This window comes from Populus nigra, chromosome 4, assembly GCF_951802175.1.
Source record: "Populus nigra chromosome 4, ddPopNigr1.1, whole genome shotgun sequence".
NCBI classification, from domain to species: domain Eukaryota; kingdom Viridiplantae; phylum Streptophyta; class Magnoliopsida; order Malpighiales; family Salicaceae; genus Populus; species Populus nigra.
Window position 1 is genome coordinate 14,584,316 of NC_084855.1, and position 72,089 is coordinate 14,656,404.

Genomic DNA, 72,089 nt, shown 5'->3' on the forward strand with positions numbered 1-72,089 from the left:
AAAATATTTAAATCTTTTAATACGATATGATATATCCATACTTGTATATGTATGTGTGTGTGTGTATATATTTTTTTATTAATAAGTAATAGTACCTATTAAATACAAATAAATAATTTATAAATATCTAAAATTTATTTTAATAAATAATATAGAAAATAGAAAATATAAATACCAGAAAATTCAATTCAAGAATACTCATTATCATCCCTATGACCTGATAAAGATTGCGAACTTATAAAAGTCCACTGACAATTTGAACGGATGGGTGATTGAGACCAGATATGAGGTCATGGCGAACAAGGATCGTCGAGATATGACATGAAGATCCGACCATCCATTACTGAGGTCGAAAACCTTGGGCTGTCCAGGTTCATTACTCTAGTGTGTTGAACCCTCTCGAATCTAACCTCCTGAACGAAAATGGGGGAATTAGATAAGGTATTTGGGGTCTTAATATTAATAATAAGTTACATAAGTCTAACTAGACCCCATCCATGGCCATCCCATCCATCAGATGATACATTCCTATCAAAAACTTGGCAATTAGCAACCACAGAATATTCAATAACAATAACAATGGAAAATATCAGTCAACGTCATTAGAGACGGAATATGTTTTCTCAATAATTATTATTGATAACATTATTAAAAGAATAAAACTAATTAAAAAATCAAGAAATATCATGTCGGTGATTTTATTGGTAATATTATATATCATTATTTATTCATAAGTTTGCCCAGAGAAATATTATATTGCCGGTTTCTATTAGAAAATCCTTTGATAAATTTAAAAGTATTATAATTAATAAATTTTATTTTTCCTCTTTTTCTTAAAAAAGAAGAAGAAGTTATTTACAGAGGTTATGATGCCCCCACAAAACCCACCGAGATAAGAGAAGATATGTGTCGTAACGGTTTAATGATTGCCCAAAGAAGCTTTGCTTTTACCCGAACTATCCCGAAAACAAAACAAATACGTGGCGTTCTCTTCGACACGCTTGTGTCTCCTACGGGTGACCCATCAACTACCTCAGCCAACGCAAATCCGACGTCATATCTTCTCCGTACTTCCACGTGTAACTTCAGGTCTCTCTTGTTGTCCACACATAATTAATTAAGCACTTATATTTTTAATCTCAGTCAATTAAATACAAATCATCTAAATTAAAAAAATAAAGATTGCTTAATAAAGATAATTAGCATATTTAACCTGCGTTCAATAGCAAATCATTAATAATTTTTTAAAAAATATAAAACAAATATAAAGATTATAGAGCGTCAGGTCCAATAATATTGATTCTGATTACCAAGCCAGGCTTGACAATATTATTTTGATTAAAAACTAACAAAAATAACGCCCCTAATCCTATAGTGTTGTTCACAGTTCAAACAATATATACAGTACATATAATGTTTTTTTTTTTGTCTGACTGTAAGCCAGATCTAATAGTATTTTTTTGATTAAAAAATAAAAAAAACAATGTTTTCTGGTGCTACAGTGTCGTTTATAGTACAAATATTCTATGTTTATAGTGTGATCCATAATATAATGAGTTTATATTTATAGTACTTGCATAGTATTTTTCCCTGCAACTTTTAAAGTATAGAATATAATTAGTTGAGATAAAATCTCAATGTACTTAATTAATTGAAATTAAAAACACATATGCTTAATTAAGTGAACTGATAACAGAGTGCTTTTATTGACGAATTGGGAAAACTATAAGATGCAAATAAGTGACTTTGGACAAAATAATTAATGGTTTTCTTTTTAAAAAAGTAATTGAGAATCAATAATTCTTAGACTTTTTAAAGGGTTTTTTTTGTCATTAAATTGCCAAAATAAATGGCTCAATAACGAGAAAGGGAGGAAGTTAGGTCACCCAAACAACTATTAGGATTGAATTAATTTCCAAGATTTAACGCCTGCATGAATAGACAGATTCTTTTTATTTTTTTATTTTATTTTTTTGGATCAAACGTTGTTAGTGTATGGCTTCCGTCAATGGGTTGGTAGATGGAACGTTAGCCTTTTCTTTCCATGATGCTTTTTAATTTATTTTTTATTTAAGAAAATATTAAATTAATTTTTCAAAATTTTTTAATATACTTAACATAATTTTTAGATCCGATCCTGGTTTAAGGTCTGGGTTTCAAGTTTTGACCGGGTCGTCCATGTCAATTCATTTATTTTGTTTTAAAATCAAAACGATATCGTTTTAGTAAAAAAAAAAATTAACAGGTTATAATTGGGTCTTACCGAGTCAACTTGTAAGGTCAACCAGGTCACACCGGGTTTTTTTTCTTTATTTTTTTTAACCCCGCCCAATTCTAGTCCTAGGTCTCGAATCGACCTGCCGGACCGGACCAGGTTTCAAATATTAAATTTAAAAGTTAAATAAAAAAACACCATGCACATAAGCACATTGTTTCTATCCAAGTCAGTTTATTTATTTATTTAGAAAAGCATATAAGCGGGTCCGATAGATCATTGAGATTTGTTTGTTCGATGAAATTTCCGAAAAATAAAATTATAGAGATTCGGGGCCTAGCTGGCTAGCTAGCTCAATGCACCATCACCTGTACCTTCTCATACTTCTGGTATCCTAATCGGGGCCTGCTGCAGATTTTCAAATATCATATCATTTCACACGGGAGGAATGAGGGTACGCTAACGTGATTGAAATCTTATTTTATTAAATTTAATTTTTTTATATATTTTAAAGTTATTTTAATATATTAATATTAAAAATAATTTATTTTAAAAAACAATTATTACTCAATACCCCCCTCTCTCTCAATGCTTTCCAGGCCACACATTAAAGACGGTGACTGTTCGCTATTGTTCTCGGCCAACAAAAACTTTTCAGTTTTGTTTTTGCATTTTAAAATTATTTTTAAAAAAATTAAAATTTTTTATTTTTTTCTTTGTTTTAAATTAATATATTTTTAATATTTTAAAATAATTTTAATACGTTAATATTAAAAATTATTTTTAAAAAATAAAAAAATATTATTTTAATACATTTATAAATAAAAAACACTTTAAAAAACAACCACAATTATATTCTTAAACAGACATACATTGCTATCCACACGACTGGATCGATCACGTTGCAAACGAAGTCAATTATGTTGTTTCTATTGAAGAAATTGTGAATCAATTATGTTGCTTCTAGTTTTTCATAGAAAGTTAGTTAGTATTTATAAATCAAAGAAGAAAACTAGATGTGGGTAGGAGCTAGAAAATTATAACACGGTTTCCTTTTCCAGGCTCTTACGTTTCTAGAGTGCCGTGGGATAGAAGGAAAGAAGGATATTATTTAATATTAGGTTAGTTATTGTTTTTTTAAAGTATTTTTTATTTAGAAATATATTAAAATAATATTTATTTTATTTTTTAAAAATTATTTTAATATCAAGATATTAAAATAATTTAAAAAAAAAAAAAAGTTGCAAGAAATGAAGAGAAGAAAGATGCAAATTGATTGCATTCAAGATTCTATAGTACTGTTAAGAGTATGAGGGCAATATTAAATTAAAGCACAATCATCCTCCTACCCTATACTTTGATTGCTATTTTTTATCCAATAAGGTACATATTGATCTTGTAGCATCAGCAGTTCAATCTTGTGTTCTTAGGTTCATTACAAAGCTTAGCTCACGAGATATATGTGCAAAGTTTTTTACAAGAATTTTTTTATTTAAAAATATATTAAATTATTTTTTAAATTTTTCACTTTTTAGTATTAGTGTAGGCCGTGTTTGTTTTTCACTTGCTTTTACATTTGCAGTGAAACAAATATAATAAGATATTTGATAACAAATTAAATTGTGTTTTGTACTGCGGTGCCCACTAAAAAATTGAGTTTGAAATATAGTTTTTGTAAAGCAGTTTTTATATGCTTTTTTAACTGAGTTTCGTAAAACTTTATTTGTTTTTGTGTTTCAAAAGCACCTTTGAAAAAATTTAAATTTTTTTATTTTATTCTTTGCTTCAAATTGATATATTTTTTGTGTTTTCAGATCATTTTGATGAGCTGATATCAAAAATAATTTTTTTAAAATAAAAAAAATATTATTTTGATGCATTTTCAAGTAAAAAGCACTTTAAAAAGCCACCGCAACCATACTTTCACCAAACATTTTATACATGTTTTTTGCTACACATAAACTTTAACTATAATTTTTACCGAACATGTACAAACGATTCAAAACATACAAACTATATTAAATTTTAATAAAAAAAAAATTTCAAATTTTTTGGGAACGCGGGTTGAACCGCGTTCCCAAACACTATCTTTGTTGGGGGAATTGAGAATTGCAATTCTGATGTCATGTTGTAGAATCAATTATTTTTTATCCAATAAGGTACATATTGATCTTGTAGCATCAGCAATTCAATCTTGTGTTTTTAGGTTCATTACAAAGCTTAGCTCACGAGACATATATGTAAAGTTTTTTAAAGGATATTTTATTTAAAAATATATTAAAATATTTTTTAAAATTTTTATTTTTAGTATTAGTATAGGCAGTGTTTGTTTTTCATCGACTTTTACGTTTGCAGTAAAACAACAAGATATTTGGTAACAAATTAAATTGTGTTTTGTACGGCAGAGTCTACTAAAAAATTAAATTTGAAACGTAATTTTTGTGAAGCAGTTTTTATATTTTTTTTAATTGAGTTTCGTAAAACTTTATTTGTTTTAGTGTTTCAAAAGCGTATTTGAAAAAATTTAAATTTTTTTATTTTATTCTTTGCTTCAAATTGATATATTTTTAGTGTTTTTCAGATCATTTTGATGAACTGATATCAAAAATAATTTTTTAAAAATAAAAAAAATTATTTTGATGCATTTCCAAGTAAAAAAACACTTTGAAAAGCAACCGCAACCACACTTTTACCAAATATTTTATACATGTTTTTTGCTGCATATAAACTTTAACCACAATTTTTACCGAACACGTATCTAAATCTATCTAATTACAATCAACCATATTTTTTTTAAACTACAACCACAAAAGTTATCTAAAAACAAACACACCCATATTAAAATTATTAAAAAATACTGAAAAATATTAATTTAATATTTTTTAAGTTTTATATACTTTTAAAACTTTCTTAATTTTAATAATAATATCAAATAAATTATAGGGTAGCTTGTCAGCTGTCACCATCGACCAAATTATTATTTTTGTTTTTTGTTTATTTTTTAGATTTTTTTGACCGACCTTGTTATAAAAGAATATTTAAAGTGTTCAATATTTTACTTTAACGATTGAAACATTTATTATTTTTGTTATAGTTTTATTGGATTGCAGAGGTGAATTTAATTTTTAGTTGACCGCATTGATTTTTTTCTTAAGAGCAACAACCAAATTGATTTAAAGATATAGTTTTCAGACTAAATAAAAAAAAAGTAGTTTATATATAAAACGTCAAGTATTTTATATTTTTTCTATAATGATGAGCATTTTATTTAACAATTCAAATGTTAATTATTTTTCTATACGTCCTTGAACCAAAAAAAGAAAAAGAAAAAGAGAGGTAGCCTCTCGTGCTTCATTATCTTTAATCCATCTCTTTTCAAAAAGAATGACAAGAAAGATCAGCTATCATCCCTCTGGAAAATGCTACTATAGTGTCTGAGAGTACGATTGCCCTTTATTCTAAAACCTTTTGAATATTTTTTTCAAATTAATTTTTCAATATATTTTTCCATCAATTTGATACAAATAAATATAAAAAATTATTTTAATATATTTCTAGATAAAAAAATAACTTTTAAAAAACAACTGGTAAGATTATGACCTGTTTGAAACTAACTATTACAGGACCTGTTTGAGATTGTGGTAATAGTTGTGATTTAAAATATTTTTTTATTTAGAAATGAATCAAAATAATATATATATATATATATATATATATATATATATATATATATATTTTTAAAATTATTTTTAATATCAGCACATTAAAAATATATAAAAACATTAACAAAATTAATTTTTAACCAAAAAAATTCAAAATTTAAAGGAACGCGGTTTGCGTCGCGTTTTCAAACAAGCTCGGAAATGTATCAAAATAATGTTTTTTTTTATTTTTTAAAAATTATTTTTTATATCAGTACATCAAAATGATTAAAAAACACTAAAATAATATTAATTTAAAATAAAATAAAATAAAATAAAATAAAATAAAAATTTAAATTTTTTGAAAAATATTTTTAAGACATAGAAAGAAACAATACATTGAATTGCTAATTATTTCCCGGCTGCGGCAGGACAGCTTTCTATCACTATTGTAAGTTTGGCCCAAAAGGAACACATCCACATTTTTTTGTAGGAGCACACCACGTTCCTCCTGGAGTACTGAAAGGCCTAAGCACTGAGAAGGAGTCTATTCGAGATTGACCCCAAGGCATGCATCCCTAATCAGCTGGCCCAGAGGCATTGGACGCAAGCAGCACAGGCACATGCATCTGCATCATGTGTTTCTCTCAAGCCTTCCCTGGACTCCCATCGCCAGCTTTAATCATGATAATTTGGAAAACAAAAATAAATTTGATGTCTCTTTCGCTAAGAGACAGTGGTTATGTTCAAACCACAATAATTAAGGGAAACACCTCTGGTGATCTTTCGAGTCGATCGATTACGTGGAGAGGGCTAATCCAAGAGAAAACAATTACTGAAAATAAAAATTAAAGAAATTGAGAGATTCATTATAATAGCAACTTGACTTTAATGAGAAGAGAGGCAGCATTACGGGGAGGATTAAACCCTAGTTTATCCCCCCTAACTTGGATTGTATACATCTCCCCTTCTGTTTATAGTGGAGAATCATAGTCAAATTAAATTTCACATCACATCATTCACCTCCATTCAGGGAACAATTAGATCCTTGAATAATAGAGCATGATTGTATAGTCTTTCTTTTGTACACTGTAAGGTTTGACCCGACAATTGAACCGAGTCTGGTTAGCCAAATAGCTCTTTTATATTTTAATAGTGATTGATATTGCAGTAGCGATTATCTATTTTCTTGAGCCAGAAAACAATTGACTTTGGATAAAATGGTTTTAATTTGAATACAGTTATGGATTTTCTTTTAAGTCTAAAATAGAAATCTAGTTAACAAATACTTTGGTTTCATTTACGATAGTGATCCGTTCTTAATTTTATATATTATGTTTTTTTGTTTTATATTTATTCTATATGGGAATTTGTGATCAAATTTGTTGCCACGAATTGGTCACAAAATAAGAAAAAAAACTATAAAATTTTCTTTAGTCTGGAATAATTAATCTTCATAAAATAAAAACAAAATATTATTAATGATAGCAATAACCATCATCATGATTTTTTGAAACAATTAATTTTCCTACCAAAATTATTAATAATCATCATCATGATATTAATTGTTACTAACATAATTTATTTTTATTTCTAGAGATTAACACCATTATTAGCTTTAACTTAAATAATAAAGTAAATCTTTTAAATTAATTTTTAGTTAATTTTTTTTTACAAGAAACTTGATGGTAATTGAGATAGAATGTGATATACAATAAAATGAGAGGTAATATGTTTGAATAAAATTGATGGAGGGAAGAATGAAATAACTAAATAAGGTGTAAGAGATAAAAGGAAAGAGGATAAGTTAAAATGGCAAGGGATGAGTGAGAAACTAGCATTTCAAAAGATAGCAGGAAAAAGAAGAAGAAAAAAAGCTCTCAAAAGTATATCTTTCTGCAAAGTTCATAATTAAAGACAAATGTCAACAACAAATAATGAGTTAGAACTTAAAGATTTAAGATTAAGGTGATGTTAGTTACTAAAATGTTAAAAACAAGAAAACAAACTTAAAGAATCTCTACAAAGAATAAGTAATCATATGACTTTACATCATTAAACATCATTTGAATGTTATATATATATATATATATATATATATATATATATATATAAAGAAAAAATTATTTATCATGTTACATGCTATTTTTTGGGTTTTGTAACAAGTTTATAAGACTCATTTAAGCTTAACTCATATTAAAAGGTCCATTGGGACAACATTTTAAGTTTTTAAAACCTATCCTTTTTTTTTTCTATGAAATCATGTCAAAATATTGTTTTGTTATTCTTTTTAAGTATTTAGGGTAAATGAATTCAATGTAGGTTGTTATTCTGAATAATAAGAGTAATAACACATCCTTTTAATTTTTTAAATAATTTTATTTTCAATCTCATACTTATCGATAACAAAATCAGGAATATTAAATTTCTAGTATAATATTAACTAAATACAAAATTAGGAGTATTGAATTTTCAATCTAATATTCATTGATCACATCTGAGCATGAATTGAGAGTATTAAGTCTTCATTTATCAAATATCATGAGTGAAACTCAAGTGCTATAAAATAGATGAACTTCATCGATATACCTTTTAATAACCTTTTTTAGGATTGAGACTGAGTTTAATAAGTCTAACATGACTTGATCAACAATTAATCACAAGTTGTGATCATTAGTTATCAACTTTAGAACTATCAATTCACTAAATGTTATTTAAAGATAATAACTAGGAGTCGCGTAAATAAACCAGACCATATATTGATCTGGTTTAACTTTCAATCCAGGGTTTAACTCATAACAATAGACTTATTTACTATTACCCTCTAGATAGAACATCAATAGACTAGGCATAATAAATTATTAGAAATAAAAAACAAGTAACAATGCATCTTATCTCATGTAAGATGTTTTAGGGTGATTGTATTTTCTTTTTAACACAGTCAATTCCTTACCTCAAATTTCTAGAGACTAATTACGGTTGCTAATGACTATAATATTAGGTGATGATTTTTTTTTTATTTTTACCCTATTTTCTAAATCTAAAACAAGCATTTTATTTTTTATGAGCTTGCCGTGATGTTGGGTACAATATGTATCCAATTCTTTTACAGATATCATCCTTAACTTGCATTACATGTTTCTAAAATTTTTTTTTGATAGAAAGAAAAATAATTTATTTATATTTAGAAGTTTTAGTCTTAAAAAAAAGATATTTTTAAATAAAATCATTACTCGTTGGTGTATTACATATTATTTTTTATGAGATTAAATCATAGGATGTTACACATAAATAGCCAAGCTCAACATAACATAAAAGCAAGATGCTCCTCTTTTAAAGCCAAAACTTTTCTTTAGAATCTAACTTTTCTTTTTAAAATATTGGGTTAATCCTATATGATTTTAATTTTTTTTAATTAAAAATATATTAATAAAACCTAGATTTTTTTTATATTAAAAAAATTAATCTACACACAAGTAGCCCGGACAATTATCTAGTTTCACCCTAATCAAAATAGAGCCTAAGTTACAGGATTTTATCAAACTTGGAAGTTCTCCCAGCCTTTTTTTTTTAGGCTGGAGGAAGTTGCCGCATTGGAGTTGCAATTACCTCAAACGGTGTCGGTTTAGTTAAAAATCTTCTAGTCCCAATCCAACCTTCCTGCAAGTACCGCTCGCTGTCCACAGAATCAAACCAGACCCGGGATTTTGAAGTTTCGGTTCCTTTGAAAATTCCAATTTTCTCCTTCAAATTTTCGATTTCGGTGAGCGAAGCGGGAATTGAATTGAAATTCAACAAGCAGCAGCTCCGAATAGAATAGAAATGGATTCCGTGTCGTCGGTGAAGGAATTCATAAGAAAACAAGTCCCCGATTGGGACGACGAAATAATGGCCACAGCCCGATTCAAAGCATTTAGTGGGCAAAGATCCGATTGGGAACCCAAATACTTGTTCTGGAAAGATTTAATCCTCAAAATTGCTCGACATCTCGACCTCTTCATTATTCAACCTTCTCAGGTTCTTTCTTTGTTAATTTTTTTTTCATTAATCAAGAGTTAATACTAATATTTTTTTTATTTAAAAAATGTGAAGGTAAAGGAGGAGTGGTTCAATCGTGGAGGTTTAACGCCTTTATGCCTTGATCATGTACTGGTAATTAGTCAATTAACTTCCTTCGCTATATTTTTTTATACTCTAAATTACGATTCTTATTTTATTTTAATATTGCAGTGCTTAATGTATAATGAAGGCGATATTGTGCGAAATGTGGATCTTGTAGACCCAAGTAGTGGTCGAATCTCTCAGTTATTCAGAAAAGTTAGAAATTTGATGGTCAGATCACCTGTTACTCCAGAAATAATTATGCTTGAAGATCATCTCTTTCTTACACCATTATTGAAGGTAGCTAGCTATTTATTCTCTTAACTCTCATCTGGGTTTTGGAATAAAAGCTGATTGGCACCTCTCAGCATTGTTCTTGGAATTGTAAATGATGGGTTCAGAGCTTTTCGTGAGCTTATGATCGTAGGCACCTTAAACGGTGCCAGAAGAGAGAGGGTTTTTTATGGAATTTTTGAATTTCTATATAGTGCTGATGTTTTCATTATTGAGAATCCTTTTTCTTGATATCTAGGATAAAACTGCTCAGATTATCAAATGCTTATCTGAAAGTCATTGGACTTCGTCGTGCATTATTACTATGAGCAAGTTCCAGGGCATGTGTGGAGGACCATCTGAGGCAGCTCCTCTCTTGAGTTATCTATCTGGACTTGGGAAAGCACAATATTTCTCAATTTCTAAGGAGGTTATAGAGGTATTAAAATATGGTTTTCTTTTTACTTTTCTATAGAGATGAAATTATAAAAATATATACTTTTGTTAGTATAAACGTAGTTACATTTTAAATTTTGAATGCATAAAACAACCTTAACCAAAGGCTTGTTTCTACCTAATTATATTAGAAGAAGAATTGCTATTCATTGCATTTCAGTTAATAAAGAGAGTAATTAAATAACTTACTTGCAGGGAGTGAAAATTTCCCTTTCATCAGCATCGGTTCCCGCCATCTCAAGTCTAGATTTGGATGTCCTGCACTTGATTTGGACAGCGCAAAAGCTTGAGGACCAAATTGACGTGATTGACAGACGATATGAAATGTATTTGCTTCTCCCTTTACTTGTACACTAGTACATTTTTGCCCTAGGATTGAAGCTAGCTTGGATATAATTATTTATCCCAGATCTTAACTAATGTGGCAAACGCCTATAATTAAAGCTAAAAACTGATGACGATGTCCTGCATGTGAACTTGGACTAGCATAAAATTCTGCTTCACCCATATCTTCAAGTGATCATCACACTGGTATATCATTTATTGAACAATTTGGGATGTCTAGTCCTATGCCTGTTCTTGAAAAATGTGGCCAGCTTTGTTAACAGGAAAAGTGGACGTGTCTGTTGACTGTACATGCTAATTTACTAGGATTAATTGTTTCTACATTTTCATCTCGTATGGTTTGTTTTTTAAGCAGCATTTTAATGTGGTAATTTGATAGGTTAGTTGAAACAAGTTTTCCTGTCTCACAGATTCAGTTTATTCTCTGTGCAGGTCAAGAAAATCAGCATTAGCTTCTTTAAATTCTGGAAACAAGAAAGTAGCCCTGAGGCATGCTAGAGAGATGAAGTTGGCCTCGGAGAGTAGAGAAAGGTGTACGTCACTTTTGAACAGAGTGGAGGAAGTTCTGAATGTCATCGCAAATGCTGAATCTACACAAAAGGTAAACTTTTGCAATTAGCTTCTGCTGCAACTCTGAAGTCTGAATTGTCTTGATGTCAACTTAGTTATTTCATCAACACATTCTCCCATTTCTTTTTATTTTTAAAAAACCCATTTTTCTATAAATTGTTTCTGATGACAAATCAAGTTCTATGATCTAATGATGAACTGGTGAGTTCAGCTTTTGCAAATTGAAGGAGCCACCTAGCAAGGTTTCACCGCGGAAAATCATTTGGCTTTAATACTTGTCTCCTTGTGCCAGGTAACTGAGGCCATCAGAATTGGAGCTGAAGCAATGAAACAAAATAAGATAACGGTAGAGGAGGTTGAACACTGTTTAGAAGAACTTGAGGAGAGTATTGATGCACAAAAACAAGTTGAAAAGGCTCTAGGTATCCTCTGTCTCCCCTTCCCTCTATGCCTGGACATAAACTATAGCTAATGCCAATTGGAAAATTCATTACCATTTCAGCAAATTTAGTTTCTTAGATTTGTCTGAGAATTTTTTCTTTGTCAAATGCAGAATCAAATCCAATCTCAGGTATTGAAGATGAAGATATAGAAGAGGAGTTAGAAAAGCTAGAGTTGGAATTAGAAAGTGAAAATCTTCAAATATCGAAAGTCGAGGCTGGCAATACATCAGGAGAAATGGATGCTTTGGGATCCACTGACTCGCTAACTGATGCTTTGTCAAATTTAAAGCTTCATGATGGTTCAGCTAGGGAATCTGTAAGTCAGAAGTCTCCATTCCCGACGAGAACTAAAAATTCAAAGCATGCGATGCTTGAAGCAGCATAATTAAAGGAATTCCGTACCGGAATGGTACTATGATCATATGCACTGGCTAAATATGATGTCGAGTTTTCGGTCATTTGGTCAAAGCTGTTGTGGTCATGTATATAACGATTTCACTCTCTGCGTATTTTACATGTATATACACTAGAAAAATGTAAACTATTATGATGTCTAATTTGACCATTCATAAATCTTGGTTGTCTGAAGAGTTGATAAATATATTTGGTTTTTGATCCAGTCGGTTCATGTCCTGCCATTTCTTTTCTTATGATCTTGTAACTAGATAATTGACCCTTCGGGTCAGATTTTTCTTAAACATAAAAATATTATTCGAATGTTAAACGTTTTAACAAATTATACATGATAGATTGAAAATGCATTAATTAATAAATCATAAAATAAAATATGTAAGTTTATAAGATAAATTACTTGAGGTATTTGTAGGTTTCAATATCATCTATCAAGGTTCTAATGTCAATTGGAATTGATTTATAATGCAACCAATTTTGACAATAAATAAATATTTGAACTGTTACTAGAAATAAAAAACTTCAAAATTGATTTAGTATATGACCATTAATGTTAAAGGTTGATTCAAAAGCAATTTCGATACAAGAATAACTTTCAAGACAAAAAACTAGAACATGTTATGATTATGAGACCTTAGAAAAATTCTTATATTTTAAAGCATTACACTTCCACCAGCTCAAATATTTAACCTATTTTCATTGAGATCTTCACAATTATCAATCAAATACCTTTCAATCCCATTTCTACTCTCCATACTATCTTTCTCCTCTAAATATTTTTTAAATCGAGCCAAAGTGTTTGACATATCATTTACCTCCATGTCATTACTAGCATTAACATTATGTTATGTGTCTAATAGATGTCCTACCATTGTTCATATCATCATTCACTCTCATCAACTTTCAAATAGAAATTATAGAAACTCACCAAAATATTTTTTATTATTTTTTGTTAACAATTGTGCCTTTTCAACATCATATAACTTACTAAAATAAAATTTCATATATTTTAGTTTGAAATGTGGTTTTGAGACAATAGTCACATACAACAAGAAATTCTATTTTTTTTTTATCTTTCTAATATTTTTCATACTTTAACATCATGTTCTTTCTCATTCTACATGAAAGATTATCTTTATTTCTACATATTTGTGATATGTTTGTATGCATGTAAATAAATTCAATGGAGAAAGAATTTGATGTAACATGCAACGAATCAAAATATTTCAATGTAACCATGTAAAATTTTTTTAAGAACTTCACCAAAAATCTAGCATTTTTCTAATCTTCAAAACTAAGTGTCCTTATATTTTGTTTTTATTTCTCTTCGAATCAACTTCTATAAAATAACCTATATCCATAGAGTTATTTTCACCTAACTTTATAAATATCCTCTCAAATTTTTCAGCGGCTTCCAATATAAATGAGTTGAATTCCATTGAATTATAATATCAAAACACATTGATTTCTTATACCATATCTTTAATCAACCTCTGTATTTTAAATCTTACAAACTTAACTGTATTTTGAATTTTAACAGCTAAAACATTAATTTTTTTAAGTCCTTGCGCACAATAAAGTTTACAATATGTGCATAACACATAACATATAAATACTCATTTAATAATATAATAATTGGTTAATCTTGTACATATTCTTCAAATATACAATAATCAAATTATTAGAGCTTGCATTGCTTATTGCAATAATCAAAACTTTATTAATCTCCCACTCTAATAAATAATTCTCAATAATTTGACTAATTATCTCACCTCTATAATTGAAATCATGATAAAAATTTAGAATTTTTTATGTAAATTTCACTTATCATCAATCCAATGAGTTGTCAAGCATATACATATATATATATATATATATATATATATATATATATATATTTTAAATTAATTTTCAAATATTAGTTGTTAAACATACATGTTGACCCTAAGAGCTTTCCTCAATTCTATTTCTCTTTCATGTAAACTTTCAAACAATCTCAAAGCAGTAGAACGAGAACGAATAATAAATCTAGATTAAATAGTCTTACAAAATAATTTAAATCCGTATCTCTCCGTAAAAATAAAATAAAAGGTTTGCACTTCACGTGCAGACGCGTGGTGGTTCACGTGCCTCTTTGTTTCCTATCTGGTATGCGCCTTTTTCCCTCCCCGGACACCGACCGACCGACGGAACAAAATCACAGCCTATAAAATTCAACAATCAGACGAGGATTGATTGCCAATGAAAACACAGATTACAAACGATGATAAGAGGATGCAGGTCCCACCATCAAAGCAATGAATGGTGTATACAGCACGCCAAGGAGTTCTCTCATTTTCAGCAGCCAATTTTCGAAACTATCCGTTTTTAAATTGGAATATATCCTTGCTGGATTCTAAAATGTCAAAAGGCTAACCCAGGTCACCTCTCTTTGTCATGTCATTATCATATATTACAACCTAGGAATTTCTTGGCTAATAATGGATGTACATGGAATATCTACAAACTTGTGTTTTATCCCAGCAAAGCATGTCAAAATGCTGACATAGCGTGTAATAAAGAAATCCAGATCACAAAAAGATTAAAAAAAAAATAAAATCTTTGAAATGGATTTTAACCTCAAAAATGACCTGGATAGCCTTCAACACTCCGCTATTTGTTGGCCTCTGACTTGGCTTTTCGGATTACATGATTTGCATCAATCAGGCACAATTATAACCCATCAAAGCAACAATGCATGCTTGCCCTTCCACACCGTCTTCTTGAGCTTTTTGTCTATCAAACTTATCCGTGAGCTCTTCACACCACATGCCCCACATCAAATACTCTCTTGAAGCTCTCACAAATTTTTAACCTTTTCCTTTTCTTTCTATTGAGAAGTAGTCTGAAAGATTTGAACCTACTATCACTTTATAATTAGAAAGCAAATTGTCAAGAAAGACTCACAGGTGCCTCCTGAAGCAACTTATAGGATCATTGTCAAGTTCATTTCTAGTGAAAATGTTCTGTGCATGCAGTGACTTAGACTGTAAAATTGGACTACCCTCAATCATTCTCATGCACAGCTACGCTCTATATTTTCAGAAACGAAAATTCTGGAACATACTTTTACCATTATGGACTGTTTAACTCGTCCAAAGGCAGGCAGCTTAGGAAAGAAAAAAAAAGCTATCTAATCTGAGGTTGACTATTAAATGAATAATCTCAGTATGGTTTGCTATATAGCTAAACGGCAACACCGTGGACGTATGACAAAAATACCTGCCAGAGGGACTTGGCTGTCACAACAATTCCACAGCATGATGTGCAATCTTATAACCTAGAAAAAGCTTACAGGCTCAACCTCTAGGAAACTCGTAAAACCTTCGGCCTCTTCCTAATTCTGGTCTCTGTACAAAGTCCCCATCTTGTTAGCCATCAGCTAAAAAACCTCGTCAACTTAGAACACCCTCATTCAAGCACTCGGCTACAACATACTTCAACTGGAGCGTCTTTTCCCTTGCCAACTGCAATGAATGAATGACAGGGAAGGTTCACATTAGCTCCGCAAGCTCTCTTTCAATTATAAACACTAACATTATTATTTTTTGGGCATAATCCTAGATGCACGAGGACATAACCTTCGATAGGCAACAACTTGACAAATCTATAGGTGTAATTATGAACATTAAAGGTTCAACCACTAATAGATTGATATTGCATGAAGAATACTAATTCATAAGCTTCTAGGCTGTGACCCCCACGAATGTAAACTCACACCATTATAGATACGTACAGTTAGGTGTCTTGCCATCTTTTCATAATTAATGTCATAACAATGGAGGAAAAAAAAACAGCTACGTATCCACACAAGCAAAGGCCGTAGAGCATGCAATGATACAATTATCAGGAATAATATACCCAGAACCCAGATGCTAGAAAATGCTGAAGATCATATTTCCTAAAATAGAAGCAGACTTGCCTTTTGCACAGCTGTGATTCTTCTTTGTGCATCATCTAGCTGTGTCTTCACTGCTTCTTCCGCTTGCATAAGAAGCTTCTGGTGTGATGCTTCTGCAATATGGAGATAGAGAACAAATAAAACATTAGGGTATTTCAGAGTTTCCACACATGGTACATCTCCATTCAACTCTGTTTCTGTTGTTACCAGACTGTGACTCATTAGTGTATCTAGGATGCCCTAGATCAAGCTAATGGCATTTAGATACTTCCATGTTGTGTCAAAACTTAAGTCATACCACCACAATAAATAAGAGCATTGCAGATGAAGTAACTTTGTTGATGCAGAATGATAAATAAATAATGTAGGCACCTATTTACATTCCTGTGGAGGTCCAAAACACTAAAGAGACGGAGCATATGACTGCAATTAATCTTCAACCAAATAATTGCCCTGACATGTTTCTATCCCAAATCATTTACATCAAATGAAAACTTTGCAAGTCAACAATTAATTTATGTTGGATGAACAAGTAACCAATTAAAAATAAAGAAGCCAGTTAAAAATGTTTTGAAGTTGTTGATCAACTTGAAACTTCAATTATCACAGATCCACCACAAGCATCATGACGTCCAAACTCACATGCTTGTATGTGTAACTGAAGTTAAAAAGTTTTAATAAAAATTAGGAATAATATGAAATCAATCAAACACATTTCAATAATGTATTTATTCAAAAATTTTTACTAGCTATAACATAAGCTCACATACTTCGCTTTTTCACAGTTCCGTTGAAGTCAATCTGGTGCAATTCTAGTCCTTCAAGCGTGGTTTTACACTCCTGGAGATGCTGATAAATATCTTGTTTGAATTTATCATGTATCAACTTTAGTTCCTCTTGTTGTTCTGCACAGAAAAAAAAAAGGAATCAGAACACCAGCTATTAAAGCTTCGGCAAGATGAAGACAATGAATTGATTCAACATAACAGCTAGATGACCCTTAAGAAGTTAAGGCTGAGTTAGACTGATTAGAATTTATCAAATCCACAGAACCTTTTATTTAAAGAAACATGTATGCCTGGTATGGATCTGCATGAGTTGCTAATACTATGTTATGTTGATAAAACAATCAATTGTTGACAGCTTGAAGACCTTCAGATGCCAGTGGTGAAAGGGAAGCGGACAGCAGATACCATGACCGATCACCTTCGAGAAAGAAGAGTCTTTCTAAATTACTTCTGTTCAGTGGGGCCTTCAATGGCAATCAATCAAGATGGAGCTATAGAAGACACCTTAGTTGTGGTTTTTTCCATTCTCTAACTTTCCTACTAGTAGTAAAGAAAGTGAAATCCACCTTATTGCGGTCTGGTTCCTAAAAAAGATATTTTCAATCGCAGAGCTTTGAAATATAGGAAAGAAATACCATTCAGGCATTATTTCCAAATGAGTTCCAAATGGATCCACAGGTTTACCAATCATTGATGGTTCTAGAACCACTAATCCTACATTACATGTAATAGTACCTAGACATGCAGTGATAAGGGAAACTAAGATCAGAGACACAAGATTTCATAGAAGAAATACAAAGTTATTAAGACAGGAATTGGTCAAAAATTTGAATGTTCTTATTCTGAAGCTAGTTTACATCCCTGGCAATATGAATATGAGACTCGAAAATTTCTTGATAAAAAAACTGCATACTCGGTATTGATGGTGTACCTCACCTGTCAGTTGATGGATCTTCATGTCTAATGCACTAGTGATTCAAAACAGGTGGTGCTAAGCCAGGTTTGATTGCTAATAAAAGGGACTGTTGGATGTTATAAAATATGTATTTGCACTGCAAATAGATGGCTAATGGGAATTCAAAATATGTTCGGTGAATCCTAAAGAAGAAGAAAAATACACCATCATATTCAACAATAAAAAGTTGAAGATATGCTTTTACTGCAATAACATTCTAATAAATTTAAATAGCAGCAAACATTTAAGATAAGTTCATGAAGCTGTACAGTAGCAGATGAAATTCATTACCTTCAAATCTTGACTCCAGGCGTCTCCTTTTTGATTTATTAACACTTGACAGCTTCCCCCTGAAAACATTATTGAGATTAGACCTGATAACTGACTTTTACATTTAGAAAATCAATTAATTTCAATAAACCTACAGATCTGTTTGGATTTGCGACTCAATATTCTTCAACTGTAGACGTATCTCCTCTGAGACAGACATCAAAATGTCCGAGGATTTCTTTCTAGTCTCCAACTTCATTTTATTTTTGAAGTTTTCTAAAGCTGTGGCGAACAGCATAATGGCCCTGAAACATGATTATGCCCAAAAATCATGCAAAATTAAAAACATGATGGTATTTAATAATTTGGATCCAATTAATTCTCATATCTGTCTTAAGTACAGAAAGGAATACCTTTCCAGTTCATTCCCTTGGTTTTGTTCTGAAATCTCAGGAGTGAGCTCAGTTTCAACAATGCCTAAGGATTTATTTTACAGAGAAAGGACAGATTAAAAAAAGTCAGATGATGGCAGTAACACCGTGGACATGGAGCAGAAAGTGTAACTATGTTATAAGAAGTGCCTGTTGGAGAGGGTGATGTGGGACTAAATTTTCTGAGTTCTTCAACATTGTGGTTGCGGAGCCTTTTAGTTGGATGAAGCATGAATTTTGATCTGACAGCAGTAGCAGTTTCTGGAGAGAAGTTATCTCCTTCTCTATGACCTGCACACCATGATTAAGGAGGTGAGAAAAAGAGAGAATAAAGAAAATGATATTTTTGAGAACAAAGAATGATCACCCTTAGTACTTGGTGAACATTCTATGACAAGCATGCAGGAGGAATAAAACAGTCGTTACCCTTAAAAATTGGTGAACCTTCTTCAGAGCTCTCAGAGTATCCATCTTCAGATGATGATTCAAAAAGACCACCTTCCACATCTTTTTCCCCCTTAAGAGGTGATGTTTTTCTGGGTGGGGAATCCATAATTTCTGCTGCAACATCCTGAAGTTCAATAAGGAAACACATAGGCAAAATGAAACAGAACTTAACCTTATACATCACTAACATGATAATACACTATCATATTGAAGCCCTCAAAATAGCTAAGGATACAGGCGATTCTGTTTGACTATTTGAGGCAAAACAATCTGCCTTTGAAGTCCACAAAGTCCTGAAGCTATTTATTTTTCCCACAGTAAATTTTCTCACTGCTTGTTCAGGACTGCCAAAAACCTGTTTTATCTGGTCAGATTTTGGCATTGAGCTTGGGGGGGAGCTTAAGGTACAGGAATTGATTTTGAATGGTGGACTCTGGAAATCATTCGGAGGATCAACAGCGCTATTTGAGGAGGGAGTATCAAATTTTTCTTGTTGATCCCCATGTTCAGGTACTGCGGAGCTGCTAAAATCATTCTGTTGACCAGTCCTGAGTGTCCATAAAGACTGGTGGGAGTCTTCGCTTGCAGATTTATGGGAATCTCTTTCTTGGTTTCTATTCTTCGGTTCAGTGTATTCTCTCTTATTCCTACAAGAACCATGAAAATTTCCCATTTTGTTGCTAAGAGAAGATGCTTTCTCAGCAGGGAAAGGTGTTTTCCTTGCAGATTGATGGGGATCTCTTTCTTTGTTTCTATTCTTTGGTCCACAGTAGTCTCTCTTATTCTGAGAACCATGGATATTTCCCATTTTATTGCTATGAGAAGACATTTTCTCAGCAGGGAGTGATATTTCACTCTTGTGACTTCCTTCCTGAATCTCATCTCCATTGTTGTCTTCACTGAAGTGAATCTTACGTGGTTTGATGCTGAAACACTTTATCTGGCCCTTCTTCCTTGTAGACATTGAAGAGCCATCATTGACAGCAACATTTTGTTTTCCAAGCAATCCTTCTTCGAAGGAGTAGACATCCTTCTCTTGAATTTTTTGCCTGTGACTGGAGGATGGATCAACTTTAGTTTTCTCTGGTTTCTGTTTGGTTAAAGCTCTTTTTTGGGTCAAGGAACAAGTCACTGGTCTCTTCATAGTATGATCAGGAGTTTCAGAATCAGTTTCTATGGTATCTGAGCTCTGTCTAGGCTTGACAACTACATCATCTGTTTGATCAAGAATTTGGTTCTGATTTAAATTATTGACACCAATCTGATGAGCCTGAGAATTAGATGGCTGACTTTTCGGTGAAGAAACATTTCCCAGTATTTCCCATAGTTTCATTTTCAAAGTTTCAGTTCTTCTCTCTTCTGTCTTATCATCAGTCACTGCTATATCTGGCACGGAGCCTTCTTTTTCAGTTGCAAATGTAAATTCCTCTTCTGAATTTGAGTTTCTATACTTTCCGCCCTTCCTTTTGTAGGTGAATCCACTAAACTTCTGCTTTATATCACCAGAATGTGAATTTGATGGTTGGTTGGCAAAAAACTCTACTGAGTGCGTTACAGGCACATTCTTTACTCTGCTAATCTTGTTCCCTCTTCCAGTAGAACCTGGTAAATTGGAAGTTTCTACAGCATAAAGGACACCCTCAGAAGTTGGCAATTTTTGGTGAAAGGATCTTGTAGTAATCCAAGGGGAATGGACCTGCTCAGGAGCTTCAGTTTGGTTGCCTTTAGTAGCATCAAAAGCACCTTTTCCCTTATTTTTACCTTCAACTGAACTTTCTTTCTTAGAATTTACCCTTTCTGTGTTTGGTACTGCAGCTTCATTTTCCTTAGTGCCTCCAGATCCTTTCTTCCACAATGAGTCAATCAGAATTCCAATCGAAATCTTTCTAGACTGGCTAGATGGACGACAATTGCTGCCAAAGCTGCGACAGTCACTCATTTGATCCTGAAACGTGTATTTAGAAGTTGTCAAATATCTAATTTCACAAGACTTCACCAAGTGGCAACAGGTGACAGTGACATCATCTGGTCCTAGGAATTCCAATCCGATTCCCCTGAATATTGTTTGTGTATTTAAATTTAATTCAAGGGTAATTCATGACTAAGAAAATTTCACCAGCAGACCAAAGGTTCCAAATTGCACAAATAAAATTCAACCGGGACCAGCAACATGCAGCTGAACATTCCATGCAATGCAAAATTAAAATATTCATCACACAAGATTTTACAAGCAGATAATCTCATCTGTATCATAAAACAATCACTCTGCTATTTCTCTAACAAATAATACATTTCACTATAAAAATAGACAAAAAGCTTTAGCTAATAAGCAGAAACCATGTAGAAACACTTTCCATTAGCAGTATAGTCCTAAGAGTCACGTATTCACCACTTACATCTTGTAATTTCTGCCGTGTATCCACCTCCATCATGTTGCTTCAGCCAAAAAGGTATGAAATGTATACCGCAAGAATCTGCAGCCCAAATAACAAGCAAATTAGTCAAATAGAGAAATAATTCAGGACCAAAAAATCCATTATGAACGAAGTTAGTGACAAATTCACTGTTCATACAAGTAGATCACAAACCATCACAAATTTCTACGGATATCTCTGAACCCTAATAATCTGCAGGTTCAACTTAATTTGTTATTCATTACATAATTTCAAGCGCACGAAATCTCGAATTGAACGAAGTTAGGTTTCGAGTTTCTGAGATTAATTACTATATCAGAATAAATTAAGATAGTGAAATTAGAAAAAACAACTATAATCAGTCGCATATTTAGAACTCAGTACAGTAAGAGCAGATCATCTAGTCATGAAAAAAAAGAGCAAGATTGAGCAGTACGTGTTAAATTGAAGCATTTGATTTAAAATTTACGGTAATTAATACGAGAAGTCGCTTACGGATTATTCGGCGGTGATAATCGGAGAGCTCGATTTTATCTTATGATTTTTAACATGAGAATCACAGAGAAGTGAGACGCGGTGGAGAGATTTGGCGGAATGAGACAGAGAAGGGGGGATTGATTTCGAAACAACACTACAGTAGTGTTGCGGGTACCGAACGAGGCGGGAAATTAAAAATGTGTTATTCATGAATCTAAAACGGCCTGCTGATTCTAACTTGTTTAGAGTGCGTATCGCGCCATGATTCTCGAATAGACAGTAATGCCCCTGTATTCTTGCTTATATTGTAAAGGTCAAAATGGTAACTTGCTGTTTTTTTAGTGATTTCTATGAAAAGAAAATTTTTGGAAAGTTGATTATTATTTTATATTTGATAGTTTAAAAAAAATATATTTTTTGTCATTTAACTATATCATTGAAAATAATATGTTAAATAATTTTTTAATATATATAACATTAAATTAAATATAATTATCTGACTACTTAGAATGAGAAATAAAAGTGTAATGGTGGAAAAAAGATTATTATAATATATATTTATATAAAGTTTTTTTTATAAAATGTAATTAGACAAATAATATAAATATTTTAAATATAATATTATAGATATAAAACCTTGTTAAATATTTTTAAGTAAAATCTACTAATATTTTATTTATTTTTTAAACCTTAAAATAGTTTTTTTCTCATATTGAAAAAGATAAAATAGTTAATGATAAGTAGATCCAAAAATATTTTTATTAATTTTTTAGATAATTTTTTTTTCATATTGAGAGAGAAATATTTTGACAAGGTTACCAATTAAAGGAAAGAGGAGTGTTTTGGAAAGTGTTTTACAAAGATAAGAAAAGAAAAATATTTTTCTTTTGAAAGGCTAGTTTTTTTCTTTGGTGGGAAACTACTTTCTAAGAAAAATTCTAACTATGGAAAAGTGAAAAAAATGGTTTCTAAAAAAATGTTTTTCTAGAAACAAACAAGGTTTTATAAAGAATACAATTTGTTTGTATACACCCTCGGCTTCTGTCATGGAATGTTACAAACTTATCCTTTTAAATATTGTGTATCTACTAAAGCCAACTTAAACAACTACAACTAAACTAAGATAGCACATAGAATGTATAAAAGCTATTTGGAGCTTGTAATCCAAGATAATTATGTTAGGTGTAAAGTCTCTCTAATAACATCCAATTGATGTGCCTAAGCATAATGCTATAGCTTGAAGTCTGAATCTGTTTTTTTACTTTCACGATCTCATTACCAAACTTATTTTCTATTTTAGCTCAAGTATATCAACTAAAAAAAGCATAACTAAGCTCTTTTTCATCACACGATGAGAAGATGAGTGCATCAGAGTATATCATCAAAGGTTGATGAGAAAATATTCAACGTGAAAAGTCTACTTAAGCTTATTACCATTAAAACCCTAATTAGCGGAGTCTACTACTATTCTTTGTAGGAATGATTGTACTCTCTTCCTAACCAAAATCTTCTTAAGTTGAAATAAGAAATGAAAAACCATATTTGAGTAGAAGAAATGAGCATGACAAGACAAGGTCCTAAATTCCAACTACAAAGAATAAAATCTCCTAAATGTTACTAATCTCCTAGCAACTCTAGGGCATCCAAGAGGAACACATCAATTCATGATTGACTGATGTTTCTTGAGCTCATGACCATAACTTTGACCATCACGTTTGTTGATATTGATTTCCATTAAAAACAATTTCGTGTAATATCCACCTTCTATGAAATATGGCGTGAACACAAAAAACTCTGATAAATTTTGTTTATTTCACCATGATATTGAACATGACATTGAACACTATCATGTCATGAAAAAAAAAGATAAAAAGTATAGCTACTAGAGTTTATCTCTAATAGTTTGTAAAGAAGAAAATGCAACCCAAACAGAAAAAGAAAGAAGTTACTGCATCCTATAAAACATTACTCAAGATCATATAGTTTTCAAGGATTATATCTTCACTTATGTAAGAGAATCTCTTGAGCTTTTCAATGGAAAAAATATAGTCTCTCTAAGTAGTTCCTGTAAACCCTGAGAAAAATAAAGGCTGCTTAAATTGCAAAACTGACTACATGGGAAATAAAAGTAAAGAAATTCATGTATATGGTTAAATAAAAACAGGAATTTAGAAATTTTTGAATATAAATTTTCAGGCGAAATAATTCGAGACATTATAAATAAACCCGGTAATGTTGAGGATTGGATTTAATTGAAGAAAATAATACACTTAAAGGAAATGGAGGCTAAGTGCAAATAAGAGAAATTATAGAGTATAAATACTCCTCTCCTTACCAAAAATCTACAACAACTATAAGGAAAGAAAAGAGAGAGTTTTGTATCCATTCTTGCAAAATCAAGAGAGAAACACTAAAATTTCAAGAACCCGTCCAAGATTAAAGGTTCATAGATGGAATAAACACTTGTTAGCAATGGATTAATAAGAGAATTGAACAAGAAAAGAAAAAGGAGGGTCGACTGTCATTAGAAAAGAAAGGAAGAGAGTTGAAAATCTTCAACTGGTTGAAGATCAAAACCTAAATTCGTACCGGGTAAGGTGTTCTAAACATGATCTTATAATTCATTTCAAATTCAATAAGGAATTGATGCTTTGATGTTGAATTATAGATTAGGGTTCTTAGGCTTGAATTGGGGAAAAAGTATTTGTTGTTAAAATTAAGTTAATTCATATGTAGTATGTGATCGAGGACGTGAAACCATGATAATTTACCCAGAAAAAAAGTAGTTTGTGAAAGTTATGTGTGAAGGGAAGGGGGTGATGAATCTGGACAGACTTGTCTCCTGATTTTCGGTAAGATTTTAGATATGAGGATGAAGGAATTAGAATCAGGCTCCTCATAGAAATTGTAGTTTTGGATGTTAGCTAACTAAGAAAATTGATCTTGCTCAATTTGGACCTATAGAACTTCAGCTATGGGTTATCAACCGAGACTGGGTCATGACAGACCCTATAGGGCAACAAGTCTGATTTGTTGATGAGCAATTTTGATTGTTTTAGGGGCAGAACTAGGTTCTCCTTCCTTCAGAGAATTTGTAGCCTTGTGTCTTAGCTTTCCAACGAGACCAATTTTGCTTGAAATGGAGTTCTGGAACTCTGTATATAGTTAAAAATCTAAGGAGAGTTCAGACAATAATAGTTGGAAAATAATTGTTCAATGTCTAGATAGTAATGGTTGTATAGTAACAGTCCAATGTCTAGATGGTAACAGTTGGACAGTAACAATTCAATGTCTAGACAGTATCGATTGGACAATAACAGTCAATGCCTAGACAGTAACAGTTCAAGACAGTAACAATTCAATGACTAGACAATAACAGTTCAAGACAATAACAGTTCAATATCAAGACAATAATGGTTAGACAGTAACAGTTTAATGTCAAGACAGTAATAATTCAATGTCAAGACAGTAACGGTTAGACAGTAATAGTCCAAGGTCTAGACAGTAATAGTTGTATAGTGATAGTTTAAGATTAAACAGTAACAATTCAAATATAAAGAAATGAATGATAACTATGGTTGGATGAAGAATGACAACATTAATGGGTGTAATGAGAAAAACGTAAAATATAAAGAAAGAAATGATTAAAAGAAAGACATATTAGCTGTTGATATGATTATTATAAAACATATTCTTGAATGAGGAAAATTTATGAAATGATCCTATGATTTTAGAAGGGACCACCGGTGTGGTGCAACAGTAGCAGCAAGGGAGCATGAGTAGAGCTTTTACTGCAGGTGGATGATCTGCACCTATTCTTTCTAGTTGAATTCCATAATCTAATATGTTACTGATGTGAAATGTGAATTATTGAATGTTGGATATTATGTGAAAGTAGAAAAGTTGCGTAATGATGTCAATATTTTGGATGGTATTCTAAATGTATGTGTATTCGAGGTGAAAGGTTGTTGTCTGAATTGTTAAGTGATGAAATTATCGCGAACAACGAAAATATGAGAAGTGTGATATGGGGCATGGATTAGGATACATGTAGTGTATGGTAGGATTCTGGGTAAGGGGATCATCATGTTTTGACTAGCATACATTTAGTGTATATTAGGATCTCGGGTAAAGGGATCACCTTGTATCGACTTTTACAGGGTGATGATGATACCAATGAAATTGGTATCGATAATGTGTTAAGCGGAAATAATCATGATTGATCTTATGAAATCTTGAATGGAAGTTGATAATGAAAAATGGGATGATTTTTAGTAGTTGAATGAGAAAGAGTTTCCAATGAAAACCAGAAAGGAGAAATGAATAAAATATGAATGCATGTTTGCCTTTTTAAAATTGTTGGATATTTGTGTTGTTATATTTATTGTGATATTCATATTTCAATAATATATATTTTGTTCTAGGACCCTCGCATGCACCACGGGAGTATATCCTAACTTATGTTCACTTTTTGTAATTCTAGATTCTAGGGAGTATACCCTTGTATTTTGCAATATTACAACTTCATATAACTTAATTTGTATAATCAATGTTTAAACTTGAATAGATAATCTTAACTTTGAATTTCATATGAATGTGTCCATGTGTATATATCTCATTTATTTCTCTATAATGATATTTGTTGTTTAATGTATGTTATAAATATTATGGTTGTGATGACCATGATGTTTGTGAGATTGAAACCCAGGACAATTGGGTCGTGATTGAGTTATGAGATGTGGCATATTAGAAGTGTAAACATGGTTAAATATCGATAACTTGGGACCTCCCAATATAGGGGATACTCTGCTGAACTTTTAGTGAAAATTTCGTTAAAATTTAATAGGAACACACACACACACACACATATATAATTACTTTTTGTATCAGTTGACGTAAGATTGTTACTTAATCCTGGATATGGGGATGTTACAGTTCCATACATTATTCCCCATGACATTGCTTATCTTCATATTTCTAAAATAAAATCTTCATGTAAAATCTCCATGTCTCTAATGAAATATCTATATCTCTAGACAAAATCTTCATATAAAGTCTTCATGTTTCCAACAAAATCTTTATGTCTCTAAATAATGAGCTATCTAAACATTCATCTTGACAATATCTTATATCTTTATTACTCCTCCTTTGTTATTGGTGCAATTCTTACCATTATATAACTTTGGCGGTCACAAACATTTTCCCGCATAACTTGATGAGAAGAAATTCATGAGCCTTTCAAATCACACAATTCCAAAACAAGGGGTAGCTAATGGAACAAAAAAGAGAAAGATTGTGAAAGGAATAGCCTTGTACATTAAAGGGCCTTGTCCAAAGCGAACAACCTCTATTCGTTAAGTTATGGACCTCAACCCAACTCCTAATCTTATTTTCAAAGAGTTTAACATTAACAAACACCAAAATACAATGTTACGACCTTTAAGAGGTTAGTGTTGCACCTAGATTTATCATCAATAGCTATATAAGTACAACATGCACCTTATCAATATGACACTGATCTTTCTTGCCAATCACCTTTGTACGTCAACCTTTCCCATCAATAGTCACGATGACTAACCCTTTAGTACTACGCCTAAACAATTATTCTCTATCATTATTTCATATGATATTTACAACTCTACACTTTATAAGGTAATCTCATATAACCAATGTGTGCATATATTTCTAATTACCAAGTAATAACATAAGTCACATTACAATACAACAATCACAACAATATATACTTTTTTATATTTTTGTTATTATGTTTTTCTTTTCTCCTTTAATTTATTGATTTAAATATGAGAAGGTCCCTCTTGATAAAAAAACCTTTTTTCGTAGAAAAGCACCTTAAAATACAGTCATGGAAGCGTAGAAGCCTATATAAGTTTCCATGACTTCATTAATTATTAAAATTACAATTCAACCTATAGAATCACATGATTTTGTGATACAAAATAAGTTGAACAAGTTGAGTCAGCTAAACAATTGATCTCCGTTGAAATCATACTAAATTATCTCTTTAACTTGGTAAGGTCATTAAAATTGCAATCTCACCGGGATTTAAACGATTTTATTTTTGACACCTTGTTATTCATTAAGCATGAAGTGGATTCACATCATTATAAATTATAGGGGTGATCATTTTCGGTTTGGTTCGTTTTTTATTAAAAAAAGTAACTAAATCGAAATTTGTTTTTAAAAAAACCTCAACCGAATCGAAACCAGTTCAAACTGACCAGTTTCGGTTTGGTTCAGTTTTTCTAGGACAAAAACTGGTTTAAACCAGTTTGACTTGGTTTTTTCGGTTTGGCTCGGTTTTTTTGTTTTGGGTTCAGTTCGGTTTTTTTGGTTTCAGGCTTATAAAACCGAAACTGAACCGAACTGGTCGGTTTTTTTAAATTTTAATCGGTTTTTTTTCACGGTTTAGTTTTTTCGGTGTTTTTTTTTTTTTCTGATTTTCTCAGTTTAATTGGTTTTTCAGTTTTTTTCTCATCTCTAATAAAGTGTGCTTAAAACATGTGTTTTTCTTTAAAACAAAGTTGAAAGAGGGAGGAAAAGGAGAATGAAATATGAAAAAAAAAAACTAAATTTTAATATTTTTTTAAATACTAAAATTTATTCGTTAAACATGAAGTGGCTTTGCATCACTATAAATTGTGCTTGTTTCTCTTACTTTTTTTTTTCAAATATGATTTCAATTTATTATTCCTCCATATTTTTTCAATTTTTTTCAAATAAAATTTAATATTTTTCTTACCAAAATAACTTGAAAAATTGATAAAAATATACACTTTCAACATAAATATATTTATTAATTTTTATGTTTTATATATAATTTGTAAACTATTAAGATCTTACAATCCAAATTTCATAACCCTCCACCGATCTTATATGAAGCAACCATTTTAATAACCTCGGGTTGATATAAAAATAATTAATTAAATAAGGGATCGCATTAATAAAAAACAAAAAAGACAAGTGGTTACAGACGCATGCGTCATCGCAAGGCACAACACAGCGGATTGAGATGCGGGCGTATAAGCGAAGCAAAACACTTCCAATTTTCATCGAAGATAACAGCACGCTTCCGGTGGTTTCTTTGGTTTCAAAACCGCGAGCGCGCCCGCCATGACTACCTTCATTGACTTCTCTCTTATCCGTCCAACAACGCCCTCTCTCATCCCCTCCTCATTCTCAAAATTCTCCACTCCCAGACCCTTTAAACTCCGATGCTCCCTAACCGAAGAGTCAGCTACAATTACTCCGTCGAAGCTCAACGGCGAAGCCCAGTCCAACGGCGGACATTCTGCCGCGGCGGATTGTGTCATTGTCGGAGGAGGCATTAGTGGGCTCTGTATCGCCCAGGCTCTTGCAACCAAACACCGGGATGTTGCTCCCAATGTGATTGTCACCGAAGCCAGAGATCGCGTCGGTGGCAACATTACCACCCTGGAAAGAGATGGTTATCTATGGGAAGAGGGCCCCAACAGTTTCCAGCCTTCCGATCCTATGCTCACTATGGTGGTAAGTTCTTCAATTACCAGTCAGATTTTATTTTATCTTATTTTTCTAGTTCAATTGCAGATAGTTTCATGTATAATCAATCAATGCTTTATATAATTTGGAGTTTTAAGAGTTTATTTATTACTGAATTGGTTGAATTTGTGTGCAGGTGGATAGTGGATTAAAAGAGGATTTGGTACTAGGGGATCCAAATGCGCCCCGTTTTGTATTGTGGAATGGGAAGTTAAGGCCAGTACCAGGCAAGCCTACTGACTTGCCATTTTTCGACTTGATGAGTATTGCTGGCAAACTCAGAGCTGGATTTGGTGCTCTTGGACTTCGGCCTCCGCCACCAGTTTGTTCTCCTTTTAACTTTAATTAATTGCTATAATATGCACTTGATAAGAACATCAAATGATAGTGTAATGGTGCATATTTATGTGTTCTTGTCAACGAGTCTTCTCGTAATTTTAGACTTTGACAAAGGTGACAGGGACATGAAGAATCAGTTGAAGAGTTTGTGCGGCGTAACCTTGGTGATGAGGTTTTCGAGCGATTGATTGAGCCTTTTTGTTCAGGTGATAATTAGTAGCTTATGCTGTCAACCAATGTGTATAACTTCTAATATGATGCCCAATTCTGTTCGTTATAACTTTACCATGCTCAAAGCCAGCGCGTCACTTCATGGTATAATCTAGTTGATGTTAAACACATGCAGCATTGTTGATGCCTGTTATTAATTAGTTTCACAATACCTTTTCCTTTATTTCTTTAGTCATCATGTATTTCTTGTATTTGTCTGCTTCAATAACGAATGACAAAGAAAAATGAAACTCTAATATTTTGTCAAATTGGCTAAACTTGATTTTTCTCTGATGGTTGTATCTTTATTCTTATTAGGCCATGCAAGACAATTTATTTATTCCTTCCCACAAATATTGTGTGCAATACAATGTGGTCATCCATCTAACTCCACTGACTATACGATCTGGAAACCCCCAGCCAGTATTTTGTTGCATAATAGATGAACTAGATCTGTCACACACTGAATTCCTCTAATCTGTTTTTTGTTTTTGCCAAGAACATCTATACTACAATTTGTTTTATCTTATACGGAGAGTAGTTCCTGGGTTTACCTAAAACTTTTGCAGTACACAGGTGTTTATGCGGGTGATCCTTCCAAACTAAGCATGAAAGCGGCTTTTGGAAAAGTTTGGAACCTGGAGCAAACTGGTGGTAGTATCATTGGTGGAACTTTCAAAACAATCCAGGAGAGAAGAAAAAACCCCAAGCCACCTCGAGACCCGTAATAATATATGCTTGGACTGAATCATTTTTTATTATCTTATATTTGTTAGTTTATCCTCAGTTTCTTAACTCATAATTATCTTTCAGGCGCCTACCAACACCAAAGGGCCAAACTGTTGGATCTTTTAGAAAAGGACTTGCTATGTTGCCTGATGCAATAGCAACAAGGTGCGCCTACCGAATCTCTTTTTTTGAAAAGCAGACTTTCTGTTTGAAGGATACTTATCGTTCTTCACAATGAGCAAAGTTCCTCCATTGTTATTTGATTCAGTCAATGCCCTTGTGCTATTGTTTGAAATTGTTTTTTTCGTGGCTTTTTTTCTTGGTTTGATGATTTTCAGGTACTAATTAGCCATGTTGATTTTGGCAGGTTGGGTAGCAATGTAAAATTATCTTGGAAGCTGGCAAGCGTCATTAAATTGGATAGTGGTGGATATAGTTTGACATATGAAACACCTGAAGGATTAGTTTCTCTACTGAGCAAAAGCGTGGTCTTCACTATTCCATCCCACATTGCAAGCACTCTACTGCATCCGCTTTCTGTATGTTTCATTCTTGAAGACTTTACCCTATTTCAAATCAATCCTTTTTGCTGCTGTTCGTTAGTGAATAATCACAATTGGATTGTGGCCAAGTTCTTTCCATGCTAGCAGTGTTTGATTTTGTGTGCCTTTATAATTAGTGAAAGTTACAACTTGTTCTTGAAGTGAGGAAACTAATAGGGTTGAATTAGTGCATACAGGTTTCTAAGAAAATCTGTTTCGAATGTTGTTTGTATCATTCATGGATCTGACTTTCTTTTACATTTGTTTTCTAAATTTATTGATAGATGCTAATGGCCTGTTGTGCTCTTGTGACAATGTTACTCCTAGAATTGGTTTCTACTATCCTAACATCATGCATATCTCCCCATGAGACATTCAAGAATACGAGTCATCCTATTTTAGCCCAAATGTCTTACGGTGTCAGAAATTTATTTTTGTTAAGTAAATAATCTGCTCCATGATGCCTAATTCAAATATGTGCAAATTTTTAGTAATCTGTTGTAAAAGCACTGGTGGTATCTAACCAAAATATCCAATAATAAGGCTTAATAAAATAATTGGTGTCTGGCTGTTTTAACTGACCAATGGAGGCTTTATTTGCAGTTCCTTTATTTTTTTCTTTAAAAGAGATTTCCAAAATATGCAGTTAATCCTTTCCATGTTTACTCTTTGTTTACAGGCTACAGCTGCAGATGCACTATCAAAATTTTATTACCCACCAGTAGCAGCAGTGTCTGTTTCATATCCAAAGGAAGCAATAAGACCAGAACGCTTAATAGATGGTGAGCTCAAGGGGTTTGGTCAGCTGCATCCACGAAGCCAAGGGGTGGAAACATTAGGTACATACGTTTTAGTGCGAAAATTATTTGCCATTACTGTATCACAATCTCAAACCCTGTCTTGCACCTAGAAGTCACCATTCAAGTTTGAAAATAATGACAAAATACTCCACAGTTTACCAAAAAAACAATGTTTAATTTTGTTTGTGAATTTTTGCGTGTTCCGCAGGAACTATATATAGCTCATCTCTTTTTCCTAATCGTGCTCCTACTGGAAGGATTTTGCTCTTGAACTACATTGGAGGAGCTACTAACCCTGGAATAGTGTCTAAGGTAAGACAGTTATAGAAACATTTAGATTTCGGTTGTGAATGATCCTAGACACAGATCCAAGGAGAAATATGATGGTGGGGTTGGTGATAAATTATCGATCTCATAGGCTCATGCACAGAGTATTTTTAGCTTAGTTCTCCAGAAAGATGCTTAGTTGGGTCCTAACAATTGCCTACTCAACATTGAATTCTCATATACATTTATCAGCTTTTTTTTTTCATAAAGAAAATTGTACTCGGATAAAGTAGATCAGAAGTCTTATTTACAGGATGGAGGACAAGTCTTCCTCCAAAATCAGAACTAAAAGGAAAAAGATGAAACAACATGGTGAAAAGAATATCAGAAACGCCTGATAAATGAATATCAGAAAAGAGAGATATCCAAATGAAGCCCTGGAAGTGGATCCAGGAACGCCTTATAAATTCTAAAAGAATGTTTCTATCCCATTACAGTTAATTAGACAGGATTGAATTTCAAAATTATGGAATTCCTGGGTTCCACAAGAACCAATGGCTGAGAAAATTGTGCCTTACCATAATAGCTTGTAATCCATTCATTTCCCATAACCAACCCAATGACCAAAGGGTATTAATCACTCATCCATCTCTCTCAGATGGGTTTCATTTCCAACAAAGCAACTTCAGTTTGAATTTTTGTGGTTGATCTTGTCCCCCCTGGTTCATTGTAGCTATCATATCTATGCTATGGCTTGTGTACCAAAGGTCTTGTTTACTTAAATTATCTGATTTTTGGTTTATGTGTAAGCCAATTATATCTTATGGGATACTGCCTAAAGTCTCTTTTTCCTCTTTTTGACAGAGTAACAGTAATCACTTCCTCTCTGAGATTCATATTCTTCAGTCACCTTTTGTTTTATGGGTAAATTTCTTATCATCACTTTTTTTGTCTTTTGCAGACAGAGAGTGAACTTGTAGAAGCAGTTGATCGTGATTTGAGAAAGATGCTTATAAATCCTAACGCGAAAGATCCTCTTGTATTAGGGGTGAGAGTATGGCCACAAGCCATTCCTCAGTTCTTAATTGGTCATTTTGACATCCTAGATGCTGCAAGAGATGCTCTCAAGGCTAAAGGGTTGCAGGGGCTGTTTCTTGGGGGGAACTATGTATCTGGTGTTGCGTTGGGCCGATGTGTAGAAGGAGCTTATGAAGTTGCTGCTGAGGTAACTGATTTCCTCACCCAGTATGCCAACAAATAGTGTCAGATGCTGGACGATCACTACAGATGTGAGTCGAGTGTTCTGGTATCCTGTAGGAATGATCAGATAAGCGATTTCTCTACAGCTGTTGCATGAAGTTTTGATTGGCTTAGTTATTCTTTGTTTAGATCTTCTGTATGACTCTGTAATTACTCAAAATCCACTTTAGGTTTTATCATTAGTGACAGTAGCAATAACTCTGTTCTTATCGCTACACCATGTTCAGAAATGCAGTTAGCACAATGCTTAAGATTTGGGAACCTATCTTCCTGTAGCGTCAGGCTCTTAACGATAACAACAGCAGTCACACCAGGTTTAAACAGGCATTTCTCCCACTTATGCATGGAGGACCACAAATGTGGCAGCTACTGGCACTGAATGATGTGTTTTCTCCTGGACCGTAGTTGACCATGGGCCTTAATAGATTTTAAACTCCAAGGAACCGCACACCTCCAAGTGACTGTATGGCTTTCCAATAGCTTCTGTTTTTTTTTTAAATTATTTTTGTTTGAAAAATATTAAATTAATGTTTTTAGATATTTTTATAATTTTAATGTGTTATGTAAAAAATAAGATAAAATAACGAGAAATTATTATTTTAATATATTTTTAATTAAAAAATATTTTTTTAAATACTGTACAAAGAATAATATAATCGAAATCAACTAAACCCAGGGTTAGTCTATACCAACAGGCATAGGAACCACAATTAATTCTACGTGCTGTTTTACAAATTGTTAAGCGCAAACAGCTGAGTTTATTTCCAAAAAGCAGGGCACAACATGTTGTTGAAGGGATATTTGACAGTATGGTAGTGTTACCATATTTATTTTTTTAAGTATATTTTGATTGTAAATATATTAAAATAATATATTTTTTATTTTTTAAAAATTATTTTTAATATTAAAACATCAAAATAATATAAAAATATTAAAAAATATTAATTTCAAATAAATAGAAAAGATAATTTTAATTTTTTTTTAAAAAAAATATGCAGAAAAGAAAAATTGTACACGTGCTTGAACTCTATAGGAGCCCGATGTTCATAGGGTGCCGTAGTCTAGCCTGGTAACTACCCTGGCGGCTATGTTTTTCCAACTGTATCGTATTTCGAAACAAATTTGGTGAGAAAGTCATGCTGATTGGAGAAAAGGATCTGTAAAGCAGAGCTCAAAGAGGGGATCCTGCCCCACCCAGGGCCTAATCCTGGAGACATGCTTGAATGGAGAATTAAAGGCAATCTGAAGTTTGACTGAATAGAATTAACATTCAAAAGGCGCAGACATCATGATGGAATGCATTGAAGCACACAGCTAGGCGAGGAGAGAAAAATGACAGGGTTTGCTATAGGAAACTAAGGACATTGAGGCTTCTGGAAAGAGTGGTAAGGTTCGTAGCTGATGCCTTCGGGTTAAAACCAAAAAGTCGTTGGAGGAAGGGAAAGGTCCTATAATGTCAAATCTAAGCAACATTGGTAGGGGTGGTGGGGGACATTTCCCTATTCTTTTTCTCCCCGTGTGTTTTGTTTGAAATCCCAAGCGGAGATTTCATGTTCCCCCCTGCGTTAAAGAAGATGGAGTATAAATTTGAATCAGAGATTAGCATTTGACCCATGGATTTACACGTGAATGAGACATTGAATTGAAGAAGAAAGGAAGAATGTAATCACTGCTTTGTGTATTTCCTTCCTTTTACACCTTTTCCTTGTGTTCCCAAAATTAGTTGATTACATGTCTCCAATTTAGGACGACTAGATTGCATGTGAATGGAATAATTGCATTTGCTAGCAGATTGCTTAGCATACTTAGCAGATGCAGAATTAATAGATTTAATAGGCTATTCCAACAATTAAGAGATTTGAATATGTGATTACATGTATTTTAACGTCATTCTAGATCAAGAACATAAAGCAGACTTGTATCTCTCTCTCTCTATACACACACACTATAACGTGTAACGAAGATATAATTAGATTGCAGAAGTTTTGTTTCTCTGTTTATTTTTCATCATGATATCAGAGCAGGTTAGTATCCACTTGTCTCTTCACTTGGGATGGAGACCTCGGTTGTTCCTCCTCCATCAAACAATTCTGATGTCAACACAAATCAATGTATGTGTTCAGTATTGTTGAGCGATTTCAATTATCTTTCTTAGTCTAGGCCTGTGTTGTTAGCTCTTAGAGAAAGATCTAAAATTAACTTCATTGACAAAAGCAATGTTGCCCATGATGTCAAGTCATCTCAATATAAATCTTAGTTTTCAAATGATCAGATGGTTCAATCATGGCTACTCAACACCATGAAACCATATATTACAGAAATCTTTAGCTATTTAGAATTTGTTGTTGATTTATAGGAGGAAGTAAAGGGGATTTATGAGAATCAGAATAATGTTGCACATGTATTTCAGCTGAAGAAGGACATTTCATGTCTGTAACAAGAAGGCAAATATTTTGTTCAATATTTAGAAAACATGAAAAACATGTGGAATGAGCTAGTAGTTTATAGACCTCACACTACTGATCCTACAATATTATTGAAACAAGCTGAAGAAGACAAGTTTTTCCAATTGTTGGCCAATTTATCTCCTGAATATGAAGATCTCATATACTTATAAATCTAGAACCTCCACTATTTGCAAGTGTTTGTGCAACCATCCAGCGAGAGGAAACCAAAAGAAGGGCCATGAATGTACACACCAAAACTAACATATCTAAAGCTAGATTATATCTATCAAACTCTAGATGTTTGAATACAAAAGAAACGAAGGTAAGTGATCTTACTTGAAGTGCAACTATTGCAATAATCTCAGCCATTCTGCATATTATTGTTGGGTTTTATATTTAGACTTGAAAGAAAAGTTTGTAAGAGATAACATGGAAGACTAGAAGAGATCTTAAACATTTGGATATAAGGCTAATATGATGACCAATACAACAACTAATGAATTGTCCAGTTTTATCTCTAGTGCCGTAACTCTCATGAATGAGTTTGCAGCATATCTTCAAGCAAAGCGGAATAAAAATGAAACTAACAACTCCTCTGCATTGCTTGGAAATTTTGCAGGATTTCTTGCTACTAATAAAAGTGTTTTAGCTGAAGAAATCCTAGGTATTTTGAATGCCTTTACATAAGCTTTTACAATAAGTAATGTACATGATTGTTGGGTTATAGATTTTGGTGCCATTGCACATATTCAATGATCATATTCTCATACTTGGCTTTAAAATCCTGTCTCTGTCATCTCAAATTTCAATTGCCAATGGTGACAGAATACTCATTGTTGAGAAGAGAAAGTGAAACTACTTTCTTAAATAATTACGTCTTTTATTTTATATGTTCTTTTGTTTCTTTTTAAGCTACTGTCAATTAAGAAAATTACTATAATGTTGAATTGTGTTTCTAGCTTCTCTTCTCACACTATTCTATTTCAGGATCTAGCCATTAAGAAGATGATTAGTGAGGAATTTTTCTTTTAAGGTCTTTGTTATCTTCAAATAGACTCTTGCATCTTTAAGGGACTTCACTGCAATATTAGTCTAGATTCTGAACTAAAACCATGACATCAACATTTGGCTCATCCTTCAAAACCTATTTTGTATAAATTATTTCCTTATTTGAACGATAATTCAATAAATTATGATGTCCATCATCTATCAAATCTACATGTCTACCTTTTTCTTTTTCTACTTCTTGTTCTAATAAATCTTTTAACTTGATACATTCTGATGTCTAGAGTTTAATTTTAATGTCCTTCAATGGCTATAAGTATTTCATTACATTTATTGATGAATACTTACGATATACTTGTCTATATCTTCTGAAATCTAAAAATAAAGTCGCAACTGTCTTTCAAGGCTTTTGTAATTTAGTTAGAACTCAATTCGTATCCACAATAAAAACTGTACAATCAAATAATGACACCAAATATATATCACACATCATGACATAATACCTAAACATGCATGACATTATTCATCAAACTAGCTGTGTGGGAACTCCATAATAGAATGGAGTAGCAGAAAGAAAAAAAAATCAAGACATTCTAGAAAAAACAAGATCACTAATAATCTAAATGAATGTTCTTAAAACATTTTGGTCACAAGGGGTACTCACAACCACTTATCTTATAAATCAGTTACCTAGTAAAACTTTAAATTTTACCTCTCATGCTGAGTTGTTGACAGGAAAAACTCTAAATTTAATGCATCTTAGAGTTTTTGGGTGTTCATGCTATGTACACATTTAACCCTCGTAACGGGACAAATTAGACCATTGAGCTATCAAATATATATTTATTGGGTTATTCAACTACCCAAAAGGGATATAAATGCTATTATCCTAACTCATAGAAGCTGTTGGTGACTAGGAACGTACGCTTTGATGGGAGCACTGCATATTACCCTTATTCCAGCATAATTAACAAATACAGGGAGTCTATATTTAGTTTTTTTCTACCACCACTTTCAGATGATGATATAAATCATTCAGACCTGTCATCCGATGCCACAAATACGGGACACTCTATTGATTCTGATCCTTTACTATATGAAACTGCTGATACAAATATAACAGCTATCCTTGTTAGTGAATCTGAAGCTTTCTATAAACACCATTTAATTCATAATCGATAGCCACTATCCAGACTTCATGACTTTGTCACCTATATTATATACATCCAATAAATAAGCCTCAGGATCATTGAAAGTTTACATGGTTATTAACTTCAAGATTCGTTGGATTAGTCGAGGTATAAACAAGCTGACCCGATCATATTAATAAAAAAAATAAAAATAAAAATAAAATTTTTGTAACTGTACCCAAGGCCTTCAAGCGCAGCTAGATAATCCAATCCATTGAACATTGGCATGAGATTGTGTGTTAACTTCAATGTGTATTTCTTTTTTTTTTTTTTTTTGTGTGGAGGAGAAGGGCCTCGAATACCGATGCCTTTGTATCCTATCTGAATATCCCTAGCTAGTTTGTCTACATTCATCTCTTCAACTATCCTCAAGAGCTGGTCTTCATCAACCATGCCTGCAGAATCATCTTTCCAATGTTAAAATAATTCTTAACATAGTCATTAAAACGCTTTGCAACACCAATAGTTTACTTCAACTGTCCTGCCCTGGATATGATCATGCCCATGACTTCAGCTTGTTAAGTGAGCAATCAATCCATACACTTACACTACTAGTACATTTTGTATTGCTTGGAAAACACCTAATAATTTCTAATATTATCACTACATTCAAAAAAAAAAAAAAAAACCCTACAATACTTTATCAATTATCTCAATTTAGGAGCCAAAATGATTATTTCTTGAATGAAGATTGTATAGGAGAATTGAAGGGTCGAGGTCTCTTCGCACTTCTTTTTAATTTCCTTTTCTTCTAGAGAATCATTGAGCTATAAACCAATGATGAGTTTTGGGAAAATCCGAGCAAAGAGAATACTACAATAGGCCTACAAAGTAAAATAATTTGCGAATAAACGACCGATATATGTAGACTTTATGCACATGAACCACATTGAATTTAAGCTCGAACAAAAATCACGACACCTTATAAGCAGGATTCAACTTGACACGTGTAGATGCCGGCTACATGGACAACATATCAGGGCCGTGAGCTGCATGAGGAGATGCCTTTCCTCACTATATTAGTACTCATAAACGTGTTATGCTCTCTATGCTATGTATTTGAGCCTAAGGTGGCGGTTTCATTAGCTTCACATCTCCAAAAATGGGCAGAGGAGCTGCCTCTAGCTCTTCATCATCTTTCGAAAGCAGCAGCTACCCATCTGTCTCCGGCGAGTCTTCTTTCCCTCAGGTAAAGAGGGACCTTAGCACAGATCTAAGGCTTGGACTTGGCATATCAACCTCTCGACAGGACAACCCTTCTACACCAAGGTACATGTGTCTCTACGAATAGTTCCCATTTGAAGAAACTTATTGGTAATCTTCTTAAATTATTAATTTTTGGTGATCTCATACGAATCAATCCAGTGAGCAGCTATTGGATTGGCCACCGATCAAGCCGTCTCCGGGGAAGGCAGTAACATCAGAAGAAAATGAGTGCAGTAGTTCCACCTTATTCGTCAAGGTGTACATGGAAGGCATTCAAATTGGAAGGAAACTGAACCTATTAGCCCACGATGGTTACCATGACTTGATACAGACTCTCGACGAAATGTTCAACACTAGCATTCTCTGTTAAGTGTCTTCTTTTTCCGTTGATCCATTTCCATAGCAATACAATTTTATTTTATTTTTATTAATGGAGAGTATATAATAATTAAGCTGAAGATGATTAAGCAGGGCCTGAAATGGATGTTGAACATTCCGGGAAATGCCATGTGCTGACATATGAAGACAAAGAGGGCGATTGGTTGATTGTTGGGGATGTTCCATGGGAGTAAGTTCCTTCGTGTTAATCTTCTTCTTTGTTTTAATCATAAACCATATTTCTCTGTTGGCACAAAGTAGCAAGAGAGCAGCTACAAACATAAATGCCTTAATATTAATTTATTTTCTATAATTTGCAGGGTGTTCTTACCTTCTGTGCGGAGATTGAAGATCACCAGGGCAGACAGCCTATGATTTTGGTTCATGATTCATATGCAGTCTCCTCTTCTCCCTAGACATGCACTTGTATATGGTGAATCGAAAATAACTAGGTAGTGGACAGCTAGGTAACTCCATATGAATATGTTGAGGATGATAGAACAAAAGTTGGGTCTTTTGTTGTAAATTAAGGATTTTCAGAGTTTATCATATTCTTTGTCAATTGATATGATACCACTTGCTACTTCCTATTATAAAATTCTTTTTTGAGAAAGTATATTATTAGTATTTCTCATAGGATATACTTTTCCTATTATTATGATATAAATAGTAAAAAATTAAATCTTACGACTCCTAGCAGAGCTGTTTAATCTATCAAATTTCTCGCGAAACTGGGGCCGACACTAAACCTATCTTTTTTATACAAGTAACCACATCTTGTGTAATGATTAGGCTAGCGTGGCCTTAAAAAAATTAGCTATCAAATTTATATAGTTTCAACGCCGATATATATATATATATATATATATATATATATATATATATATATATATATATATGACCACTTCTGAAACCCAAGTTTGATAGGAGAATTGTCGAGTAATTTGGGCGTGGAGAAGCTACTAGTATAGTGAGTTACGAGGTTATCTTGCTACGCCTGTAGGTTGGATATAAAACACTAAAAATAATATATTAAACTTGTTTTTTTTTTAGTTGAGAAAAGAATTTGGCGCCTCCAATTCTCAAACCAGTAACCTCACGTCATTTCCACGCCTTAACCATTGAGCTGTAACACAAATCTTGTAACCAATCAATTAAAGAAATATGAATCTTGTAAACAATTGATTAAAAAATTATCAACCAATTTCATTATTCATATGAACAGTTAAATTAACTTTAAGCATTTTAGCTGTGTTTATAATGAGTATTCAGTGTGTTTAGTTCCAAATATAATACTTAAGTAATTTGGTTATGTTATGTTAGGTTTAAAATTATGTACAATATAGTAGAGATTATACAACAAGGACAACATGGTAGGATACATGAGAGATGAGACTAATTTATGTTTTGTTTAATAGATAACAAGATAGGTGGCCCCTACTATATTGTGGATTGACCTAAATTTTTCCTAGCATAGAAAAATATTCAGACAATGGTACGTTTTCAAAGAAGCAAGAAAAATATGAGATAAGGTTCATTGATTTGATTAAATTCAATAAACTAAGTTAATTTAATAATATGATTTTAAAAAAAAGATATTGACAACAAATAGAGTGAAGAAAAAAATGACAATAATTAACTATAAAAAATGAGTTGTTAATATCATACACGGGAGGAGAAGAAATAAAAGCTCGTTGGAGGCTAACCATCTCTCACCATAGACACTGCCTCACTACCAGAAAGAGTTCATCAAAATAGTTCTAATGCCACTATAAAACGTTGCACAAAAACACTAAAAGAAGCCACATAAGCTATTAGAGTAATGATCTGGATAACAAACTAAACAAAATATCCTGAAGTGAGCATCTCATGTTTATATTTAATCAATCAATTTAATTTAATTCAAAAATATAATTTCCTTTAAAAAAACTAATTTTAACAAAGAATTAAAAATAAAGAGACTTGTGATGAATCAATTCATTTTTAAAAGTAGTGAAAAATCCTATATTTTGTAGAATAGAGAGAGAATGTAGCAACATTAAGGGTTTTGTATTCTCCATTTTATCTATCTAAAACAACCCTCAAGTGTTTCACATAGTCTTCCTTTGTTTTGCTATTTACTAAGATGTCATAAAAAAAGAAACAACACAAATTTTTCAAAGAAAGGTCTAAATATCTTATTCATTAAGCTTTGAAATGTAGAAGGAGCATTAGTTAGCCTAAATGGCATAACTAGGAACTTGTAACACCCTTTATGAGTTCTAAAAGCAGTTATGTGGATGTCTTATGGCCTTCTTTGAATCTAGTGGTATCCTAATCTTAAATCTACCTTAAAAAAATAGTGTAATCCCCATAACTCATCCAATAAGTCTTCTACTATAGGTATAGAGAACTTATCTTTGATAGTCTCATTATTGAGATCTTAGTAATCTATCCACATCCTTCATAACCCATCTAAATTTCTTACTAGAGGAGCTGGTAAAGAAAATAAGCTTTAGTTGGGTCTTACTGTTCCAAATCTAATAGTTCCTTAGCAATCTTTTCAATTTTTATTTTTTTATTGTAAGTTTATCTGGTTTGGTAGCTTTACCTTAGACTAGAGCTCGGTCTTCATCCTTTATATTTGAATAACTAGCCCCTTGGCCTTAATTTTCAATTCTTAAATAAAATTGAACTTGCAGTTAATTTCAGAATTTTAGACCCCTGACTCTTTAAGGTGGACTTGGAGCCCATTAAATTAAAATTCCATGGTCAAACCTGAAAAGTCCTATAAAAAAGGCCCTAGGACTTTTAACCACTAGATTCCTAACACCATGTCAAATCTCCCTAATTGGATAACCAAGGCCTGTGCTTGAAATTGAGTTACTTGGATTTCAAATTTAAACTCGGAATAACTCTATTGCCTTTGGATTCTAGTGTTGTGAGCTATCTTTACCTCAATTGACTTGTGATTTTCCACTTCAATCCATACTTTCTTAGTAATATTTGAGTAGATAAAGTTGTGGGAACTTTTATTATCCATTAGGATTGTAATGGATTGGTTATTGATAATTGTTTTAACTTTTATGGTTCTTGAATAACATGTAGAGATCTCTCGTTTTCCTCACTAACAACAATAAGATTTATAAATCAATTAAATCTCTAATATTGGTTGAATCATATTCTCTTTGTTCCCCCTCACATTCTTTAACCAAAAATAATTTTAGACCTTCACATTTATGACATGAGTTCCATTTGCTATTATATTTCAAACAAATACCTTTTTTCAGTTTTTTTCTTAAGTTGGGCTTGTGATAAATTCTAAATGAGAAGATTAGGCTTGGGCTCTATTCTAGACTGATCTAATTGATTAAACTTCCTAAGTGACCTACTTGTATTGGGCCTCCAACTTTTTTGCATGGCAAAAATATTCTCTTCCTGTGTTCTTGTAAGAACATAGGTTGGAATAAGGTTTTGAGGGTTTAACATCCTAACCCAACCCTAATATCTTTCTTCAATCCCTCCTAAAAACAAACTTTGATGATAGGAGTTTGATAATCTACGAGCTCTATAGAAAACTATCTCGATTGAGACATATAAGTCTCAATGAAATATATCTGCTTCAGGCTTATGAGAGCCTTTATGGGGTTATTATACCAAACCTTATTTATAGAGAATCACAAAAGATTCCTAGATAGTAATAACTTTGGTTTCCTTCATCTCTTGGAACCACGCAATAACTTTCTCTTCCATGTGAAAACTCACCATAAATAATATTTTATGAGGATTTGTTTTATGACAATTAAAAAATTGGTTGGCCTTTTATGCCCACCTCATTGGACATTCATTGTCAAAATAAGGAAGTCCAATTTTAGGCTTATGAGAGCCTTTATGAGGTTATTATACCAAGAGAATCACAAAAGATTCCTAGATAGTAATAAATTTGGTTTCCTTCATCTCTTGGAACCATGCAATAACTTTCCCTTTCATGTTAAAACTCACCATAAATAATGTTTTATGAGGATTTGTTTTATGACAATTAAAAAATTGGTTGGCCTTTTATGCCCATCTCATTGAACATTCCTTGTCAAAATAAGAAAGTCCAATTTCATCGGTCTAAGATGGATTTTCGGGTTCTTCTATGCTTTAATCCTTGGCTTGTGATGTCCATTAACAAAGTTGATAGGCATATTAGGGGGAGAGTTAACATGTCTTTTTCTTTGAAATTCAGTAATCTACGGTAATTGTTATACCAATTCTTATAAACCTTTTTGTTATGTCTATTGGTGGTGTCATTTTGTTATCTTGTTACTGTTTCATAATAGTTATTATGTCCAACAGTTATGACATTTGGGTTCCATCATCCATTATTCGCTAGAATCTATTACTAATTGTAGCAAGCCTGACTAATTCAGAGAATAACATATAATTAAGAAGGGCTAAATTGTAAGACTTTAATTGAATTGAAAATAGTAAAAACAAGAACAATGGACTAGATAAAAAAGAAAAGAAATTGGTGTATCAAATTGAGGTGGTCTAGAGCTCCCAAGTACTAAGTCCAATTCTTAATAAAAATCAACATGCCTCTAATTTGATGTATCTTTCTCTTATATAATGCAAAGGTCTTAAATTGAAGATAATTTGAATTTTGAAATTGATTTGATTACTTGACAGAAAATCAAGAAAATAATATTGTTGTGAGGTGGCTTTTCAACACTATTGTTTTGAGTTCCAAGGCTTAGATGTTAACATCTAATCTCTTGCTTGCATTTTCCATTATCGGATCAATGTTATCTCGAGGCTTCTAACTATATCTTCTCCTAAACTCTCTCTGTGTATCTAAAAATAAGAGAGAGAGAGAGAGAGAGAGAGAGAGAGAGAGAGAGAGAGAGAGAGAGAGAGAGAGAGAGAGAGAGAGAGAGAGAGAGATCTTTGTCCATGTTGACTTGTGGGTGATAACATGGTTTATTACATATTATCTTGTTTTAAAACATTTTTTTCACTAAAAAACACTTTTAAAGATTCCCGTTGTTCTTTGAGATCCAAATCTAAATTTAAAAAGCATTTTTAAACAACAAAACAATATAAAATTTGATTTGAAAGTTTTTAGTTCTAAAGCTTCAAATCCAGATATTTTTCAATTTCAAATGCGAAATAGTAAAATTGTGATGTCTATGAACTATGATTTCAGAAGTATGACAACTTTCATTTGATTCTGGTATTGACCATAACAAGGACTAGATTATATCGCTGATAATTTCTCTCTCTTTTCTTTTATCTTCGTATCTCTTATTTTTCATGATTTTTTCTTTTATATTTTTGATATTTTTGTTTAGACAAATATAAAAGTAAAAAATAATTCATGTGAAATTAATTGTTAAGATTGATAAGTGAAGGGCATGACATGAAGTTTTGTAAAGTTTATAAAGATAGTTTTGGAATAAAATTTTATAATGTTCTATGTCTTTGTTTTCATTCCACATTAAAATTCACTCATTTTTGTTCTTGTGATAGAGATAAAAATGAAATTTGATCCCGTTTTTATGAATCAAACATGATATTTTTATCTTGTGCCTATCCCTTTCTTTTTGTATATGATTCCAATCCCAACCTTATTGAATTTTAAATTAATGTAGTTTAAAATATAACCTATTACACCAAACTATGGATTCAATTAAATTGAATCTAATTTTATAAAGTTGATTTTTGGTTATCATGATTAATCCCATTCCATAAGCATTTTCCCTCTCATTTTAATCTTTTTTTCCATCTAAAGACATCTTAAAAATATCGATAAATCTATTTCAAACATTAAAACCCTCTAGTAAGTTTAAGAATAAAAAACCAATCTGAATGCAAAACTTCATGTCATGTTTTGTCTTTTTTTTCCCCATCATATTTGAAGGGAAAAATCATCTCTATTAAACTCCCATTTGAAAGCCAAACCCATTAATACCAAGTTGATATTTTTAACGGTTAGAATGTGATCGACTGAATTTTTTATCTTTTTTTTTTATAACTTTCTCTCTCCTCTCTCAATAAACAAGGATTGAAACAAGACAAAAAAAAATTCAAACCGATACATAAACACCTAAAATAGCATATACCAAATATGTATAAATTGAAATTTCAAGAGCCAAATTAAAGTTTATGTGCGTTTTGAATAGTGAAAATAAAAATGACTCTTTTTATGTTAATTTTGGTCATTGTTCTTTCAGTTTCTTAACTACAACCTAAAATTATATTTTGTAATACCAGCCTTTAGTTTAATGTCAAAATATTTTTTGACACTATGTATATGCAAGAACATGAAAAGCGAAAAATAATTCAATATATAAAATCATGTTAATGTAATTTGCAAGGATGTGATTGTAAGGAACTAAAGTTCAATGACCAAAGTGTAAATAAAGAATTCCAGAAATCAAAAAGGAAAAAAAAACCGGCTATGACAATAAAATAAGTGTGAGTGATTTGTGTTTTGCTTAGTAAAAATCTATGTATTCTAGTTCATTTTGTATTGTATATGTAGTTGTGATGTGATGAATTGGTCAATTTGATTAGCCAAACTCTAAAATTTCTTTAACCAAAATATTTTTAGATAGTCTTTCAAAATCCAAAGAGTCGAACAAAATTGACCAAGGCAGGTTGTTTCTTGGTTTGAAAATTCAGTTAAACTGAATTATGCTCACCTCTAGATATGGTAGAGGTGAATTTCATCATACAAGCGAGTGATTTCTTCTTTTCTATATTGGAACAAAAAGCTGAAAATATTAATATTAAATATATTAAAGTATAAATAAATTTTTAAAATGATTTTTTTCATTGAAGTGTGTATAAAAATACATATTTATAATATTTAAAAAGCTATATCAACAATTTGACTTTTCTAAATTACCTTCAAAGCACAGTTCAGTCAATTAACGATATTTTTCACATAGTCACAAAATGATTCTTAATTAATCATAGCAACAAGCAACCACAACAGCATTCCACTGCCCTAAACGGGAAAAAAAATCTAAGTAAAGGGCTTCTGATTTACACAATCTAAGTTAGGCCCAGTACTTACATTAAACAATGCTGCGTATCTCTGAAAAAACCCAATCCGATCATTAACTCGCGCATCGTTAGGAATTCCACATTCAAGACCACCGTTGATGATGTTAGTCACCAACCCGTAGCCGGCAGTCCGATTAGCTGCCACACCAGCTGCTGTTGGCTTATATTTTCCAATCATGACGTTGTGGCAAGATGGTTTTGGGCTCTGCTTAGTCATCCAAAACCAAAGAGCTGTCTTGAAGGCGATTAAGGAGTTGTTAGACACTATATCTGGGTTGTTAAGCCCATCAAATCCTAATGCCTTGCCTGCTGGTCCATAATTGTAATTCCTGCCCCAGCATCAGCAAAATAAATTTAATAAGCCTTGTTAATATTGATACCAAATTGAAATCAACATGGATCCTGAATGCAATGCTTGTTTAACGAATGAATATATATTACCATGATAGTTGAATAGGCCCTCTTCCTTTGTAGGATTTCCCAGGGGAGCATGGCCATCGAGTGTTGCTTGAGTTACAGTAATTACCTTGTGGACTCACTTCTTCCTTGAAGCACAAACCCCATGCAAATGGTCCATCGGGTGCGGTAGGCCACCCACCTGTGGTCTCATGGGATATTTGAGCAAGAAAAGCTGCAATTTCTCGCTTCCTCTTTATAGAACTACCTGTCCTGCCGAACCGAGGAAAAGATCTAGATGCTTGAATGAAGGAGTTGTACGTGTAAAAATCTTTAGCAGGGCATGCGTTGTTGTCCTTGTGTAGAAATATGGAATCAAAGAGGCCTTTACTAACAAGAGAAGAGATGTCATTGAATCTCCAAGCTTCAGCTTTATATGATCCAGACGAGAGGAAGATGGTGTAAAAAGCGAATGACAACAAAGTATAAGCAGGAGATGCCATCTTGTCTTTGCTAAAATGGGATGTAAAGAGGCGAGCAAGGCTTCTTATACATGTGTTAAGCATAGTTCTGTTTATGTATTTTAGTTCCAAAAACTCCATAAAGAAAGTCAGATACGTGCGATTCTTTTTCCGACGGTGCTATGCATGTATTATACATATAAAAAAGATTCAAGAGATCCCTTTTTCGAATGGTTTGCAGTTGACTAACTAGATATCACATTCTCCCATTAATGATCTCCTCTATAGTCTTTACCTAAGCGGAAATGTCGAAACCAATCACAATAGTTTATTTTTAGTCGCTACTGAAACCCAGCTTGTCATTTCTTAATGCCATCCAATTCCAGCGAGTCGTTTAATGCTTAATTATATACGTTGATTTCTGACTGAGCAGTTTCTTCCCACTGGCCACAGAGCACCACTTTAGGCTCAGAAGTCAAACAAAGAGCATGTGATGTGCGATCTTATTGCATATGCCTACGTTACCGGACCCTCTTTTTGGGTGCATCAGCACCATGCTCTCCGGGTTCAACTCGATCGCAGTTACTATTGGTCTTAAGAATCTCTGCTAACATAAAATACATTGTTCCTAAGGCAACGCTCATCTCTCTAGTGGGTATTGGGCTGTTAGCTGTTAATAATTCATACAATACTCCCGGCCTCTTAAGAAGTGCATGAATCAACATATGTCATTAATATTCCGGTTATAAGAAAAAATATATATGTAAAAAGAAGTCAGTGTGAAAACGGAATAGGGCTCGATAAAAGGCTTTGACCCAGTGTTATCAATGCTCACAATTATGGGCAGCTAGCCGAGATATCATAATGGGCTCGGACTTACCTAGAAAATCCACGGGCTAGAGGGAGATATCCATGATTTATCTTTTCATCTATATATTTATTTTTTGAAAAGGATGATTTTCATTTAAATTGAAGACTAAAGAAAAGTTCATAACATAGTTCACCATTTGCGACGCGAGGCGGAGGCAAGGCATTGAGTTATTTTAAAGAATCAAAGGGGTATATTAATTTTTTTAAAAAATAAAATTCAATATCTAAAAATTATATCAAAGAAAATCAAAAGTTAACTCCTTTGATTTATAACTTTTTTTAAAAAATTTCATATTAAAACTAACTTTTCTAAAATATCCATCTACTCATTTTTTGTTTTAGAGATCTTTAAAGAAATAAGATAAAAGTAATATAGGAAATAAAATGAATTGAATTTTATTTTTTAAAAACTTATAAATTCAACTAATTTATTAATTAAATTTAAATTGCATATTATAATTGAATTTAATTAAGTTAAGAATTAATTCCAAACAGGCTATAGTTTATCATTGGACACATTCTTTGACATTTGTGAACCATGCATAATAGAGTTGGATGTTCACAAAAGAAATAACTCGGTCAAACATAGGTGAAAGGGATTTATGCATAAATTTCATTTTAACGAAATGTATTTGATTGTTTAGTGTAGTAGATTTCATTACTATTTTGTTTTATTAATGTGGATGTCTGGGTTAGCTTCATGCACTTCAACTAATTTCACGGACCCTGAAGTTAATGACCATGTAAGCTTTCAGTGATCCTGAGATTTGTGGGACTCGAACCGGTGATCTATAGAAAGCAAATCTAGAGTCTGACTAGTTGAGCTACACTCATTCATTATTATCACTAGTTCTTATGGTGAGTGCTTATAATAGATTAATTTGATCAACATAATAGGGTTCATGTAATCAATTTTTGGAAATAAATTGCTTTGATTCATTGCATATTGAACGTAAATGAATAAAGGGGATCGAGGCCATCTGAAACATGAAAAAGAAAGGAAGAGAGGATTAGAAAACAATGCTAATTTCTTCCTTCTCGTAAACTAACCAAAAACTCTTCTCTTTTTTTTTTCTTTGGAGAAATACAATTGTTTTTTCTCAAAAAATAAAATAAGATAAAGTCACTCATCAAATAAATAAATATAAATTATTTCTTACCACATGAAAGTCTATTATATTTTGACGTTTGAAGATTTCCTTTGTACCTATATATTTGTTTAGCTAGGGCCAGCCATTCCATAGAATTTTCACAAAGTTTCCGTGTCAAGACCGCCAAGTGAGGTATGGAAACGACGAGGATCCCATCAATTCACAGGCTGCAAGGGTGGCTGTGAAAAGAAAAGACCGTAAAGAGCAAGTTATGTGTAGATCAAGTCATCGATCGTTCAAAGAACCTTCAGACGGAGAGATGGAAGGAGGAGAGAGAGGTCTTCTCCGGGTGGTCCTCCCTGGAAAGAAGTGGTATAAGCTGCTAGATGACAATGAGGGGGGGCGGCCTCTCTGTTGACAAATTCGCTTACATTAATCCCTTGTATGCATGAGGTCCTTCCGTCCCTGTCCAAAACCATTATTCTTCAACGTCTTTTCTAAGCTAAAACAACCCACCTGTACTCTTGTGTTTAAATGCTTAAGTTAATCACTTTGAAAAGATGTTGCTAATCCCACAATTAAGTCTAGAACAAAAGTAACGCTGACTTAAAGATATTCTTTCTAGGGATATATCTATTCATGGAAAATCTTTTCAGAGAGTGATTACTCTTTATTATTCAAATGTAAAAAAATAAAAAAATTATATACAAAATAAGTTGTTCTTGTAGTAAGTTGAGAGCTATAATGTTTATAATAAAGATAATAATGATAGTGGTGGTAATTTTAATAATATAATATTGATGATAATAATGAAAGTTTTCGTACAATAACAATGGTTATAGTTGTTGTGGTGATGACAATGACAATAAAAAAAATATTATTTTGATTATTAAAAATTTTATAATAAGATCATAATAAAATAATAATTATATTAATATATATTAAAATTGTGGTTGTAATAATATGGTCGGTAACAGAAGGGTGGGGTAGGTGATAGTGATTGTTGTTGTAGTGCGAATATTGATGGTGTCAATAATTACAGTAATTAAATGAGGGTGTCCCGTAAATTAATAGTATAAAGAAAATATTTTTCTCTTTTTCAATACGTTATATTTTTTTTTAAATTGGTATTGTTCAGGAATTAATTATAAATTGGTGATGGCTATTTTTTCAATAAGTTGAAATGATTCTGTTGAAATTTCATAAGTTATGGCCAGGGGTAGGTTGAGTCAACCTCACCCAAATATCCCATTCCACACACATAAATTAAACAGGAAAAGGACGAAATAGCCCCATTGAAATTTAATTAAACAACCAAGAAATTTAAGAGAGGCTTTAACATAAAGTCTACAACCTTGAAAATGAGAATACCACTTGACATCCTACCTGGCTCTCCCATTCTATCGTTTTCCCTTTCAAATTTTAGAGGTGTTGGGATACTAATAAATATTAATTTTAAAGTTTTTTATCTAAAAATAAATTAAAATATTATTATTATTATTATTATTATTATTATTATTTAAAATTTATTTTTACTATCAATGCATCAAAACGATTAAAATACATAAAAAAATTTAAAACAAAAAATATTTTTTTTTGAAAAGCACTATCCAATCCCAACACCAAACACCCTTGGAAAGGAATGATCCATTTGCTAGCTGATATCACTTGAATTATATCTTATTGTAAATCTAAAACTCTGAAACTTAATTTTTTTTATTTAAAATTATTTTTTTATGTTTTCGGGTCGTTTTGATGTGCTGGTGTAAAAAATAATTAATTTAATGCATTTTCGAGCAAAAATCACTTTGAAAAGTAACCATTACTATACTCCCAAACACCTCCTTAACCTAACCGACTTAATTGAAAAGTTTGAAATTTAGAATTTAACCATTAGGTTGCTACTTTAGTCAATTAATACTTTTGACTTAATAAAACTAATCGAACCCAAGTATCTATTTGGTCTCATTACTTATTAGCCTAAAAGAAACTTCATATCTTCATCTTCCCTAATTTGAACTATCAATAAAAAATTCAATCCTAAACATCAACAATTAATAAAGAGTAAAAACAACATTCACAACTTCCTTCTATTGCAGATTGTAAAATGAATAACCTAATCGGATTGCAAAACTCATTAAATCACCCAGTCCTCACAAAACCCAACGCAGAGCCCATAATCGTTGGTGGTCGAATGAAACCTAAACCACGAACAAATTTATAGTCAAATATCAATTACTAAACAAATTTCTTTTGGTGGGGAAAGATTTTACACTACCAGAAATTCACCTCAAACCAACAGAATAATTCTTTCGGTAACTTGCAATGATAATTACCGACAACATTATAAACAGAATAGATAGAATTTGAAGAAAAATGGTTTGATGACGTGGAAGTTTTGCGGGCGATTTTACCGATGGACTCACCGAGGGATTTAAAACAGGATCTTCATACAGTGACGTGACCAATTCACTATCAGAATGCTTGACGAAACCACCGACAGAATAAGTCCATCGGTGATTCCATCAGCAAAAGTTAATATATCACCACTCTGCCAACTGTCTCCTCCACTATTTCTCCTTCTTTTTCCCTATCTCAACTCTCCTCTCCCAAATTGCAAACAACCAACCCTCCAAAAAAATTCCCCTCTTCTCAACACAAGTCATATTTCCTTAAGTTTTGTGTTCACAACATCTGTGTTTTGATTTATTGTTGATTTTATCATTTTTTATAAGTAAATCTATCTTTTTTTAATTTTAACATTTAAATACAATTTTTTTTTAGTATATGTATTTTGTTAGTGTATATATGTACATGTTTTATTGTTATTCTCAAACAAACTTGTGGTATGAATGTATAATTTTGTACTTATTATGGTTTGTTTTTGATTTTGTAAAATTGTATTTGTTTGTAAATTGTTGAAACTTTATTGAATTACCGAATTACATGTGTTGTGGTGAAATAATTAATAGCTTGTTTAACAGGTCCGTTTTAATTTTTATCAATGCTATTATGGAGTTGTAATTTCGGTAAATTGATATGTATAAATTTGTATAAAGCTTGATAATTGATAATGAATATTTATGAGAAGTTTTAATTAGTTTGTTGGATAATCTTGAGGTAAACTAATATTTTTGCAAATTTATTTACCTAACATAGTTAATTAATACATGTTGTCATCATAATTTTATAGAGGTTCGATATAAGTTCATGGATGTATCGAGATTCACCCCAAGAATTGCAAAGGATGGATTATTATAATGAGGTTTAGGGTTTTATTAATTTCGCAATATCTATTCCCAGAAATTTTACTGGAGGCAGTATTAGGTGTCCATGTAGGAAGTGTAAAAAAAAAGTTTCTGGATCTAGATATTGTAATGATACATCTTCTACACAAAGGGTTTATGAAGGATTACTTGTGTTGGTATGCATATGGAGAATTCTTTGTTCGTAATAAGAGCATGAGAGAAATGGTGGTTGGTTCAACTTCTAGTGCTAGCAACGTGCATGGAGTTACAAATAAGAACAGTAGTCCTTATGTGCACGTTTGTTGGCATTTCGTAGAGAGTTGCATAAATATTTACTAGAAATGCCACAATCACCGACGACTCTACAGACGGATACAGTCCGTCGGCATTTCACAGAGAGTTGCAAAAATATTTACTAGAAATGCCACAATCATTGATGACTCTACAGACGAATACATTCCGTTGGCATTATATAAAGAGTTGCAAAAATATTTACTGTAAATGCCATCATCACTGACGTCCTTACAGACGGATATCATCCGTCGTTATTTATCAGCGCAGTTCATACCGACAAACTTACTGATGGACAGTGCAAATTTCAAAGGGAGGGTATTAATGCATCTATCACCGCGTGCATATGTCGACGGACTGTGAAAATTCTGGAGGGTCATTTAAAATTTTTATTGTGAAATTCAAAATTTACCAACAGATTTTGAAAATTACACTGACAAAATAATTAAAAATAATATTATTTAAATAGTCCGTTGGTAAAACTGCGCTATAAATCCTAGCAACTGCCCCTTCATTTCATTTTTCATCTACTTCGTTTGAGAGAGAGTTCTCTCGTTTTTGTTTTTTCCCTCTCATTTCCTTCAAAGCTTTTGTTTTTCTAGCTTGTAATCTCTAGTTCAATCTTCAGCAAATTAAAAGGTATATATTTCTATTTAATATGTTTAATGATTTTTTTTTCTTTGTTTTAGTTATTGTTGTATTTTTAATGTATTTTTTGTTTTGGTGTATTTTTATAATATAGATAAAGTCTTGAAATACACACATTATTAAGGTAAGAATTTTTCATTCCTAAAGTCTATAGTTTTTTTTTTAATTTGTTCAATATATTTTATTATTGTATTGCCATATTAATTGAATACTTTGTTGATTTTTAATTGTTATTGTTGAATTTTCCTTTTAAATAGTAATTGAAAATATAGGATTCAATCTAATTATTTTATCTCAATCTTACTCTATTATTGCATGATATGTGTTTAATTATTTGTATTAATTTTAATTGTTATTTGTATAGATGTTATGTTATAAATAAAATTTTTGAATGCGGTCAATTGGTTGTGGCTATTGTCAATATTTGCAGGTTTGAAAAATTTCGGTTGTCTCCAGTATAGGAGAGGTGCTGCCGAATTTTTTTTAATAATTGAATTTAATTATGTAATTATTCATATAAAATTGTGTAGATGCGTAGAACGAAATCAATAGCTCGTCGCTCACATATGGTCGCAGCTAGTTCTTCTAGCAGTGAGGGTGATATGTCCTTAGGTATCAATCAAGAAGAGGCACCTTCGCCGACTTGCGATGCTGCCTTTTCCAGTCCGGTTTCACAGCGCAGAGGCGGTGTGTCTTCACAACGGAATCAATTCACCCGCAAGTACGAGGCATATTGAAAGGACGACCTTTCAATGTAAGTTTGTTTTGGTTTTAGTTTTTTTTAATTATAATATAATTTATGAACAACTAATCAATATTTCATGAATTTAATTTATTTTTAGGTTCACAAACATTGAGGTTGCCCGAGTAATATCATCGACGTTTAAATTGTCGATGGAGATTCCATTATTTCAATGGAGTCAGGTTTCTAGACATCTTGAATGGAGACCTTATATCGATGCATGGTTTGACAAATTTTAGGTTGGTGTTAATTTCTAAGTTCTAGCTTATTTTTAATAAATTATTATTATAATTGTAAATAAATTATTATTTTTATTTTAAATAAATTATTTATACACAACACAAATTCGATTGGGACAACGTGTTTGACATTGTTGTGAGGAGAGTGTGGGAAAATCACGCAGCAACTATGTAACATCGAAAACAAAACGATATATTTTTTTTTTAATTTGTCACTATGGAAGTAGGTTGAAGCACAAAAAAAGGCAAAAAAAAAACGCGAGAGATAACAGTTTCTAAGGCTGGAACAACATGACGAGTTGGAGGGATTTCAAACCGTTATACATCTCGGGAGATATATGGTCGCAATATATTAAACACATGATGTTTGAACGGTTCACATGACGCTTATTGTTCGATGCTAGCAACTGGAATCAGCAAATTCATGGTTCGGTGACAACACACACCGGCGACTGTATTCTGTTTGCTGCACATGTGAAACAGATGGTAAGATCAATTTAAATAAAATATATCATTACTTAATTTGTTGTTACTTAATTAATTTTTTTTCTTAGAGGCTACGTTACTTGGATATGAGTCGAGCCCAATAGAGCTATTTGTAGAGACGCATGTGCAGAGTGAAGACCGCCAAAAGGGAGTACAACACTTCATGGTATGTTCGTTCAACCATTTTATTTCTTAAGTTATTATTTTTCTTGAATTGAATATGATAAATTTTTTTTCATTTTCAGGAGACCTATAATAGCTGGTTGAGGGAGAGATGGGGACGATCCTTCAACCCATCCGGATTTCGATCCTAATTTGTGGATGGAGGTAGGATCATCTGGTGGACCTGATAAAAATCAGGTGTACGGATTCTCCAACACTACGACCGAGAACTTGCAGGCTACTTGTAATGTCTTAACCGTCGGAAGCTCTCAATTAGTATCGAGCACCTAGTCTAAGGAGTTCATGGCCTTGAAACAACAATACGCTCAACTCTTGGAATTTCTGTTGGTATTTCAATGAGAGTTGAAAAATATTTACTTTGTATGCCACTATCACCGACGGAATATTTCCAGTGGGAATTGTTTTTTGCACGCATTTTCTGTTTGTAAAACCATTGGTGAATTTTTTTTTTCTGACAGTCTTACCGATGGAATGGGAAATTACAGACGAAAGACATGTCGACGGACACTTTATGTTGGCGAGGTAGTCGGTAAAAGATTTACCGACAAAGTCTGAAACTCATACCGATGAATTCGGTCCATCGGTAAAATTATGAAATCTCATAGTGTTAGTTGTAAAAGAATCTTTGTAATCTTACAATTGCCATTTTTAATTATTAGTATGTTGACAAACTGAGAATTTTCTGAAAATGTGATGAAACAAGAGGAATAAAGGGTATCTTTTTGTTATGAGAAAGACGAGGAAAGCGTTGGATTTAGGGTTTCTCATATGTTTTAGGTTTTTTCAATGTCATAGAGGATGTGTTGTTTCGGTAAAAGAGAAGGAACACATAGTACAAGAACAATAGAATAAATATTAAAGATGATGAATAAGGGATGGCATACTATAGAATTTAAAATAAAAAAAATGAAAATGAAAATGAAAAATAGAATTGACGTGGAACTAAAGTTTAAGAAACAAAAATGAGACAGGTAAGGTGATATAACGTAAGACTTGCAAAATTAATTTTAAAGGAAATAGTAGTTAGATAAACTTTTATTGCGAGTTAAATAAACTTTTATTTCAACATAAAAAATAAAAATAATAGTGGTTTATACATGTTTTTTTTTTAGATAAACAAATCTCAATCATAAATTTAAAAGCTGATGTAAGTATTTAATTAAATAAATTAAGAATTATTTGTATAACCGAAACAAAATAGAAAGCTCGATTCCTAACCAAAAAAAATATTTTTTATTTAACTATATGATAAGAAAAATAGACACTAGCAAAACTAAGAACCAAATAAATATTAGGATGTTTGTTTGAGATCGCGATAAATCTACAAATATCAAATAGAGATAAATTGTGTTGCCCAACTAAAAATCAAAAAAATATAAAAGGATGAAAAGATTCAATTGTGAATGATCAAATTGAAAAAAAAAATAAGGAAAGAAAGGCCCAGGTGCTCGTGGACCTGGGGTAGCCCACGTGTTTAGGCATGTTTATCTTTTTTTTTTTGGGTGAACAACAAATTCTTTTGAGAAAAATAGCAGGCGACATGTCACATGCTGAGGTAGATAACACATTGCTTGCTCTAACAGATTGCAGCAACCAAAGGTTGCTGTGAAGTCGAGGCGAGGGTGTTTTACATCTAAATGATTCATTTTCAAGCATTTTTTTTGAACCAAAAACACTTGAAACACTCTAAAGACCTAAATAAACTCGCTTACACTTTCAAATATCCTAAAAAATGTCCAAAAACAACTAATCAACCTGTTATCCAAAAACTTTTCCAAGTTCATATCTGATTTTTCAAGCTATTTGAAGGTGAAATAATCCTTATTGAAGCTCTTGTCATTAAATGAAACATCTAGACACCAAGATTAATCATTTAGGTGATTGTAATCATTGTCAATTGATTTTTTTTTATCAGTGAAATCTGGTGACTTTCTTCTCCTACCTCAAATTAGAGACAAAGAAGAAGAAGAAGAAGTTTTGAACAAAAAATGAACTTTGAAAAAAATTAAAGAGATAAAAATAGGTTTGCTGCAAATTAAGAGGATCAAAGTAATCTTTTTTAGTCAATTTTAAAATGACCATCTATTTTCTCATTCCTTTTTATTTTGGTTTATTGTCTTTCAATTCTATTATTCCTTAAGAAATTAGAAGCAATTAACTTTTAATTCGATCATATAAGGATGCAATTGATGATAAAAAAAGTGTAATCACTAAAATGAAAAAAAATTATTATGAGAGTTTACAATGAATTATGAGGAAAGTTATAGTGACATGGAGAACAATATTTCCCTATACCTTTTAGTAATTTGTTAATATTAGGATTTTTAGTTAAGACCCTAACAATTTCCTTGAAAGTATTATGAAAATCTCAAAATTAACCTTGTATGTATTAAAAAAGAAAGAAAGAAAAAAGAATTTGAGGGATTTTAAGAAATAACGAAAATTACAAAAATACCCAATCATTAGATGTTCAAGAATTAACGTTAAGAAATAAAAAAAAACAATTTTAAATGAAAAAGAAAATGCTTAAAGAAGTGGGTGTAGGAATAAATATTATTTACCAATCATTATTCCAAACCTTTATATTTCCTTTCTTTTTAAAATTTGCCCTCGCACGTAATCCAAGTTCTTTTTCGAATCATTTCCTAGTTTAGGTCTGAGAACTACAATAAATATAACTTTATTTTGTATGAAAACATCACCACCCTATGGTTGGCTATTAGAGAGAGAGAAACAAGTAAAGTTGACGTGGAAAGAAAATAGAAAAAAGAGAGGAAAAACCTCTCTTTGTAAGTTTATATATATGATTAGGAACAAAATTTACATCACTTCAATAGTTCAACTCCTTTACACAATTGAATTGCTCAAACTCCATGATCCATGGCATTACTTGACTTTCTTAATTGTTAAATTAATAGTATTTAACTAGCTATGTTATGAAAAAAACTTGATTTTTTTCTTGCATAAAAAAATTATGCTTAGGTTTCGCAAAGGCGTTTCAAAGAAGAAAGTTATAACTCGGGTTATAAGCCTGACTAGATCAAATGGGTCAATAGGTAATGACAATAGATAAATCAAATTAAAAAAAATAATTACGATAACTTGAGAAAAAAATATTTTTCTCAATAAAAGATGAATGATGTAGCTCAATTCTTAACCCATTAAATACGGAAATAATAAAATTGGGTAAAAAAATGATCTAAAAAATTAGTTTGAGTCAACAACCCTAGTTAGCATAAAAAACTTGTAACCTCGTTAATTAAGGTCAAGCTAACTTAGGTCGTCTTACCAAATCCGTAATTTAGATCATGAGATAATAATAATTTTATATAAAAAAAATGATGAAAATCATAAAGCTTATTTTTTTTTTAAAAAAAAAACCAATGCCAGCCTATGTTAATTAACTTTTCAAACATGTGACATGGGTCATTAAACTAAAAGCATCATATTTGAAAAAACCATAAAAATCAATTTCAAATCATTCCAATGTTGAAGGATAAATTGAAAAGAGAAAATTAAAAAAAAAATCAAAATAAAAAATAATAATTCAAAAAATAAGGATAATTTTTTTTATATATCTAGGCAATATATTCTAACCTACCTTTCCAAAATGCCTAAGCTTTCTCACCTTTCACTTTCTTATTTCTAAGGTTTCCATATTCTTATACTTCTTAGACATGATGCAAATAAAACAGGTATCTGCAAATTTATAAGAATTTGAACAAAGCTTCTCTATCTGCATTAGACTTTTTTCAGCAGCATTGTCAAACAAATCAAAATTTAATACTGCAATTATCATATCATTTATTTCTTGTACATTCTTAGTAGCTTCTGGGAAAAATCTTGGTTATAGTGATTTAGGAGTTAGGCAGATGAAGATGAGAACAAAATATAATGCCTCAACCTTGAGCTATGACTGTAGTTTGAACACAACTCATGTGGCATATAAATCTTCTCTGGCCTTTAATATGCAATTAGAGTTATGGACAAAATCTTAGAAAGTGTGCAAGCCCTTGGTACTGTTCGATAACAATTTTCTTCACTATTATGAAACTTGGAAACTATGGAATCCTTGGAATCTCTTATGATGCAATGAAAGATCTTAATAACACGCAAGTTTCAAAGAAAAGCTTTTTTTCCTTTGACTTGAGGCATTTTGTGTCGTGTTTGGTTGGCAAGAAATCTTTTGATTTTCCATGGGTATTTAAAAAACAACATCCTTAGTTGAAAAACTGCAAGCATCATATCCAAATGGGTAGTTAAAAAACAACATCAGAGAGCCAGGATTTCAGATGAAACACAATTTTTTTTCCTTTTCTATCCAACATCCTCTACCTTATGGTAAAAGAATCACCACTAGCACTCCCATCATCAGCATCAGTTACATGATAGAAAGGTCCTCTATTCGCAGCTTTCTCTTCTTTATTGCGACTTTCTTTTCCTCTTTCTCATTTATCTGTTTATGTAATGAACTTGGTAAGTAAGGGAAAATTACTGGAATTCTTATTATAACTTTTCTTGGACTTGAGCCTTACAGGTTTAAAAAAAAGAAAACTGGGGAAATTGAAATAACGACTGAAACGAAATATTTTAAAGAACTTGAATTGAAAGAACAATGCAATGTTGATAAACCCTAATCTAGATTTCTAGGCAGCTTCGAGGTAGCCCGGGCCTCCTAGGTGAATGAGATTTGCTTCAAAGCAATTTCCTGCTTATCTGCTGCCCTTTCCTCCCCCTTTTTATTGTAATTCTCGGTTAGTTGAGAATTAAGAATAATAGATAGAATTGACAACTGTTTTATTTATCTGTGTTGTATTTGGACTCCTTTTTTTCTCCAAAACACTGCTATTTGCTTTTGAACTTACTCCCTTGCCAGCTGTCAGCCGCAAGAGCTTCTTCATCTCAGCCCTCCACGTAAGTTCTTCTTGTCCAATCTTGACCATACACGTGCTCACCTTATCTTTTTGCTGCAGGTAAGTCTTCTCCAACACGCCTCCCTTATTTCTTCCCCGGCTTCAACTTGGTCTTGCTTCTTTATGCACTGCCGAATTGTTACAACTCTCTCCCCTTTAAAAAACCTTGCCCTCAAAGTGAGGGTAGGAACCTTTTAACCACTCTTCATCGACCCAAACGGCGTCTTCTTTGGGTTGTCCTACAGCACTTCTTCCTTCATTTTCATTCTTGAGACTTGGCTCCTTCGATTAAGTATCTCTGTTGGTTCTGGCTGATATTTCAGCTTGGTTTTGAGAATGGGTAGCTTTGGTTCAAGAATGATTCCTTGTCCAACCCATTTCTTCAATAGTGAGACGTGGAAGGTGCTATGGATTTGGGCTTTCTTGGGAAGATCTTGTTGGTAAGCCACTTCTCCCACCTTTTTTAAGATTTGGAACGGCCCAAAATATTTATATGTTAACTTCACATTTTTATTTCTTGGCATGCTGGATTGTTAGTATGGCTGGAGCCGGAGGTAAACTCATTCCCCTTCTTTGAACTGGATTTCTTTTCTTCCTTTATCTGCTTGTTTCTTTTGTCTCTCCTAAGCTTGAGCTAAGTTATGTTTGATTTCTGCAATCTGCTCTATCCTGTGTTGTAAATGTTCTTTTGCTGCTTGATTTTTGGTTGAACCAGGGATGTAATATATGAGGCTTAGGGACGGGTAGCCGGAGGTTGCTTCAAACGGGGTAGATTTGAGGGATGAGTGGTAGCTGGTATTGTAATAGTATTTGGCCATTGTTAGCCAATTGGACCAACCCTTCGGGTTATCACCTAAATAGCATCTCAAATACCCTTCCAATGTTTTGTTGGTTGCCTCTGTCTGCCCGTCGGTTTGGGGGTGGTATGTTGTTGACATCAGCAGCTTGACCCCTTGAATTTGGAATAATTCTCCCCAAAACTTGCTAGTGAAGGTAGGATCCTGGTTGGATACTATGTTATTTGGGAGCCCATGAAGCTTCATTACATTCTGTGAGAACAGGTTGGCGATTTTAGTCGCGCTGTAGGGGTGGGATACGGGAATAAAATGGGCATCTTTGGTAAACCTACTCACAACTACCATTATTACTGAGTATTGATTAGATTTTGGCAGCCCTTCTATAAAATCCATAGATATGGATGGCCATGGTCTGATGGGTATGGGTAAGGGCTGTAAGAGCCTGGAGGGTTTTGTGTTTTCTCCTTTTGATCTCTGAAAGACTTCACATTGTTTTATATAGGTTTGTATGTCTGATTTCATCCTTGCCCAAAAGAAATCTCTACTTGCCCTTTTTAGTGTTCTCTCAAAACCTGTGTGCCCTGAGGTTGGACTGTCATGAATATAATTTAGTATATCATTTTTTATAGGGCTGGATTGACTTATGTAGACTCTGTGTTTGTAGTATAGTATCCCTCCCCTAAGATGATATTTCAAGGAACCTATGGTCTCTTGGTCTAATTGTTGCATGATAGTTTGAATTTCTAGATCAGTTTTATAACGATCTTTCAATTGATCAGCCCAGTTAACAATTGGGGTAGAGATAGCCCATAGTGTACCTTTTTCTGTAGTATCCTCTTGCCTAGAGAGTGCATCAGCTACTAGGTTTTCCCTTCCTGCTCAAAACTTGACCACAAAGTCATATCCAATTAATTTGGATAACCATTTCTGCTGTGTGGGTGTCCCAACCCGCTGCTCGAATAAATACTTGAGGTTTTGTTGATCTGTCTTAACCTTAAAGGCTTGGCCCAATAAGTAAGGCCTCCACTTCTGAACAGCAGTAACTAGTGCCAAAAATTCCTTCTCATAAGTGGATAGTTATAGCTCCCTCCCCTTTAGACTCTTGCTGAAATAAGAAATGGTTTGGTCCCCTTGCATTAGCACAGTACCGAGTCCTATACCTGAGGCATCACACTCTACTATAAAACTTTGGTTGAAATCTGGTAGTGCTAGGACGGGGGGGTTGATACAGCCTTTTTTAATTGTTCAAAGGCTTGGTCTGCTTCTGAATCCCATTTAAAAGCCCCCTTTTTCAGTAGTCTAGTCAATGGACCTACAATCGTCCCATAACCTTTGATGAATCTGCAGTAGTAACTTGTTAACCCTAAAAAACCCCTTAGTGATTTGAGTGTGTTTGGTTTAGGCCACTTTATCATTGACTCTACCTTGCTGGGATCAGCATGCACTTCCTGACTTGATACGATATGCCCCAAATATTCAATTTCATTGCTTGCAAATTTACATTTGGACTGTTTGAAAAATAGCTTATATCATACTAGAGTCTCAAATACCATCCTCAAATGTCTCTCATACTCTTCCACATTATGGTTGTAGACTAGAATGTCGTCGAAGAAAACCAGCACAAATTTTTTGAGTTAGGGTCGAAAAATATCATTCATCAAACCTTGAAAAGTGGAAGGGGTATTTGTGAGGCCAAAAGGCATCACCAGAAATTCATAGTGCCCTTCATGAGTCTTAAAGGCTGTTTTGGGGACATCTTCTTCCTTCATTCTAATCTGGTGGAAGCTTGCTCGGAGGTCTAACTTGGAAAAAACTTGAGAACCATGTAGTTCATCTAATAATTCTTCCACAACTGGTATGGGAAACTTGTCTTTCATAGTTTCCTTGTTAAGGGCATGATAGTCCACACACATTCTCCATGACCCATCAGCCTTCCTAACTAGTAGGACTGGCGATGAAAAAAGGCTTTGGCTGGGTCTTATGGTACCCATTACCAACAACTCCTTAATTAGTTTTTCTATCTCAGCCTTCCTAACTAGTAAGGACGTAGACTTATAGGGGAGGTACTTTCTTTTAACACTATAAAGTGATCATGTGATCTGCTAGGTGGGATTCCTTTTTGTTCTTGAAAAACTTTCATGAATTCTAGTAACAGATTCTCAATCTGTTCTGGAATTTTATTTTGGACTGATCCTAGCTCCCAAATTTACAACATCAGTCCTTCTTCTACTCTTCTCAATTCTTGTAAAAAGGTTGGGCTGTAGTTTACTTATGATTTCTCCACTCCCATTCCACAAATTAAGACCATTTTCCCCTTCTTTTGGAATTCCATTTTTAAGGCTGAAAAGTCCCAAAGAATGGGCCCTAAACTTTTGAGCCACTGGATTCCTAACACCATATCGCAGCCTCTTAGCTGTATGATATAAGCCCGAGTGACAAATTGATCTCCTTGAATCATCAGTTTGATATCTGAGCAGCTTCCCTCACTCCACAGCTTGGAACCATCTACAATATTCACCCCAATAGGCTTGTGTTTTAAAACCTTCATCCCTACTCTTCTTGCTACCCTTGGATGTATGAAATTATGTGTACTTCCTGTGTCAATTAAAGCCATGAAATTATGGCCACTTAACTTAACTAACACCCTCATAGTTTTAGGATTGGGACTTCTAATGATTGCATGAAGGGATATGTCAATTCCCTTCTTGCCTTTTTCCTAAGGGTCTCCTAAATCAATTAGGTCTTCAGGAACAAAATTTTTATCCTCCATCTTCTCCTCTAATTCCTCTATCAAGAATATCTTGGGTCCTCCACACCTATGGCCAGGTCCCCACTTACTATCACATTTAAAGCAAAGCCCCATGTCTCTTTTTTTCTTCATCTGTGCAGGGGTGAGTCTCTGTACTAGAACTGGTTTATTTTCAGCCATAGGCTGAGTTGGTGTTGGGTTTCGGCCTTGAAACCCCATAGCACTAGGTCTTCATGATTTCCTCATGATTGTCAGATTTTCCTCCTGCATCCTTGCTAATCCATAAGCAGCCACTAAATTCTGGGGGTTTAGCATCCGTACTCCCATTCTTATCTCCTCCTTCAATCCACCTAGGAAGCAGTTGAGCTTGTGAGAGTCAGACAACCCTCTGACTCGGTTCGAAAGCATCTTGAATTGGGTTTTGTAGAGCTCTACTGTTGATGTCTGTTTGATACTTATAAGGGCCTCCATGGGGTCATTGTAAGATGAGGTTCCAAAATGAATTTGAAGTGCCTTAACGAAGGCCTCCCAACTGGTGAGAATTCCAGTTTCTTCTAGTTCCTGATACCATGTTATGGCCTTTCCTTCCATGTGAAAACTGGCTATAAACAATCTATGTTGACCTAGAGTGTTGTGAAAGTTAAAAAATTGATTTGTTTTTTATACCCAACCAATAGGATCATCTCCATTGAACTGGGGAAACTCCAATCTGATTGACTTGAGCTGAACCTGCTGAAATCCTTCCTGTGGTACTACTTCATACCTTGTATTTCCATTGACTGACCTGGTGGGAGAATTAGGAGGGGAGCCCATGGGTCTTTTTCCTTGGGCCTTAGCCATCTGATCCATCCTAGTAGACATGTTTTTAAATTGCTGAACTATGTCTTCCAATATTTGCTGCTGATTCTGCTGGTTTTGTTGTTGCGTCTCCTATTGTTGTTTCATCCTTGATACTGTTTCTATTAGTTGTGAAACTCTTGTTCCTTCAGCCATCCGAGAATCGTGGTTCTGATACCACTTGTAATGAACTTGGTAAGTAAGGGAAAATTACTGAAGTTCTTATTATAGCTTTTCTTGGACTTGAGCCTTACAGCTTTTCTTATTTTACAGGTTTAAGTTCTTCTTGTCCAATCTTGATCATACACGTGCTCACCTTATCTTTTTGCTGCAGGTAAGTCTTCTCCAACACACCACTCTCATTTCTTCCCCGGCTTCAACTTGGTCTTGCTCCTTTATACGCTGCCGGACTGTTACAGTTTGGCACCTCTCTCCCATCCCTTCCTTCTTTTAGCGCCTTGGATTAGAAAATAAGAAGAAGAACTTGACACCTCTACCAACATGATCTTCACCCTCTCTTAGCCTTTTTTCTTCTCTGATGCGTCTTAATTACTCTTCTCAATATTTTGTTTGTTATGTGATTCTCCTATCTCTTCTTCAGCCCAAAAGCCAGAATGGCCACAATGACCAAAAACCAAAAAAACCCTTCAACACACCCCGATTCTTTAGTAGATAAAAGGTAAAAACGTAACCACACTGTTATAATCTACAATGTTAATGAGTCTTTGTCCACAATAATATCAGCACGCCTCTTAGTTTATTTGTTAATCTGATCATGCCTCAAGGATATCATTTTATGCTTGCCACGTACGAACTTCCGGGTTGGAGGTCGGCACTCGGCTGGGGGAACATGATTCTCGACCCCATATAGGCACATGGCTAAATGAATTTGGGAGCTAGACAGAGTCAGAGTGATGTGCCCAGAATAATAAAATTAAATCTCCTCCTCAGAAACGAAAATTAAGGTGTAATCAATACTGTAGCACAAAAAAATCTCCCCTTTCTTTCTAGAAAAACCCTCCCTTGAGAACAAAGTCCAATGGATTCACGTCCACCTACAAACCTAACTGGACCACAAGTTCGGTAGGGTGAAAAGCATATATGAAAGATAATGCTGAGTTTGGTTTTGTTACGTTACGTTATGTAAACAGCACTGGAGTTTGTAGCTGAGTGCTTGTATGCAAGTTAATTAAAGGTTAACTACTGTGTAGCGAAATGTCTTGAGATCACGAGGCTTAGTCGCGTATTCACAACGTTAATTTTTATCACTTTGAGCATTCAATCTTGACCTCAACATTGCCTAATGATTTTATTATCATCTTTCTATTCACACTCTATTAATTAAGCAGATGATGATGCACTGGAAGCTTGATCAGTCTCGACTTCTTTGAATATTGGAGACTGAACGTGCAGGCAAAGATGGATGCCCTGCTGGCTGGGTCATTGTTTAATGCTAATTAGACACGTAAAGACAGTCTCTTTTACTGGGGTATATAGCTGTTGTTCTTGAGCTCCAGCTAGCTCAATGGGGCGCCGCTTTCTTTTACTTGGGCTCCCATCTCTTGGTATGTCGTTATGAGTTGACTCAAAAGCAGTCACGTTTCATGTGACATGACCACGAACCTTAATTAGTAACCATCCCAATATATCCCATTAACATCCCTTCCCTGTTTCAGATTCCCATGCTGAATTACCTTCTCTATTCTCCAACTATACAAATTAAATCCATATTTTTCTTTTCCTTATCTGGACACTACCCATACAAGTCAAAAACATCGCATCTCTTTTTCTGTTCAAGGTAAGAGTTTCATCACTAGGTCTGGAGATTGGTCGTCGAAGGCCCGTCCAGTCTCTGAGGCTGCTAGTTGTGATGAGCATGCTTACATTTTTCAAGTTTTTCCCTTTTGACAGAGAATGAATGTTAATTAATTTACACCCATGTTTCTCACGGAAGAGACGATTCTAATATCTCCTGTAAGTTGGGAATAGTGTGTGTGTGTGTGTGTGTATCCTAGCAAGTGTTTAAGAACTTCTAATCCCTCTTGCTCTTATTTTTGTTTTGTTTCAAGGCAAAGATATAGATTATCGAGGAGACCTACAAGTATTTAAAGTTGCTATGCTGACAGAAACAGGCTTCTTCTAGACTATTTCCAAAAAAATTCTAAAACAGAAAAAAAAAAAACTTGAATCCAAGTGGACAATCACAAAAGGAATAATTCAATGGCTTAATGTGATGACAATTTGGATTAGCAGGCCTCTTTTTCAAAACAATGGATAGATCGAGAAGGAAGATTTGGACGGAGATATGATTATCTTTGTTTAACTAGAATTCATTGACTTGTGGATATCTTCACATGGAAAATAAAGATCGGCCTTGTTTTGTTGTGCAGAGCTAGAGACAACTGATCATTCTCAATGCTTTTTATTATATTAGCTCACGAGAAGGACCTTCCACCTCTTAGTTACAGTGTCAAATACAGCATCTTCCACGATTGACCAAAATTTTCCACATCCTGGCCAAGTAAACTGAGATTGTTGACAATCAATTACATTTGATTATAATAATATGTGATGAAAAAGCATGAAAACTTTTAAAATCTTACTATTACATGCTTGCCATGCATGCATACAATATATATATATATATATATACAGAGAGAGAGAGAGAGAGAGAGAGAGAGAGCGGTTTCAAGTTCAGATGTGGAATTTATCTAAAATAAAATACGGAAGTTGGATATTTGCCACTAGAAGTGGAGGTTAATTATAATTTCCTTTTGTTCTGTATATTTAGTTCTTAATCATTTAAAAAGGATTTTCACAAAGTGATATATCTTTTTTGCAGTAGTGCGTCCCAGAAACTCTTGTGAAAGGGAAAATATATAAGAATATAAGTGGACTAATTTAAAAATAAATAAAAAATAAATCTTATTCGGGTCTTTCTTAAGCAAATATGCTAGAAATTAAAACACCTAATCAATAGTTATTTGTTATTTTTCACAATTTTATTCATATCTTCTCCTTTCTTGGGCCAATCAAAAACATCTGTCAAGGAATATTGAAATGAAATTTCCCTGCTGTTTTAGTTAAATGTGATTTTCACGTGCACCTGAGATCTTTGAACATTTCAAGCAACTTGTAAAAAATGCCATTGACAAACCAAGTTGATAAGATACCGATTTATTGATTAATTAAACATTTCTACCTATCATTGTGAACACAGCTTTTGTAATTGTTGAGATCTCTTTCTGTCAATGTTATTTTTATAAATAGTAATTAAAAGAGAATATTAGAGAGAGAGAGATCTCAGTTACTACACAGACAGAGTAATTAAACTGCAAAATATAAATAGGCATAGATATAATGTATATTTAGACATGTAGTAGTAATACTGAGATCTTTGCATTGTAATATGAAAAGATCGAAGTCAACACACAATTTTTCAACGAAAATATTAATCAGGCGATCAGTTAGCGTGTGGAAAAAAAGAACCAGCAAAGGTGTAGATCAGTTGGCACAGTGGGAATATATATGATGGAGTAGTTTACATTTCTTTGCTTCTTTGGATTAGTGGGAAGTGGACCAGAAGTTAATTAACAGCCGTATAAACGCCTAGACTTTAAGAATTGGTAGAAGGAAGACCATGCAACAAATGGTCATAAATCGATACCAAGAATTCCAATATAATGTAATGCAAGGAGTTTTCCTAATTCTTTTATCGGGATTTTTATAGGTCCCAGCCCGGCAGCATCAAATATAGGATATGCCCTATTTGTAGGGGAAGACAATATGTTCAATATTAATGAACAATGGAATTGAATATTAGTGCTTATGTGAAGTTGAAATTAAAGACATAACTTAACTCTCCTTTCAGTAATGCCTTAAAAACCTTTTTCAAAGTTTGGACCTATCAAATGTTTCTTAATGACAAGATATAAATATAACTTATATTATAAAAGAACTATTTGTATACGTATATAGAAGCACAATGTATTTTATACACTTGTACATACAAAATTTTACGTTTTAAAAATATATTAAAAATGATGTCAAAATTATAGTAATGAATTTGATTGAAAGAAGAAGTTGAAACTCTCTTAAAGTGCTCTTCACATGCATAAATTCTCTGATTAACTGTTAGATCTAGATCTTGCTTCGGATGAAAATATGTTCATATAAACTCGAAAGTTTTAAGTGTGTGAGATCTTAACTTAATTTGATGAAGATGAAGAGTATTCACACAAGCTTAAAAATTTTAACCATGTAAGATCTTAACTTGCTTTGATTTGATGAAGATAAAGAATATTCATACAAGCCCAAAAGCTTTAACTATATGAGATCTTAACTTGATTTGAATTAACAAAGGAAAAGACTTTGATCCTTTGTTTTCTTGATTTGATTTGATGAAGAAAAAGACTATGATCCTTTGTTTTCTTGGTTTGATTTGATGAAGGAAATGATTTTGATCCTTTGCTTCCTTCATGAACTTTAATTTTTTTTTTTATAGAACTTTTAAGTATTGTGCTTAGTCTTTAGTCTCTTTCTATTGTCATTGTGTTTGATTTTGTGGCTTAGTTATCTATCTATAGACAAGTTAGATACAATTTACCTCAAATATCCTTTGTCACAAGGATATTTTATAAAATTAAAGTAAGAAGCATGAAACGTATTTGGACTCTGTTTTTTTAATTTAATTTTGGGTCCAAACCTTACACTACAAGATTTAACAGTTTTACCAACGGAATTTTTCTATCAGTGTAAGACACATATTCCATCGGTAATTATATTACTGATAGAATCACAGACGGAAATGATCCGTCGGTGAATCATTCGTCGGTAATGTTTTGTTCGTCAGTAAATCCGTTAGTAATAGAATCACCGATGGATTTACTGACGGAACAGACGCGTCGGTAATAATTTTTTAATTACCAATGGAATTACCGAGGGATATACCGACGGAATTATCGTCGGTAATTATATAAAAATATTTTAAAAAAATTCATTTTATAAAATTATAAAATAATTAAATTAACATAAATCAACACTGTATATTATATACTCAAAATGCTTAGAAAAAAAATAAAAAAATCAACTCAAACAAATTTGCAACAAATAAATAAAATGAAAAAAAATAAATTCAACTAAAAAAATTCATATGAAAAAAATAAAGTTGCAATCGCTAAAAATTTAAAAATCTCTATAAATAAATCAATTAAAAATTGTTCTCATATGAAAAAACAAATCTCACAACAAAATTTATACAATTATTAAGAACAAAAACAATTAAAAATAAAATAAAAAACAAATATAGTGAAAAAAATCATGAAAAAAGAAGAAAAAAGAAAAATATTACCTTAATGTAGTTGCAAGTGAAGCTATGGAGAGAATTTTTTTTTCGTAAAGCATATTAATTAAAAAAAATTAAGAGGATAAAAGAAGAAAGAAGAAGAAGACATACCCGAGCATGGAGAAAAAGAGAAGAAGATGAGGAGAGAAAAGAAGAGAAAAAAATAGATATTGATGTTTTTTTTACATATAGTGAAGAAGAAGAAGAAGAAGAAGAAGAAGAATTATAAGAAATGAGTTTATCTCTTGTTAAATAAGGGGATATAGACTTTTTATTGGGCGCGTTAACGATGGATTTACCGACAGATAATTGAATATTAATATTTTTTAATTATTCCATCAGTAATTCCATCGGTAATATTTAATTTAAATTTTTAATTTTGTAAAAAGTTTTTAGAAACTGCCAACAATTACCGATGATTTTTCAATCCGTCAGTGATTCTGTTTGTAATATTTAAATGAAAATTTTAGATTAATTGAATTTTTTCAGAAAACCGCCAAATAATACCGACGACTTTTCAATCCGTCGGTGATTTTGTCCGTAAAGAACAACAATTAACAGTGCAATTGGAAAGTGAACAATTCTGGAGCTCTCTGGAAAATACCGATGGAAATTTCCTTCGGTGATTCCCTTTGTAATTGACATGATGAACAATGTTCACAGTTTACCAACGGATTTACTGACGGAATTTATTTCATCGGTAATTTCGTTGGTAAAAATGACACGTCATCATTTTTTTTCTTTGTTTTAATTTTTTTCCCACGGTAATTCCCTCGATATATACCGAGGGAATATTTCCATCGGCAAAATCCCTCGGAAATTTACTGACGGAAATATTCCCTCGGTATTTTCTGATAGTGTTAATAATTTTTTTTGTCACAGAGAGCTTGAGTCATGGGCGCTTGTTGAAATTTTAGTGTTTACAAATGTCCCCTCAAGGTTAATTTACTTTTACAATTATGATAAAATAAGTAAATTTATCTCTTTTGACTTGTAATTGCGGTGGGATCAAAAGTATGTCTAGTTCAAATACATACTTGATTCCAAAGAGAAATTTATCTCCTAGTATAACAAGACACTTTATATGTATATATATACACAACACCGATGTCCTCAAATATATAGTGTTGAAAATTTAGCGAAATCATATTAAGCCTTTAAAATAATAAGATATAAATGTCACATCAATGTTTGTTTTTTTTTCATAAATGAATTTTTTAGGTTAATTTTTTTTCTTTACTTTACTTGATGAATTTTTTATGAAAAGGAGTTTTTTTCTCAAAAGTTTTTGGAGGTTTATTTTTGGAGAGAAGATTTTTTTTATTTCACTTTTTTTTCTTGTCTTACTTTTTTTTTATTATTTTCTTATCTTTGTCTCTAAACTCTCTCAATTTTCTTGAATGCTAACCTTTAGATTTATATATTTTATAGGATTCAAGAATTTGAGGTGGTGATCTTTTTAGGTAATCCCTGATGACACGAAAGTTTGATGAACCTTTTAAAAGAAAATCATTTTGAAACATGAAACTTTAGTAAATCTTTTTGGAGAATCCTTGAGAACTTGAAACTTTGGTAAATCCTTTCGAATGATTCTTGAGAACTTAAACTTTTGTGAATTTTTATAGAGGACTTTTAAAAACTTGAAACTTTGATGAACCTTTGTTGAGGAT

General features: G+C 32.6%; 5 protein-coding genes across 7 annotated transcripts; 3 read left to right on the forward strand and 2 right to left on the reverse strand.

Moving 5' to 3' along the window:
• The first annotated feature begins 9,417 nt into the window (after positions 1-9,417).
• LOC133691170 (uncharacterized) lies at positions 9,418-12,663 on the forward strand. 3 transcript variants are annotated; one of them, XM_062111546.1, is made up of 8 exons: positions 9,418-9,873; positions 9,949-10,008; positions 10,087-10,257; positions 10,490-10,669; positions 10,882-11,012; positions 11,464-11,632; positions 11,894-12,023; positions 12,155-12,663. In XM_062111546.1, the coding sequence occupies exons 1-8, from the start codon at positions 9,679-9,681 to the stop codon at positions 12,427-12,429; spliced, it is 1,311 nt and encodes a 436-aa protein (XP_061967530.1). In that variant the 5' UTR covers positions 9,418-9,678; the 3' UTR covers positions 12,430-12,663. The 3 variants fall into 3 exon arrangements, with proteins under 3 accessions (XP_061967530.1, XP_061967531.1, XP_061967533.1); XM_062111547.1 differs by having other exon boundaries at positions 9,949-10,002; XM_062111549.1 differs by lacking the exon at positions 10,087-10,257 and having other exon boundaries at positions 9,419-9,873.
• Positions 12,664-15,548: 2,885 nt separating this feature from the next.
• On the reverse strand, positions 15,549-22,342 carry LOC133691933 (meiosis-specific protein ASY3-like). Its single transcript, XM_062112560.1, has 11 exons — positions 22,196-22,342; positions 21,683-21,760; positions 19,522-21,231; positions 19,266-19,410; positions 18,990-19,130; positions 18,822-18,885; positions 18,564-18,713; positions 18,430-18,488; positions 17,166-17,300; positions 16,417-16,508; positions 15,549-15,961 (listed from the first exon to the last, which is right to left on the reverse strand). Exons 2-11 carry the CDS (start codon positions 21,716-21,718, stop codon positions 15,890-15,892), a joined length of 2,604 nt encoding a protein of 867 aa, XP_061968544.1. The 5' UTR covers positions 21,719-21,760; positions 22,196-22,342; the 3' UTR covers positions 15,549-15,889.
• Positions 22,343-29,187: 6,845 nt separating this feature from the next.
• On the forward strand, positions 29,188-34,126 carry LOC133692896 (protoporphyrinogen oxidase 1, chloroplastic). The gene is made up of 9 exons (XM_062114065.1): positions 29,188-29,704; positions 29,853-30,038; positions 30,177-30,261; positions 30,842-30,989; positions 31,079-31,159; positions 31,362-31,533; positions 32,216-32,375; positions 32,545-32,648; positions 33,565-34,126. The coding sequence occupies exons 1-9, from the start codon at positions 29,309-29,311 to the stop codon at positions 33,862-33,864; spliced, it is 1,632 nt and encodes a 543-aa protein (XP_061970049.1). The 5' UTR covers positions 29,188-29,308; the 3' UTR covers positions 33,865-34,126.
• Positions 34,127-39,542: 5,416 nt separating this feature from the next.
• On the forward strand, positions 39,543-40,672 carry LOC133690528 (auxin-responsive protein IAA30-like). Its single transcript, XM_062110756.1, has 4 exons — positions 39,543-39,774; positions 39,871-40,076; positions 40,183-40,279; positions 40,410-40,672. The coding sequence occupies exons 1-4, from the start codon at positions 39,608-39,610 to the stop codon at positions 40,462-40,464; spliced, it is 525 nt and encodes a 174-aa protein (XP_061966740.1). The 5' UTR covers positions 39,543-39,607; the 3' UTR covers positions 40,465-40,672.
• A 6,265-nt stretch (positions 40,673-46,937) lies between these two features.
• Positions 46,938-48,214, reverse strand: LOC133692824 (chitinase 10-like). Its single transcript, XM_062113971.1, has 2 exons — positions 47,566-48,214; positions 46,938-47,453 (listed from the first exon to the last, which is right to left on the reverse strand). Exons 1-2 carry the CDS (start codon positions 48,120-48,122, stop codon positions 47,084-47,086), a joined length of 927 nt encoding a protein of 308 aa, XP_061969955.1. The 5' UTR covers positions 48,123-48,214; the 3' UTR covers positions 46,938-47,083.
• Between the last annotated feature and the right edge of the window lie 23,875 nt (positions 48,215-72,089).

Bases quoted from the DNA above. Each gene is read 5' to 3' on its own strand.
- LOC133691170 (XM_062111546.1), top strand. From the start codon at position 9,679: ATGGATTCCGTGTCGTCGGTGAAGGAATTCATAAGAAAACAAGTCCCC. The intron at 9,874-9,948 runs GTTCTTTCTTTG...AAAAATGTGAAG, and splicing joins TCATTATTCAACCTTCTCAG to GTAAAGGAGGAGTGGTTCAA. The intron at 12,024-12,154 runs GTATCCTCTGTC...TGTCAAATGCAG, and splicing joins ACAAGTTGAAAAGGCTCTAG to AATCAAATCCAATCTCAGGT.
- LOC133691933 (XM_062112560.1), bottom strand. From the start codon at position 21,718: ATGATGGAGGTGGATACACGGCAGAAATTACAAGAT. The intron at 18,714-18,821 runs GTATTCCTTTCT...ATCATGTTTCAG, and splicing joins CAAGGGAATGAACTGGAAAG to GGCCATTATGCTGTTCGCCA. The intron at 18,489-18,563 runs GTAGGTTTATTG...TAATGTTTTCAG, and splicing joins TCGCAAATCCAAACAGATCT to GGGGAAGCTGTCAAGTGTTA.
- LOC133692896 (XM_062114065.1), top strand. From the start codon at position 29,309: ATGACTACCTTCATTGACTTCTCTCTTATCCGTCCAACAACGCCCTCT. The intron at 32,376-32,544 runs GTACATACGTTT...CGTGTTCCGCAG, and splicing joins CCAAGGGGTGGAAACATTAG to GAACTATATATAGCTCATCT. The intron at 32,649-33,564 runs GTAAGACAGTTA...TGTCTTTTGCAG, and splicing joins ACCCTGGAATAGTGTCTAAG to ACAGAGAGTGAACTTGTAGA.
- LOC133690528 (XM_062110756.1), top strand. From the start codon at position 39,608: ATGGGCAGAGGAGCTGCCTCTAGCTCTTCATCATCTTTCGAAAGCAGC. The intron at 39,775-39,870 runs GTACATGTGTCT...GAATCAATCCAG, and splicing joins GACAACCCTTCTACACCAAG to TGAGCAGCTATTGGATTGGC. The intron at 40,280-40,409 runs GTAAGTTCCTTC...TATAATTTGCAG, and splicing joins GTTGGGGATGTTCCATGGGA to GGTGTTCTTACCTTCTGTGC.
- LOC133692824 (XM_062113971.1), bottom strand. From the start codon at position 48,122: ATGGAGTTTTTGGAACTAAAATACATAAACAGAACTATGCTTAACACA. The intron at 47,454-47,565 runs GTAATATATATT...ATGCTGGGGCAG, and splicing joins GGGCCTATTCAACTATCATG to GAATTACAATTATGGACCAG.